This window comes from Leiobunum rupestre, chromosome 3 (genome assembly GCF_980474605.1).
Source record: "Leiobunum rupestre chromosome 3, qqLeiRupe1.1.hap1, whole genome shotgun sequence".
In the NCBI taxonomy this organism is placed as follows: Eukaryota; Metazoa; Arthropoda; class Arachnida; order Opiliones; family Sclerosomatidae; genus Leiobunum; species Leiobunum rupestre.
This window is the reverse complement of record NC_143386.1, coordinates 69,767,374-69,839,462: the sequence shown is the minus strand read 5'-3', so window position 1 is coordinate 69,839,462 and position 72,089 is coordinate 69,767,374. Positions and strand designations below refer to the sequence as shown.

Here is a 72,089-nt window from a genome sequence, read left to right as displayed (position 1 = left end):
TCGTCTCGAATGCGTTTAAAACCGCTACAATAAAAATGTACTCATCTCGAATGCGTTTAAAACCGCGACAATAAAAATGTACTCATCTCGAATGCGTTTAAAACCGCGACAATAAAAATGTACTCGTCTCGAATGCGTTTAAAACCACTACAATAAAAATGTACTCGTCTCGAATGCGTTTAAAACCGCTACAATAAAAATGTACTCGTCTCGAATGCGTTTAAAACCGTGACAATAAAAATGTACTCGTCTCGAATGCGTTTAAAACCGTGACAATAAAAATGTACTCGTCTCGAATGCGTTTAAAACCACTACAATAAAAATGTACTCGTCTCGAATGCGTTTAAAACCGCTACAATAAAAATGTACTCATCTCGAATGCGTTTAAAACCGCTACAATAAAAATGTACTCGTCTCGAATGCGTTTAAAATCGCGACAATAAAAATGTACTCGTCTCGAATGCGTTTAAAACCGCTACAATAAAAATGTACTCGTCTCGAATGCGTTTAAAACCGCGACAATAAAAATGTACTCATCTCGAATGCGTTTAAAAGCGCGACAATAAAAATGTACTCGTCTCGAATGCGTTTAAAACCACTACAATAAAAATGTACTCATCTCGAATGCGTTTAAAACCGCGACAATAACAATGTACTCGTCTCGAATGCGTTTAAAACCGTGACAATAAAAATGTACTCGTCTCGAATGCGTTTAAAACCGTGACAATAAAAATGTACTCATCTCGAATGCGTTTAAAACCGTGACAATAAAAATGTACTCATCTCGAATGCGTTTAAAACCGCGACAGTAAAAATGTACTCATCTCGAATGCGTTTAAAACCGCGACAATAAAAATGTACTCATCTCGAATGCGTTTAAAACCGCGACAATAAAAATGTACTCATCTCGAATGCGTTTAAAACCGCGACAATAAAAATGTACTCGTCTCGAATGCGTTTAAAACCGCGACAATAAAAATGTACTCGTCTCGAATGCGTTTAAAACCGCTACAATAAAAATGTACTCGTCTCGAATGCGTTTAAAACCGCGACAATAAAAATGTACTCGTCTCGAATGCGTTTAAAACCGTGACAATAAAAATGTACTCGTCTCGAATACGTTTAAAACCGTGACAATAAAAATGTACTCGTCTCGAATGCGTTTAAAACCGTGACAATAAAAATGTACTCATCTCGAATGCGTTTAAAACCGCGACAATAAAAATGTACTCGTCTCGAATGCGTTTAAAACCGCTACAATAAAAATGTACTCATCTCGAATGCGTTTAAAACCGCTACAATAAAAATGTACTCGTCTCGAATGCGTTTAAAACCGTGACAATAAAAATGTACTCGTCTCGAATGCGTTTAAAACCGCTACAATAAAAATGTACTCGTCTCGAATGCGTTTAAAACCGCTACAATAAAAATGTACTCATCTCGAATGCGTTTAAAACCGCGACAATAAAAATGTACTCGTCTCGAATGCGTTTAAAACCAAGACAATAAAAATGTACTCGTCTCGAATGCGTTTAAAACCGCTACAATAAAAATGTACTCATCTCGAATGCGTTTAAAACCGCGACAATAAAAATGTACTCGTCTCGAATGCGTTTAAAACCACTACAATAAAAATGTACTCGTCTCGAATGCGTCTAAAACCGCTACAATAAAAATGTACTCATCTCGAATGCGTTTAAAACCACTACAATAAAAATGTACTCGTCTCGAATGCGTTTAAAACCGTGACAATAAAAATGTACTTGTCTCGAATGCGTATAAAACCGCTACAATAAAAATGTACTCGTCTCGAATGCGTTTAAAATCGCTACAATAAAAATGTACTCATCTCGAATGCGTTTAAAACCGCGACAATAAAAATGTACTCGTCTCGAATGCGTTTAAAACCACTACAATAAAAATGTACTCATCTCGAATGCGTTTAAAACCGCGACAATAAAAATGTACTCGTCTCGAATGCGTTTAAAACCGTGACAATAAAAATGTACTCGTCTCGAATGCGTTTAAAACCGCGACAATCAAAATGTACTCGTCTCGAATGCGTTTAAAACCGCGACAATCAAAATGTACTCGTCTCGAATGCGTTTAAAACCGCTACAATAAAAATGTACTCATCTCGAATGCGTTTAAAACCGCGACAATAAAAATGTACTCATCTCGAATGCGTTTAAAACCGCGACAATAAAAATGTACTCGTCTCGAATGCGTTTAAAACCACTACAATAAAAATGTACTCGTCTCGAATGCGTTTAAAACCGCTACAATAAAAATGTACTCGTCTCGAATGCGTTTAAAACCGTGACAATAAAAATGTACTCGTCTCGAATGCGTTTAAAACCGTGACAATAAAAATGTACTCGTCTCGAATGCGTTTAAAACCACTACAATAAAAATGTACTCGTCTCGAATGCGTTTAAAACCGCTACAATAAAAATGTACTCATCTCGAATGCGTTTAAAACCGCTACAATAAAAATGTACTCGTCTCGAAAGCGTTTAAAACCACTACAATAAAAATGTACTCATCTCGAATGCGTTTAAAACCGCGACAATCAAAATGTACTCGTCTCGAATGCGTTTAAAACCACTACAATAAAAATATACTCATCTCGAATGCGTTTAAGCAATGTGACAATCAAAATGTACTCGTCTCGAAGGCGTTTAAAACCGCGACAATCAAAATGTACTCGTCTCGAATGCGTTTAAAACCACTACAATAAAAATATACTCATCTCGAATGCGTTTAAGCAATGTGACAATCAAAATGTACTCGTCTCGAAGGCGTTTAAAACCGCGACAATAAAAATGTACTCGTCTCGAATGCGTTTAAAACCACGACAATAAAAATTTACTCGTCTCGAATGCGTTTAAAACCACGACAATAAAAATTTACTCGTCTCGAATGCCTTTAAAAAATATAGAAGAGGAATAGCAATTACATCTATTAATATGTGATGTACACCGGAAGTACCAATCCCAAACCCCTAGCTTCAGAGATACACTTTCATGGCTAGCCAATCATTCTTCTTCTACATTTAACAGGACTACACGCGATCTAACAAATAAAAAATTGAAAATTAAAAGTTAAATACATTGAAATAAATGAGCACACCGCGCTTTAAAAATAACTTCAATTCTAATAGACTATAGAAAGTACTAGGGCTATGCCTCTCCAGCGGAACAACTCAATTCGAAACATAAGCAAAGTTCCGTTCACTCTTCGAATACAAAGAGACTATTATTATCGGAAGAGAAGTGTGGATACACATCGGGAACACTTTCTCCCAACAAACACGAGAAAAAGTTACATTTTAACTAATGAAAAAATCTAGCAAATATTAAAAAAGATATTCGCGTTCGGAGCCACAGGGTCCTTTTTTCGGAACAATGAAGAATTCAAATATTTATTTTTAATCCATCGGACGATTCAATGGGGCGGTTTGATTCGGTATTTAAAATATTCCACTTCATTTGTTCGCTAAATTGATCATGCTTAATCTATCGAAAATGAGATGAATACGCTAACATCGCCGTGTTTCCAAATTAGTATAAAAAGGGTAGCTACCCAACGAATTACCATCAGTTCATCTTCAGCTCTTGCCAACAATCATAACCAAGAAACTTCCCGAGTTTTCCAAAACCAGCACCCAAGATGAAATACGCCGTAAGTATTTGACTTTTATCGAGAAGCTACTTAGAATTTTCGCGAAAGAGTTGTTGCTCAAGAAGTACTATATTGGCGGTGATTTTATTTATCTATGGTGGAATATTAGAACCACGCTCTATAATTCGTTTTTAACGACATTAATTCGAATCGAGTCACTATTCGTTTATTCTATAACGACAATTAAAAGTTAAATCGAATTAGGTTTCGAAGGATTTATAATATCTTTAATATCCAGAAGCTGGTTAACATATCAGTTCTCAATCATTAAATTAAATTAAATTAAATTAAATTAAATTGAATTAAATTAAATTAAATTAATTTAAATTAAATTAAATTAAATTAATATTTTAAATTGGTACAAATTATAGCTAGTTAAATTGGTCGAGAAATTTGTAATAGTTCCTATATTTCGTCTTAAAAATCAATTTTGAAACTAGTAAAGTTTAAGAAATAAAATAAAAGTTCAAATTTAGGGATACTAGATTGCGTTAAATAATAAGGGTTAAAAGTAGTGTTATAGGTTGAGCTATGGACCAAGAATCTAAGGGGACTCACTGTTCAGGTTTTAAAAAGCACGCGTGAATACTGGATATAGGACAATCACGGGTAATTTTAGTCTAATGTGGACACAATTGGAGTCGCTGAAGTCGATTTCCGGCGTAGTTTCGTAGACAAGCAGCTGCTGGAGGCTTCACGTTTAATTTTGACAAAATTTCGCCGTTATTGTCGGTTAAATGATGAGACTTAGAAAGTTTTAGACCTTTTATTTTTTAAATTAATTCTTTAAAAGTTTAAGTAATGACAATTAACCATGGTGTTAAGTAAATATCTAGTAAGCCGCATATGGCTGAGGTGTTTTTTATCAAATTCATTGGAATCCATTTCATTTCTTAACTTAAAAAATAATGAACTAAGCCTAACTTTCTCGCGCGTACTGTTGCCTACGACCCGACTAAGCCTCTCGTAGTGATAGTTGAACAGAATTATTAAGGCACTTCAAAGCGGCTGATGTACCTCAGTTAGCCTTTCGATTTAGGCCAGACCTACCGGCTCAAAATATCGGGAACAGTGAGTCCCCTTATAGATTCTGGGTCCATAGTTGAGCGAAGGGCTTAGGTAAGAGATAATGCGAATGAACCTCGAAAGTAATTTAAGTAATTTCTAAATACATATGGAACTTGACGCTCAGGATTATAAGGTAAAACAATGTATTGAATGGTGCAGGTCGTAGCTTTGGTTTTCGCCACCTTGGTCGCCGTCAGCTTGGCCGGTTTCCCGTCCCCACCCATCATCATCAAGAAGCCAGTGGCATCCATCTCTTACAAGCCCGTCAAGCAAGTGTCGTACAAGGCCGTCCATTCCGTGTCTTACAAACCGGTTCTCACCACCGTCCACAAGCCAGTCGTCAGCTACAGCTTCAAGCCTGTCTTAGTCAGCGGAGGACATGACGATGGTGGACACGGCTGGCACTAGGAGCGGATAGCCCAAGAGCTATCACTTCCAGTACGTAGTTTCTTCTAAAATGTATCGGGGGATCCCCGTTGTTTCTACCTTTAATATTGTCCCTAGAAAAACAGCCATTGATGTGGTGTAGAAAGGGCTCTCCCCCAAAATGGCGGGATGTATTATACACTAAATAGTGAATGGTACTCCTTCAAAATAGCGAAAAATACTCTCTGAAAATAGCGAAATTAACCGTCAAAGTAGGAAGAGTACTCTCTCGAAGTAGGAAGGGTACTCTCTCGAAGTAGGAAGGGTACTCTCTCAAAGTAGGAAGAGTACTCTCTCAAAGTAGGAAGAATACTATCTCGAAGTAGGAAGGGTACTCTCTCGAAGTAGGAAGGGTATTCTCTCAAAGTAGGAAGAGTACTCTCTCAAAGTAGGAAGAATACTCTCTCGAAGTAGGAAGGGTACTCTCTCAAAGTAGGAAGAGTACTATCTCGAAGTAGGAAGGGTACTCTCTCGAAGTAGGAAGGGTACTCTCTCAAAGTAGGAAAAGTACTCTCTCGAAGTAGGAAGGGTATTCTCTCAAAGTAGAAAGAGTACCCTCTCGAAGTAGGAAGGATACTTTCTCAAAGTAGGAAGAGTACTCTCTCAAAGTAGGAAGAATACTCTCTCGAAGTAGGAAGGGTACTCTCTCGAAGTAGGAAGGGTACTCTCTCAAAGTAGGAAGAGTACTCTCTCAAAGTAGGAAGAATACTCTCTCGAAGTAGGAAGGGTACTCTCTCGAAGTAGGAAGGGTACTCTCTCAAAGTAGGAAGGGTACTCTCTCAAAGTAGGAAGGGTACTCTCTCAAAGTAGGAAAAGTACTCTCTCGAAGTAGGAAGGGTACTCTCTCAAAGTAGGAAGAGTACTCTCTCAAAGTAGGAAGAATACTATCTCGAAGTAGGAAGGGTACTCTCTCGAAGTAGGAAGGGTACTCTCTCAAAGTAGGAAGAGTACTCTCTCAAAGTAGGAAGAATACTCTCTCAAAGTAGGAAGAATACTCTCTCGAAGTAGGAAGAATACTCTCTCGAAGTAGGAAGGGTACTCTCTCAAAGTAGGAAGGGTACTCTCTCAAAGTAGGAAGAATACTCTCTCAAAGTAGGAAGAATACTCTCTCGAAGTAGGAAGAATACTCTCTCGAAGTAGGAAGGGTACTCTCTCAAAGTAGGAAGAGTACTCTCTCAAAGTAGGAAGAATACTCTCTCAAAGTAGGAAGAGTACTCTCTCGAAGTAGGAAGGGTACTCTCTCAAAGTAGGAAGAGTACTCTCTCAAAGTAGGAAGAATACTATCTCGAAGTAGGAAGGGTACTCTCTCGAAGTAGGAAGGGTATTCTCTCAAAGTAGGAAGAGTACTCTCTCAAAGTAGGAAGAATACTCTCTCGAAGTAGGAAGGGTACTCTCTCAAAGTAGGAAGAGTACTATCTCGAAGTAGGAAGGGTACTCTCTCGAAGTAGGAAGGGTACTCTCTCAAAGTAGGAAAAGTACTCTCTCGAAGTAGGAAGGGTATTCTCTCAAAGTAGAAAGAGTACCCTCTCGAAGTAGGAAGGATACTTTCTCAAAGTAGGAAGAGTACTCTCTTAAAGTAGGAAGAATACTCTCTCGAAGTAGGAAGGGTACTCTCTCAAAGTAGGAAGGGTACTCTCTCAAAGTAGGAAGGGTACTCTCTCAAAGTAGGAAAAGTACTCTCTCGAAGTAGGAAGGGTACTCTCTCAAAGTAGGAAGAGTACTCTCTCAAAGTAGGAAGAATACTATCTCGAAGTAGGAAGGGTACTCTCTCGAAGTAGGAAGGGTACTCTCTCAAAGTAGGAAGAGTACTCTCTCAAAGTAGGAAGAATACTCTCTCGAAGTAGGAAGGGTACTCTCTCGAAGTAGGAAGGGTACTCTCTCAAAGTAGGAAGAGTACTCTCTCAAAGTAGGAAGAATACTCTCTCAAAGTAGGAAGAGTACTCTCTCAAAGTAGGAAGAATACTCTCTCGAAGTAGGAAGGGTACTCTCTCGAAGTAGGAAGGGTACTCTCTCAAAGTAGGAAGGGTACTCTCTCAAAGTAGGAAGGGTACTCTCTCAAAGTAGGAAAAGTACTCTCTCGAAGTAGGAAGGGTACTCTCTCAAAGTAGGAAGAGTACTCTCTCGAAGTAGGAAGGGTACTCTCTCAAAGTAGGAAGAATACTCTCTCGAAGTAAGAAGGGTACTCTCTCAAAATAGTTGAAAATACTCCCTGAAAGTAGCGAAACTAACTCTCGAAGTAGGAAGGGTACTCTCTCAAAATAGCCAAAAATACTCCCTGAAAATAGCGAAATTAATTCTCAAAGTAGCAAGGGTACTCTCTCGAAGTAGGAATAGTACTCTCTCAAAGTAAGAAGAGTAATAACTCCCTCAAATTGACAAAGATAGCTTTTTCAAAATAGTCAAAGATACTACCACAAAAATGTCAAAGGTTCTCCCACAAGATAGCCAAAGGTTATCCCACAAAATAGTCAAAGGTTCTCCCACAAAATAGTCAAAGGTTCTCCCACAAAATAGTCAAAGGTTCTCCCACAAAATAGTCAAAGGTTATCCCACAAAATAGTCAAAGGTTCTCCCACAAAATAGTCAAAGGTTATCCCACAAAATAGTCAAAGGTTCTCCCACAAAATAGTCAAAGGTTCTCCCACAAAATAGTCAAAGGTTCTCCCACAAAATAGTCAAAGGTTATCCCACAAAATAGTCAAAGGTTATCCCACAAAATAGTCAAAGGTTCTCCCACAAAATAGTCAAAGGTTATCCCACAAAATAGTCAAAGGTTATCCCACAAAATAGTCAAAGGTTCTCCCACAAAATAGTCAAAGGTTATCCCACAAAATAGTCAAAGGTTATCCCACAAAATAGTCAAAGGTTCTCCCACAAAATAGTCAAAGGTTATCCCACAAAATAGTCAAAGGTTCTCCCACAAAATAGTCAAAGGTTCTCCCACAAAATAGTCAAAGGTTCTCCCACAAAATAGTCAAAGGTTATCCCACAAAATAGTCAAAGGTTCTCCCACAAAATAGTCAAAGGTTCTCCCACAAAATAGTCAAAGGTACTCCCTGAAATTAGTAAAATATACTATCTCAAAATAGTGAAAGTTTCTCCCTCAAAAGAGAAGAAAGTTTAACCTCAAAATGGCACAAACCAAACCTTTTAATCTCTATTTTTTCCAGATAGGATAAATGTGGAAAAATCGACTAACTTCTGAAAAGCAGCCGATGCGCATATGCCTTTATGTAATCATGTAAATTTGAAATGTACAGATAATCCCAAAAATAAAATCCAAATTATAATACGACAATGTTCGCCTTCATTTCGATGCTCTAGCAAAAATACGCTTTGCGAAGTCACAGTATTCATGGCGAACACGCAATAGACGCTTCAATAAAACATCTTCAATGAAATCGCCAAGAGATAATATTTCCGAGAGCCAGGACCGGCAAGTTATTATTTATAAAGTACTTAAGGAAATAATGGAAACTTTTCACCTGTAAACGGAACTTCGTGTTTTTCCCAAGCCTTAATATATCAAAAAAGGTATCGGGTTAAAAGGAACGCCATGGGGAACGCTTGTTGCTGCAACAAGCCCCATACAAACCGTTTAACAGTGACTTGCAGATCCTGGCTCTCGGAAATATTACTTCTTGGTGAATTCTTGGAAGGATGATTTATTGAAGCGTATATTCTTTACCAAATTCCAAGACTGGAATTAAAATCTTTTTTGTCAACAAATTTCGAGAAAAACATAATATTTAAAAAAAAAACATAATGTAGTATATGCTTCAATTTTTTTTAAATTTCTATTTAGTCGAAAACTAGGTTTTCAATTTAACAAAAGGCTTCAGAGGTTTACAAAATTTCATTTTTTAGCTTTTGGTCTAGCACCTAGCGACGAAAAAAAACATTTAAGTTTTTTTAAAAATTTTCAGTTTTTCTCAAATTGTATTCCCCTCTTAAATGGAGTATGTACTTCATTGTTTATGATGGATCAAGAAATTTCAAATCGTATTAGCAGACGATTTTTTGATTTATACACCCTTTAAATTACTTTTAAAGTTGAGTAGAATCGTTTAAATTTCCCTACACTAGGTGTCCGAACTACTGACAGGAAAATTCGAATTTGATTGGTCGTATAAATCATCACGAGGTACGAATAAAATAATTTTTTTTCCTAATCTAATCATTTCCAAAAAATTAACTTTAATAATTGTTTCGCAAATTAAGACTTTGTGAAACACACGAGCTTAATTCAATAATGAAATCGCATTCCACCAAGCGGGTAGTTCCTTTTGGGTACATCGACGTACGAGACTCGAAAGCAATGACCCGTCTGCGAAATCGCGTGTGATCACGTTGCCCGCCTCGGCACTTTTAATTTCAATAAAATACAATTTGGTACGAACAAAATGGAATGGCTTCTGAGAATGTTTTCGTTCGGAAAAAGATGAAAAAGTCATAAACACACGTAGCACGAACTTAGGTGTTTAACCTAAAAAGGTGTAATTGTGAAAAAATAAAACCCTTTGGCTTTTAAAAATGGGGAAATTGACAGAGTTTTAACATCATAATCGTTAATCGCGTCTCAGTGCCCCAGGCCGCGATCTAAAGGAAAACTGGACGTTTCATTCCTTATTAGCAAATAATTATAAATCGAATTCTATGCAACGTATCTTTGAGGCACCGATTTAAATAACTTATTTCCGGCATACAGTTTACCCGTATCATAAGTAATATAATAGTTATTAAGTATGACAGTAAACGATATCCGTTAATGATAGGGTGTCACAGTGTAGTTGCGGAACAGGTAACTCGTCACCCCATAATTAGATTTGGGTACATTTGTTCGAATTTCATTCGTCCGAATGGTGGTACAAACGTCCGAATGATCATTTGTCCGAATGCCGGAAAACAGGATCGTATGTCCGAAAACGTATTTCATTTGCCCGAAAAATTTATCACAACCTTTGTTGGTGATTTAGTCGTTCAATTAGTTAGTGTAGGGAGCTGTTGGCTCGATCTCGTGGCATGCAGGGCTTGCCACCACCCTCCTACGCATTGTAACCCGGCCACCTGAATTAAGGGCTTCAAAAGTCGCATGATGACTTAGGCCTAAGGTGGTGCCTTGGGTATTAGCCTAGCTGATTATTATTAATTTATGTTAACTTTACTGGCGAATTTCATTTGTTCGAATAATCGTTTGTTCGTTTTTTCGAACATTAGGAATTGGTTGTTTTTTTTTAAATATTGTTAATATAAGAAAATAGTAACATTAACGTGAACCTAACCCAACCTAAAATATCCACAACATTCAACGCAATTCCCACTTACTACATCGGCCAAAGGAAAAATGGACATAATAGGATAAAATGATTAGACATTATAATAAAAATACGGACAAAAAAAAACAGCAATAAGAAATACTAATTTAGCGACAGAATTCGGACAAGTGATGCTACCGATTCGGACGAATGAAACAAACAAGTTGTCCAATTCGAACAATTGAAACATTTGTTATTTCGGCGGTTCGGACGAATGAAATTCGAACATTTGTTCCACCGTTCGGACGATTGAAATTCGAACAAATGTACCTACCCCCATAAATTTATCTCTGTAGGAAAAATCACTGACAGGGGCAAACTAATCCCTAAACATTTTAAATCTTAGTTTCGTGGCGAAATATACGATGTCAAATTCGTTTTCGTTAGGGCTGTGCGATTAGTGGATTTAGGCAATCGAGTGGTTATCGAGTTTGACATTTATTTTCATCGAGTATTCGAGTCTAGTAATATTTAAGTCGAGTAACTAAAAAAACCTCTAATAATATTTTTGACGAGTCGGGTTATCGAGTACTTGATTAGGAGCTGGTTTTATTCAAGTTAATTATGAATTTAAATTTAAAAGGTGTATAATGTAACTTTCAATGCTGAAAAATATTCCTTTAATTTAAATGAACCACAGTTTCCACAACTTTGTAGGTACCGTTTATTGCCCCCAAAAAGTTGTAAAAACGCCTCTTTAAACTTTGAAGCAACGAGGATAGAAAAAACAAATACTCGACGAGTTTAGAGAGCAGCTTATTCGAGTAACCGAGTACCCGACTATGCAATTTTTTGGTACAAGGTAATTGAAGAGTATTCTCCAAGTACTTATTCAAGGTCGAGTTCAAGTACTCGCACAGCCCTATTTTTCTTATCAAATTCGAACTATTTTGGAACTATTTTTAGCGTTGCGCCAAAATTAACTAAATTGATTAAATTAATTGGTTCCATAAAACCAGGGTTGGCTCGTTTAAACCAAGTGGTTTTATAAATTCCTTGTTTTTTTTTTTAATTTGCTACGATTTTCTTACCAAAACTCTACGAAACTAAACCAAATCGTTTTCTTGGCAAAATTACGTAATCGAAACTAAAACTTCGTTTCTGGGAAGACTTTTGTAATATTGAAAACCGAAAATTAATCTACTTGTGTCTTTAAAGTCTTTAACAAAGATGTTATTTATAGAGAGTCTTAAGAAATGTAAACCCTTTAAATATAGTCAGAGAAATAAAATTTAATTTTTAAATCTGAACATATTAATAATATTTTTAACTCAACTTGAATTTTAGTTTATAAAGAACAGTATGTACAGTTAAAAAGAAATAACACAAATAAAGAAAATAGTTTGAAAGTAATATAAACCAGTGTTTTCAAAAAAACCTGGTTTAAACCAAAAACATCTGGAATAAGAGTTAAGACAATAAAAACTGGTTAATTTGGTTTTTTCCAACCTTGCCAGGGGCGTATTAACCAATAGGCAGAGTAGGCACTTGCCAAAACTCTGATTAAGTCCCACGCTCGAAGTTCTTGACCTTCCCCTACTTACAACAACGCCGAAAAGGTAAAAAAAAAGACCAACAACATATTTATTTATTAATTTATTAAAAACCGATACGCCCCTACTTAGCTGACCAGCCCTTTAGACAATGCCAAAGGACGCCAAATATTTCTGTGCGTAGAGGCACCGAAAGGGTTCATCCGCCCCTGAACCCTGCCTAAAACTGACGTCATCCCACCAAATAGAAAGCACGTAGATGACCACAATAATGATACATATTGTCATACTAACTTACGTCGTTAGTATGTTACTGATACTCATATTTAAACCAAACAACTCTTTACGGCATTCGGGTGCCCACCCCTACTGAATTTTCATGAGCTAAAACGTTCACGAATTTTTCTAATACTAACTCAGAATCGGATGATGTACAAGGAATATCTTGGGAAAATGTTTTATTCGGTCTATTATCCTGAAAATCACTAGCAATAATGCAATAACAATTTCGATTAAAAATCCAAATAATATTAAATTTGACGCGCCTTTTAAAAAAAACTTCTCCGGAGCTCAAGTTCTGCCCCTCCTGCAAAATCGTGAAATAACGTCCCTGGTTTACTGTCAAATTTAAATTGGATCACCCGCAAAACGCGCTGTTGATGTGCACGAGCAGATAATAGAATTATTATAAAGCTTTTTATACTAGTTATAAATATTACCCGAGACTAAAATGAACACGATATTTCACGAAAAACTCTACAAGGAAAAAGTACATACGTAAAATTGATCGTGAGAGATTAGGCAAATTGCTATGGACGTTATCAAACAAACACCCGAGATTTTTTCAGAACGTTTCCTGATACAGTCGAGACGGCGAAGGATAGTAAAACGCATTTCAGACTATATTCACCCGCATTTTTTTATGACTAATTCTTGTCTTTTAAATGCGCTTAAGTTAACCGATTTCTTTGATGTTTTTTTTGTTTTAACGACTCGAATAGTAAATTGACTATATAAAACCCTTCTATCATAACGGGAGAGATTCTTAAAAACCGATACTACACTAGTATAGTAATACACTACAGTTAAAAGATACCTTAAACATATAATATCATAGCAGGAGTATTTTTATCCAATTATTTATTTTTATTCATAACCGCAAATTATTTAAAAAATATACGAAAAAACCGATTATTTTTGCATGTTAAATCGTTGTTTATTCGTATAAAATGTTCATAAAAACAATTAACCCAACTTTTTATGGTTAATCGAAATTTTGTCGGTTAATTTATTCGTTCCGCCGACCTCTAATTATAACTACCCTTATCCATATGAGGAACACATTGGTGACTAAATCTACACATTAATGTTACCTTAAAGATATAATATTATAGCGGGAATATTTTCAACTGATTTACTGATTATAACTACGCTTATCCATATGAGGAACACTTCGTTGATTAAAACTATACTTTGATCTTGACGAAATATGAGATAAATTTATGATACATTTTGCTCAAAAACCAATTTTCCAAATATTTCAGGAATCAAATGAAAACACTCGATGATACCATAACTACACTTCGAACTAGGCCAAAAAATTTCAAAACCACTGAGATCGAAACTACATTTCAATAATGACCAGGTGGTTACACTTTGATCTTAGTCAAATATTTACAATTAAAGGCGTACATTATTAGTTTACTACATAATCTGTACATCCAAAACATAAACAACGTGACTTAGGCCTAAGGTGCTGCCTTGGGTATTTGCGTAGCTGATTATTATTATTTTAAAACTTATTAACAATCAAATTTGCTGTTCAGAATTATTATCTGGCTTGCACCTAAAAATACCTAATAATAACACGCGTAACAAGGAAATGTTTTATGTCGGAAAGTTAAAATCTATTAACCCTATCCCTCGAATTCAAAGTAAATTTAACAAATTGTATAATTCTGATAACTACCTCTTAGACTCGTGTAACCAGAACCTTAATTACTCCTTTAAAAATAACACAATGGCCCGCTTAAAAGAAATTTACATTAATACTTAACCGAATCTCTCATTTTGGTTTCAACTTTTAACTTTAAAAAAAAATTAAAAATACTTAACGTAAGTAAAACATGACAAACAAATATGTAAAACATTTGTGCTATTTTCGGTAACAATATAAAAAAAATATATATATAACAAACTTAACCTCTGTATAAATTTTAAAAGTGTAACCAACATGTTTTTATACAGAATAAACAAAGTTTGAATTCAATTATTATTATTATCTTTAGTGAACTAAAGAAGGCTACATTACGTGTAGAAATACGTTAACAACATAAGTTTATTTCAGGGCCTTCGCCAAGCCTAATCAACTTCAAGTCCTACGCTTAAGAAGTGCTTTGGAGAAAGCCTAACGAAATATCTAAGCGTATTCTACGCGCTTAAGGGGGAAGACTATAGTAAAACCCTCTTTTTCGTTCAAGCTGAACGTTTTAGTTTTAACAATTACACAATCGAATTATATTTTTATTAATAGGCTGAACCTTCCTCTAGTGCTTAAAATAATTTTGATAATTCTAATATTAATAGTTAACGAGATATAAGGCTATAACTAAAGGGTAGTTTGGGCGCTTGCCCAGCCTGTTTAGCTCCGGGGGTCCGAATTAAAACGTAATAATTAAATTACTTTGAAATTTAAAATTGACAAAATTATTTTAAGCACTAAACAAGAGGCTGTTCTACACATTAATATTAATTTTATAAGTTAAAACGCAAAAATATAACAGTTCAGCTTGAAATAGCGCGAAAGTAGACAATGGCCACTGTAGTCTTCCCCCTTAGGTGAATGATCTAACCGTATTTGAGGCTCCTAAGCTATCGGGACAAGGTGTAAAACATGACGAACGTGACAAAACGCTTCCTAAGTGAAATCGTCCATTCGCGGCACGTATAAATCATCAATTTGAAAACGGAAATAATCGGGTTGCGCGCGAGCTCAAACGTTTTCGAAGAAATGGCCGCGGGCTGAGAACAACAAAGAGTGAGAGTTTATTTGCGTCTCGTGTGGCCCGGCGCTCGACTTTCTAAACTGTACAGGGGGTAGCTGGTGCCCCGGTTAGGAGCAACAAACGCAAGGAGAACGCGGCTAAACTTAAAACAGGCTAACGCAGTGTTGTGTACAAATGTCATTGGACTACCCTTTACGCTGAACGTTTTACGGGAAGGGGGAAGACAATTTCCGAATTTTTCCCTCCCGACGGCAGCAGGCGCTACAGCGTCTAACAAATGTACACAAGAAAATGCACGACTTTGGACGGGCTGTGTTCTCCTTGCGTGGGGTGCTGTGTTTGTTGCTCCTAAGTGCCACGTTTAGGACATTAAAGGTGTATATAGCATATTAGATATAATGCCATCTATGTTTTTAAAACGATTTATATGTTTCGACTTCGTCCTTTTGAATCAGTATTGTTGTTTGATTGTATATATAAATTTTTATACATTGTATTTCAAACTTTTTTCTTCAAAAATTTAACTACAAAATATTTTTTTATAAAAAATAATAATTAAGTTGGCCTTTAAAAGATTCATTAACCTAAATATGTTGTAGGACTAACTTGTACATGTTATAACCAAATAAAGAACAGAGAACCACTGTTGTACAATAAAAACTTTATTAAAAAAGGCTATGCTACGGCCGTTTCGGCGCTAAAACTGGCGTCGTCGTCAGGCAAAACTAATAAAGTTTTTATTGTACAACAGTGCTTCTCTGTTCTTTATTTGGTTAAGATTCATTAAAGTAACGCTTATACATTTAAACGAATACATAAAACAATAATTTATTTTTGCTTTATTAAGTTCTTGCTAAATATATTTTTTAAAATTTCATTTAAAAATATTTTGCTTTAAAAATGTTTTACTCGGCCCCTAAAATGTTTTCGATCAAATTATTTTATATTTTTTTAAATTGAATAAAAAATTTGATTTTGATTCCATAGAAAACGGTAAAATTTAAAGTCGGCTACCGAAATTTCAAAATTTTACCTCTCACAGTTTTGAATTCTTAAAACCTTTTTTTTTCAACAAATCTTTAGATTAAAATTAAATGATAAAGTTGGATTTTGAAACCAACGCCGAATTTCGAAAACTCCACCTTTCAGTTTTTTTTTAAATTTAGATGATTCTTAAAACTTTTTTTCAACAAATCTTTAAATTTAAATTAAATGCAAAAATTTTGAAATGACCAAGTTGGATTTTAATACCAACGCCGAATTTTGCAAATTCCACCTTCCAGTTTTTTTTAATTTAGATAATTTTCTAAAATTCAATGAAAATATTTGTATATTATAAAGTTGGTTTATAATTCAACCCACGAATTAAAAAAAATTCCACCTTTCATAGTTTAAACAAAAATGTATATTATTTTTAAGACTTAGTTTAAAAATTGATTGTCTTAAGATTTAAATAAATGGTAAAATTTAAAATTGTATTAAATATTTCTTACACCGCGATTTTTGTAAACTCAAAATTTTGTTTTGACAAAAACACTCTGACCGAGAAAATATCAACACCCTGTATCAAAAGCTTAAAACTAGGCTAGCAAAAGAAAACGGAAAAAGGGGGAAACTATTTTAATACAAATACGGCAAACACGGTCAAAATATCCTCGGATCGACGCTCGATCTTGACAGCTACTCGTTCAAGAAATATTCTTCAGCCAATCCAAAAAAGAAAAGTAAGGGTTTAAGGGGTTCGAAAAAAATCCTCTCATTTCAATTAAAATAATATTTATAGTTTCTAAATAAACAACAATGGACTGCCGGGTGGCGCCACTCCCCGAGTAACTCGGTAAATGCTTTACATTTCGGTCGAAATGCTCTACTGAGTGAAACAAGGGGATTTTACGGGCAAAAAGTTGGCTCGAATATTACAATAATTTAGGCAAATTTATATAAACAAAATCATTTCCACTAGGCCAGATTCAAAATTATACTATTCAAAAAAATGGGGGAAGGTAATGAACAATTATTTATTGAGGGTCATTACGTGTCAGAAAACTGAAATATTTCGGATTTTCAACAAGCAAAAGAGGGCGAGAGATAATATTATCATGGTAGACGTGTTTGTGGGCGTGTTCGCGAGGATATTTACGAATCGTTTGAAACCGAGTGGTAAGACAATCTCGGATGACTTGTACACCGAGTTCGAGTACTTAGTACTGTTAAAGGTACGGATTTTTAAGAGTTCACGAACTCTTATTAGCACAGTCAGAGGTACGACAGTGTACACCGAGTTCGCGGAGTGACCTACCCCTCGTTTGAAACGCTTTTAAAACCTTAAAGTTTTCAGTCGAAATAGCGACAAGGAAATTATATGGAATACCAAATGAAATCGATACTACACTTTGATCTTAGCCAAAATAGTGATAAATATATTATATTTAATATGACACCAAAACGAAACTATACTTTCCATGATCTAAGTTGAAATAATAAAAAAAACATTTGGACCTTGAAAATTGTTATTCTAAAATAAAAATAATTGAGAATTGTAATTTTTGTAATTCACAGTTTGATTTTAACCAAAATACCTAGGGCTCGGCGTTCGGATAGGAAATTTTCCGTTCATATATTTTATATCTATATCCGAACATAATCCGAATAAAAACTTATTCGTTGCATATCGAATCCTATAATAGTCTACACTTCGATGTTATCCATAATACCCAGATAATGCCAATGATAATATTCTATATTACAATTTGATCTAGCAAATGAACCAAATTAAATGATATGTAAGTATACTACACTTTAATCTTACCCAATATACGAAAATAAACAAATAATATAAAATTAAGCTACACTTCTATCTAACCAAACATACAAAATAAATCTTTTGTTTTATTCTTTAAAATATATTTATTTCCCACGTTTCAAAAATTTGAAATTCTCAAAATAAATTATATCTAACTATGCAACACTTTGATATCACCCAAAATACCAAAGAAAAACATGATAAGAAACCATACTACACTTTGATCTAACCCAATATACCAAAACAAAATGATATTGAAAGAAACTAAACTTTTTTGTTTCTCAAAATGCTAAAAAAGAAATAAATAAAACGAAATAAATAACGAAATGAATAAAACGAAACGAATAAAACGAAATGAAATGAAATGAAATGAAACGAAATAAAATAAAATAAAATGAAACGAAATGAAATGAAATGAAGTGAAATGAAATGAAATAAAATGAAATAAAATGGAATAAAATGAAATAAATGAAACGAAACGAATAAAACGAAATGAATAAAACAAACTGAATAAAAAGAAATGAATATAACAAAATGAATAAAACGCAATGAATAAAACGGAATGAGTAAATTGAAATGAATAAAACGAAATGAATAAAACGCAATGAATAAAACGGAATGAGTAAATCGAAATGAATAAAACGAAATGAATAAAACGGAATGAGTAAATCGAAATGAATAAAACGAAATGAATAAAACGGAATGAGTAAATCGAAATGAATAAAACGAAATGAATAAAACGAAATAAAATAAAATAAAATGAAACGAAATGAAATAAAATGAAATAAAAATGAAGTAAAATGAAATGAAATAAAGTTAAGTAAATTAAAATGAAATGAAATAAAGTTAAGTAAATTAAAATGAAATTAAATAAAGTTAAGTAAATTAAAATGAAATTAAATAAAGTTAAGTAAATTAAAATGAAATGAAATGTAATGAAATAAAGTTAAGTAAGTTAAAATGAAATGAAATAAATGATAACAGCGAGCCCGGTATAGCGTTCGTACCCAAATTGTTTGTTTTTCTCGGATAGCCGCAGCCAGGCGTGAAATCAAGACTAATCCCGGGGGAGGCCGAAACAATCACTTTCTAAAGACGACGAATACCCCAGAAGCGGAAGAGGCACGTGAAATAATATCAAATCATGCAGCCGAGAACGTTCCAAACAAACGTGAAGATTTCGCCATTGCTCATAGACATCAGAGACCACGCCTGTGTAGGCCGAATGTCACCCTGAACACCAGACGCGCTAGAAAACCAACCGACGAAAAAAAATCCAATCTCAATACAATACTCGTATTAATCCAGGTCAGTTAATATCACGCAAAGTGGCTTAAAAACAAGCCGCTCATAGCGAACAATAACGAGACGCTTTTTAGTCCACTTTCTCTAGCGAGGAAACAGTGTTTTGAGATCCCGGCTGATCTTAGATTAACGGCGAACTTCCTCCAGCGACCGCCAGGGGGGCCGTGTTTGTAACAACAATAAAAATTTACCTACCCCCACGTATTACTTCTAGCTAGTTTTTCTTCTTCCCGCAGGGGGTGATGGGTAATCATACGTTTGAATATTAAATATAAACTAACTCGATAACTTCCCCTTGGGACGTTTGGATGCCCCCCGCGCGAGGGTGTCTCGAAGCACGCGTTCAGTGGCTAAGATTTCCCCCTTTCGGACCAGGCTGCCGGGAATTGTATATAAAGAGGCGCTCGAGATGGAAACATCATCAGTCCACTTTCGGCTCTCCTTCAGCTCCGGGGATAAACAACCAATCTCGCTTCTCAGCTTACGAAGACATTTAGTACCATCTACCCGCTTCAGTCATGAAGACCGTGGTAAGTTTGCTTATGAACAGCCAAGGATTACGCTAGCGTTGCCTGCCGAAGATTATTCCGTGATTCCAATTCGTATGGTCGGTATAATGCGGATTTATGTGGTCCTCGTGGAGTCAAACTATTTTGATATCTACGAACAAATTCTCAGAAGCTTGAAATGTCGCTAGATGACTCGGGCTTAAGATGGTATTAGCTGGCTGATTATAGCCAAATGGAAGCGGTTGCTATCCATACAAGCTGGTTTACGGTTTCTATAATGAAATATAAGATAATAAATAGGTTCTGTAGCCAAAATGTAAACGAGCTTAAGGGTTCCATGACTACGTTTAGGCTGGGCTGCCCGTTTTTCGAGGACCACATCTAAGTGAGCTTAGGAGCGTCAACGGCTTTACGATCCTAAAGATAAACAGGCTTAAGGGTTCTAAGGTTTCGAAGACCAAATTTAAACTGGTTTAGAAGTTTCATGTCCACATAGAAATGTGGCTACGGTTTTACACCCAAATGTAGGAGTGATTAAGGGTCCATTGGGTTCCATAAAGACATTTCTGTGGTTTAAGGGATTCTATCACCACATATCAGCGAACTAGGTACTCCTTGAATAAGTTCAAATGAATAAAAATGTTCACGCAGTGGTAGAACAAGCAACAACCATACAAGTGTCTCTAATAATATCCTTTCCTTAATGACAGTTGGCTCTGGTAACACTGACGGTGTTGTTGGGTAGTGCCGTCTGCGGCATCTTCGGAGGTGGCGGAGACTTTGGTGGTCACGGAGGTGGAGGATTCGGTGGTGGAGGACACGGAGGTGGAGGATATGGCGGGGGAGGACACGGAGGTTTCGGAGGTGGTGGATTCGGCGGCGGTGGACACGGAGGAGGAGCCGTCATCATCAAGAAACCCATCAAGACCATCTCCTACAAACCAGTCAAACAAATCTCCTACAAGCCAGTCCACTCTGTCAGCTACAAACCAGTAGTTTCCGTTGGATACAAACCAGTCGTTTCCGTCGGATACCAAGCTATCGCTATCGGCGGCGGTGGCGGCGGTGGTGGTGGTTTCGGAGGAGGATTCGGCGGTGGACACGGAGGTGGACTCGGAGGAGGATACGGCGGTGGACACGGAGGTGGATTCGGTGGTGGACACGGAGGTGGATTCGGTGGTGGACACGGAGGTGGATGGTGGTAAGAAAACCACACCAAACGTCCCAAAAACGGTTTATTCTCTTTGAGCCACTATTAAAACGGCTTAATTAAATATTTAATTAAGTGAGATTTATCGAAAAAAGGCCCGAAAAAATAAATATGAATTAACTTAAAAACACGGCCGACGTGGCCAAAAATTGTAAATGTTATGTACAGACCATTATGTATTTTAAAATGTTTCTAGTGTAATAAATGATAGTTTTTTTTGTAAATGTTCTCCTTTTCTTTAGTGTTTAGTGACTGGTGTGTTTTAGTTGGTCCAGCTAGCGAGGACGAGAAATAGTCAGTGAAGTAATTTTTTTCGTGAAGTTATAAATGCGGTCTTTGACACGTCATCCGCTTCGTATTTTCCAAAACAAACGAAATATCATAGCAGATAAATTAGCAGACGACACTCACTTGTGAGTTCACACAGCTGCCCTGATTTGTTAATAAAATCTTGCATATTGAAGTTAAATATTGTGCAATTTTTGCAATAACCCCTTTTACAAGAGGGGGTTTTTATTCAAAATCGTCCTCACGAACAACAATTGTTAATTTTACCAGCCAAGTTCATTCTTATTCACCCTGTTTTTAACGTAACTAGTGCACAGTACACTTAGAGTAATTTTACCACAAAAAATCCAATTCTTTTCGAACCATTGTGTTTATTACGAACAACTTTAGAATCACTATGCCCTTTAAGATAATTAGGTACAAAAGCATAAACATCTTTTCCAGAATGAAATTCACGGAATGGCCTCTCTCCATAATCCACTTGGGCCTCCATCTGGCGGTTGCAAAACAAGGTTGTTACTTATATGGAATGCCTCCTCGCAAACACTTTTGCAAAACTGACTATATTTCGTATAAAATGGGTGTTATAAGAAGGATTTTTATAACGGAGCGCGACGCACCCTTGGTGGCAAGATCCAATGAACACGTGCCAGTTAGGTCAACGGGGGGTGAGCCCGAGCTCAATTTGAGACCGAGCTCAGGTATTTTAAATAAATATTGTGAGCCTGAGATGAGACCGATAAGTTTTCACGTTAAAACCGAGCCCGAGCTGAGGTATGTGGATCGCATGTTGTAAATAGTGAGCCTGAGCTTGAGCCCATGTTAAAATACAAATTACTTTGCGCTCGAGCTTGAACCCATTTCATAATTCACTTTACTTGGAGCTCGAGCCCGAGCCCGTATTAAAAATTAACGTACTAAGAGCCCGAGCTCGAGACTGAGTTTGGTAGATTTCATATCTGAGGTGAGCCCGAGCCCGAGACCGATTTGAATACTGACTTCGTATCTGAGGATGAGCTTGACATCTTTCGAATTCGCGATATTGTTTAGCCCTAAGCCCACGTTCGAAATTTATTTTGGCAAAAACAAACGTTAGAAGCTAGCGCCGTCTGGATTTCCAAGCTCAGGGCTGCCTGACCACCTCCGACTGTCTTCCAGGGGTGCCAGTGATGCGGGAGTGGAGCTCGAAAACACTAATTGGGCTATTTGATCAATAAATTGCGCGATCAAACATAGAGCTCGAGCTTGAGCCTTTAGTAGTTTTAAAAAATAGTGAGACCGAGCTCGAGGCCACCATTTCATTTGTAAGTAACTATATTGAGCCTGAGCCCGAGATCACATATCGAATTGTAGTTGTTGCGAGCCCGAGCCTGAGCCCGAGACCACCCGTCGATTTGTAAATATAGTGAGCGCGAGCACGAGACTGCCCGTATATTTAGAACTACAGTGAGTCCGAGCCCGAGACGGTTTGTAGGTTTTAAATCTACTAAGCTTGAGACCTCACATCGGCGGGAAAATTTAGATTGCGAGCTCGAGCCCCAGACCCGGCCAATAATTGGTGAGACCGAGGTGAGCCCGAGACCAACCGTAAGCTCTTATACGAACTCAGTGAGACGAGCTCAAGCCCAGCTCTTGGCGTTGACCTATGCGTGCCACGGAGCAGGCGTCACGTGCCGTTATGAAATAAGAATGCCAAAGCACCCAAGTGATATGTAGCGCCATTAAAAATTTCCTCATTTCATTTTAATGCGAAGAATATTTTTAAAAGCAATAAGTAGAAATTTTCATTGTAAATAAAAATCACTTTTGGTTTTTATCAATTGAATAGTTTAATTCTTTACATTTTAAGAAACATTATTGAAATACGTTTACCTGACAGAGCCGAGATATGAACGATAGTCATTCCTAAACCAAAATTACCTTGGATTTAGTTAAACCTACAATGTAATTATTGGGCAGATCAATTCAATTTTAAATTTGGATGTGGAAAAATGCGTTTAAAAGCTTACCCGTAAAGATTTTATACTTTGAAGGAGAAGCTTAAATTTTAAAAAGTTAAATTTGAAACGAAATCTTTATTGTACAGAACAAAATATTAATTAATAACTCTCTACGTATGAATGTTTCAATGAATAAAGTATCGATAAAAACATTGCTGGTATGACGTCTGTGTTCGATCGCTCGACTAATTAGCACTATTGAAGGCTCGATACTTTATTTGACAAGCTAAGCTTAGAGATGAAAAAATGCAAAAATTTTATTTGCCAGCCTTAAGGGGGAAGAATACAGTAAAATCCTCTTTTTCGTTCAAGCTGATTAGCTGAACGTTTCTGTTTTAACAATTACATAATTGGATTATATTTTACTTATTAGGCTGAACCTTCCTCTAGTGCTTAAAATAATTTTGATAATTATAATATTAATAATTAACGAGATATAAGGTCCTAACTAAAGGGTTTATTGGGCGCTTGCTCAACTTGTTTAGCTCCGGGGGTCCAAATTAAAAAGTAATAACTTAATTAATAAATTGTCAAAATTATTTTAGTCACTAAACAAGAGGCTGTTCTACACTTAAATATTAATTTTATAAGTTAAAATAAAAAAATAAAGGAATTCAGTTTGAAATAGCGCGAAAGTAGACAATGGCCACTGTAGTCTTCCCCCTTAATATGGCGTAGGCATTAAAATTAGAAACAAATTTCACATTAGGTAATCAAACCAATATTTGAAAACACTTTGAGAATGTAAATTATTTTAGAATTTTACCCCGTTCCTTAGTTTTTAGATAAGCAATTGGAATAAATTTACAATATGGAAATTTATTTACCATTCTTCGCGGGTAATTGGGGAACAAATTGGACATAATACACGGCTAATTTGAATGTTTGGTTTTATTCATCCAGCCGGGAGTAGCCAAGCAAGGAAACAATTACCATCGCAAGCAAACACCGTGAAATCTAATAAAGATCAAATGCTTTCTGAGTTGAAATAGGAAACAATATTTACCGTTCATCGCATTCAAAATTGTGATAAACAAATGACTTAAAACGAGCGAAAATGTCAGGGTTGGCCAAAATCCGGATAGATTGGATTTTATCAGAGACCGTTTATCTAGTAAGATTCATTTCTGCGCACATTTTTCGCGCATTCCGGTATAATTTCCCAAAGCAGGGTTGCCAACGTTTTTTCACAATCAAATTCCCCGACTTTTCCAGGTTTTCCCTGTTTTCTTTTGTGCCAAGATTTTGTATTTTTAAACCTATATTTTAGTAATAGTTTCCTATTTGCAACCGAAATTAAATTCCCTGACTTTTCCGTGATTTTTATACCCATATTCAAATTCCCCGACTTTTTCAGGAATTCCACGTTTTCCAGGTACCGTGGCAACCCTGCAAAGGCTTAGTAGTAGAATTAAAAATTCGGAATGTTCTATTTTCAATGTAAAGGATGATAAAATTGGCGAATAAGTAGATAAGTCCATTATGAAAAGGGATAATAAAGATAACCCTAAACAAATTTGAAGAAATTTAAAAACTTACTAATAGTTCGTACCGATAGGTCTTCGAGCAAACAAAATGACGTGAAACTCGGACCAAATAGATCTTCGAGTGAAAAATTAAATTAAATTAAATAAAATAGCCAGAAATTCCAACGGTAGACCGGTTTCGTCCCATTTGGGACTCGTCAGTACCGTGCGGGAAATCTGGCTCGCGACTATAACGCCGAATATTAAAAATTTCAAAACGAGTGCAGTCCATAGGTGGTTCTTTAAACTTAACATTGCGTTTTTTAACCTATTTTCAATGTCACGCTCATCGTAGTAATCGTAAAAATGTTGACTGTCCTTCTTGTTTTAATACCCCCATTTTTACCCCCACTAGTCAGTGACTACTAAAATAAATTAAAATAGGAGGCTCACTAGTCAGGCTGACTACTAAAATAAATATCCTTATGTCCAATTCTTATTAGGGCTTCTCTTTTTACTCTTTCTGAAAAGGAGGTGCAAAGGAGTAAATCGGATTTTGTCGTCTGTTAGTCAGAAATTATCTATTGAAAAGAGCATAGGCAGCTATTTTGGAAAAACGATTTTACTCCGACTCAAACTATTCTCCACCACAGAATCGAAGTAAAATGCGAGGGGCAGGTCACTTCCTTGATTAACGATGCACCACTCGAAAGATTAAATCAGATTTAATCCTGATTATTTTGATTAAATTAAATGTAATCACGATTATGTTGATTAAATCACGTTTAATCAATAATAGGAATGTTTAAATCTGATTTAATAATGATTAGATCGTGCAGATTAGAATGATTTAATATGTGATTAGAACTATTATTTCGTATTTACCGCGCTCGATAAAATCTCGATTCGATCGATTATATTGATAAAATCGTGAATAAAATGATTAAACCGTGATTAAAATGATTAAATCGTGATTAAAATGATTAGATCATGATTAGAATAATTAAATCTCGTTTAAATCGTGATTACAGTTATTAAATCGAGATTAGATTTAATAATCTTGATTCGATTCTTTAATCTTGATTAGATTTTTTAATCTTGATTAGAATTTTCAATCTTGATTAGATTTTTTAATCTTGATTAGATTTTTTAATCTTGATTAGATTTTTTAATCTTGATTAGATTTCTTAATCTTGATTAGATTTCTTAATCTTGATTAGATTTCTTTATCTTGATCACCTTGATTTACTCATTTTACTATGATTAAGACGCACCCACCCAAAATGGAAGTGACCTGCCCCTCGGTAAAATGACCCTACTCCGAAATCCCGGAACAAGCGAAAAGAAACCACATGCTATTAACCGTGATATCATCAAGTCTTCCACATTTCGCCACCCCAATCCCTGAATTTTGCTAAGTTTGTTTTCGGTTTTTGGAAGGGTATCTTTATTTTTATACTTCCAGAATCATTTTTGCAAATTTCCAAATGCGCAGATCTTAATTTTCCCCATTTAAAATTTTAAAAACTAGCACGAACTATAATAAATGTTTAGTTACAGCAGAATACCGTCAATGTTACATTTTTATGAGAAAGCGGCCATTTTATTTGTTTACATTTTATATCGGATGATTTTCTTTCTGGCGCAGTGCTTCCACTTTGACAATCTCATTTTCCCCTCTGTCGGTTCTAATAAATCCCTTTTTATCCCTTTCACAAAGTGAAATAACATTTTGTCTAACACTTAAATATTTTTTGAAACTAAAACAATAATATTTATAATTTTTATAAAGAAAAACTTTTTTCTTAAAAATATTTTAAAATCTGTGACACACTGACACTGGCAGAATGGTGCGCTCGGCGAGCAAGTGCTAGTGCGCCTCCGCCTGGGATTCCGAATCCCAGTTCATTTCATTCGTGGGTTCCAATAAAGGTCGAGGCCCGGTATTTGAAGTACTAGACCAAAATATTTCGGGCGAAATTTTGGAAAATTCCCAAAATCCTTATTTTTCTAAAAATCCATGGATTTTCCCTTTTTCTCTCTCTTCCAAAATGAAATCGCTTTTAGGTCGGAAAATCCCTCAAAGTGAAAGCACTGCTTCTGTCGTCTGCATTTTTTTTTTATAAAACCTTTGGACATTAAGATTCTCGTCCTTCTCAATAGACGGTCTCTGATTTTATTAGTTTAAACCAGATTTTATTGTATTTACACGGATTTTTTTTAAAGTCAAGTTGTTTAGCCGTTTGACTACGCGAAGTAGTGTACTTCTAATGTCAATATGACTAGTCCTTATCTGCTGGGGGCAGGGCTAGACATAAGGGTAATTTATTTAGTAGTCAGCCTGACTAGTGAGCCTAATATCTTAATTTATTTAGTAGTCAGCCTGACTAGTGAGCCTAATATCTTAATTTATTTTAGTAGCCCCTGACTAGTGGGGGTAAAAAGGGGGGTATAAAAAAAGACGGAAAACCAACATTTTGCTTTACCCGTCAGAATTAAAATAGGAGTTTATTATCACTTGAGTTACATGAAGTTATTTTTATTAAATAAAATGGGATTGATGAATGATGAATTTATGAATATTTAGGTAAATTTTCCCAGATTGCGATTAATTATAATAGTCAGAGCATTTATTTTAGTAGTCAAATGCCGTGACTAGTGCCTTATGTCCAACCTTGACTGAGCACTCTATCTTAATGTCGTCTGCTTGAAGGACTGCTAAACACGCTTAACAGTAATAATTTTTTCCAGATTCCTAATATTAGGGCGAAGAAATCCCTAATAAATGGTTTTTAATCATTAATTCTTATATTTGTTTTGTTTTTACTAGTATTATTTTAATTTTATAATTTTCATTAATTTTTCACCTCATGTAGTGGTGTTTTTTTAAGTTGGATTTTTTTGTGGATTTTTTAGTGGATTAAACCAAACTGGATAGGTTCTACTGGTTCTCGGCATCCCTGGAAAATGTTGACATTTTGTTCAAACCACGACTATTGTGGTTATTAATAGAGTAGTATCAGTGCTACATCACGCAATGTCACCCATGCTCTTTCCTATAGAGAAAAGAACGCGCCTAAAATGGCGGCCATGGCCAAAGCTATGAGGTGATACTACACTATAGGTGACAGTATATTTTCTTTGCATCTGGTCACAGCAGGAAAATTACCATTTAATTCGTATTAAGTTACAGCAGGAAAAGTACCTTTTAATTCGTATGTAGTTACAAACTTACAGCAGGAAAGTACCATTTAATTCGTTACAAACTTACAGCAGGAAAGTACCATTTAATTCGTTACAAACTTACAGCAGGAAAGTACCATTTAATTCGTTACAAACTTACAGCAGGAAAGTACCATTTAATTCGTTACAAACTTACAGCAGGAAAGTACCATTTAATTCGTTACAAACTTACAGCAGGAAAGTACCATTTAATTCGTATCTAGTTACAGCAGGAAAGTACCATTTAATTCGTATCTAGTTACAGCAGGAAAGTACCATTTAATTCGTATCTAGTTACAGCAGGAAAGTACCATTTAATTCGTATCTAGTTACAGCAGGAAAGTACCATTTAATTCGTATCTAGTTACAGCAGGAAAGTACCATTTAATTCGTATCTAGTTACAGCAGGAAAGTACCATTTAATTCGTATCTAGTTACAGCAGGAAAGTACCATTTAATTCGTATCTAGTTACAGCAGGAAAGTACCATTTAATTCCTATCTAGTTACAGCAGGAAAGTACCATTTAATTCGTATCTAGTTACAGCAGAAAAGTACCATTTAATTCGTATCTAGTTACAGCAGGAAAGTACCATTTAATTCGTATCTAGTTACAGCAGGAAAGTACCATTTAATTCGTATCTAGTTACAGCAGGAAAGTACCATTTAATTCGTTTCTAGTCAGATCAGGGAAAGAACCTTTTAATTTATATTCAGTCACCGCAGGGAAAGTACCAATTAATTAGTATTTGTTAATGTTCAACAAGAAGGTCGATTTTCTACTTTGAATACTGTATTTTTCAAAATATAACATTATAGGCTTCGTTCGTAGTTTCCATTTTGGTCACAAGGATCGCCGTCATCGTCTGCTAATTCTTCACACATTTAGTTGACCATTGGCGTTATATTTCCTAAGCTTGAAGCCTTTTATAAATGGAACATTAACACAGCATTGATGTATCGGTATTTCTTTGTACATAAACGTTCCACTTAAAAATTTAATCGATAAATGAATAGATTTTAGCCCTGATATTTAGACACAAAAGCACTCGAACCTGTATGAATGATTATAAGACAATGGGAGGAATTTTACAAAATCACTTCCTACAATCACCGCTAAGAGAATGAGAATGTCGGACATAGTGAGGGGTAATGGCAGCAATCAAACAAAGACTACAATACACTTAAACCTTATGTAAAATCCAAAAAGATAATACTTTTTGATAGCTATAAATAAATAATTTTTAACGCGAAACTAAAACCATACTCTGCATAGCCTGTCTAACTATTTATGGTTTAAAACGCTTAAAGGAAAAGTCCATGTTTGGGTAAAACTTGGGTCTATTTGAAAGATCATGTTTAAATATACTCAAAAATATCAGTCGTAAAATTGTATCTTTTTTTAATGACGAGAAATTAATTTTTAAACGAGCCAAATTTACCCGCCAAGCGAGCTGCCATTTTCTTTCGCCTTCCCTTCGCAGACCGCACGCGGAGCAAGCGCGCGCAGGGAACAGAACGCTGTTATAGCTCGAACAGCGCGTGATTTAAGTCCTAAAACGTCACCTCGAAACAAAATGGCAGATCGCATGGCGGGTAAATTTGGCTCGTTTAAAAATTAATTTATCGTCATTAAAAAAAGATACAATTTTATGACTGATATTTTTGAGTATATTTAAACATTATCTTTCAAATAAATCCAAGTTTTACCCAACCTGGACTTTTCCTTTAACAGTCCAAATGGCGATAAATAAATTAAATGGAATACAAAATGAAAACGACACTACGCTATGAGATCTTAATTAAAATGCTGATAGATATTTTTTTATATGAAACGAAAAAGAAACTACACTTTGATCCGAGTGAAAATAACAAGAAACGAAATTCTACATTTTGATTTTGGATCTTTGGATTTCTAATAAAATTTTATTGAGAATTCTAACCTTTTTAAGTCACTACCATTTAATCGTAAACTAAATATTAAGACACATTTGGCGCTACACCAATGTATAAATATATGATACTACACAACAAAAAGCAATTACTGATTTGATATATGATCATATATCTTAGAAAATGCTTTCAACAAATGATATAAAAAGAACACATTTTACTCTTAAAAATTTATGAAATGGTACTACATTTTACTATTATTCAAATTATAAATGATATGAAATGTAACTATCATTTGAAATTACCCAAAATATCAAGAAAAACAAACGATTTGAAATGATACTATACTTTTATATAACCCAAAATAACAAGAAAAACAAACGATTTGAAATGATACTATACTTTTATATTACCCAAAATATCAAGAAAAACAAACGATTTGAAATGATACTATACTTTTATATAACCCAAAATATCAAGAAAAACAAACGATTTGAAATGATACTATACTTTTATATTACCCAAAATATCAAGAAAAACAAACGATTTGAAATGATACTATACTTTTATATAACCCAAAATAACAAGAAAAACAAACGATTTGAAATGATACTATACTTTTATATTACCCAAAATATCAAGAAAAACAAACGATTTGAAATGATACTATACTTTTATATAACCCAAAATATCAAGAAAAACAAACGATTTGAAATGATACTATACTTTTATATTACCCAAAATATCAAGAAAAACAAACGATTTGAAATGATACTATACTTTTATATTACCCAAAATATCAAGAAAAACAAACGATTTGAAATGATACTATACTTTTATATAACCCAAATAACAAGAAAAACAAACGATTTGAAATGATACTATACTTTTATATTACCCAAAATATCAAGAAAAACAAACGATTTGAAATGATACTATACTTTTATATAACCCAAAATAACAAGAAAAACAAACGATTTGAAATGATACTATACTTTTATATTACCCAAAATATCAAGAAAAACAAACGATTTGAAATGATACTATACTTTTATATTACCCAAAATACCAAGAAAAACAAACGATTTGAAATGATACTCCAAAATACGAAATGTGTTGAATAAAATAAAATGAAAAACAAATTAAAATAAGGATTGAGATCAGCCAGTCAGGTGTACCGTCCGTACCCAAATGGTTTGAATTTCTCGGATAGCCGCAGCCAGGCGTGAAATCAAGACTAATCCCGGGGGAGGCCACAACAATAACTTTCTAAAGACGACGAATACCCCAGAAGCGGAAGAAGCACGTGAAATAATATCATGCAAAAAAAAACACATACATACAATTATGAGGCGCTTTTAGTCCACTTTCTCTAGCGAGGGAACAGGGTTTTGAAATCCCGGCCAAACTTAGAATACCGTCGAACTTCCTCCACCGACCACCAAGGAGGGGGGGGGGGGGGACGTATTTGTAACAATAATCAGATTTGCCTTCCCCGACGAGTTACTTTTAGCGGTATTTTCTTTCCCCAAAGGGGTGATGGGTAATCATACCTTTGAATATTAAATATAAACTAACTTCCCCCCGCGCGAGGGTGTCTCCAAGCAAGCGTTCGGTGGCTAAGATTTCCCCCTTTCGGCCCAGGCTGCCGGCAATTGTATATAAAGTGGCGATCGAGATGGAAACATCATCAGTCCACTTTCGGCTCTCCTTCAGCTCCGGGGATAAACAACCAATCTCGCTTCTCAGCTTACGAGGCCACTAAGTACCATCTACCCGCTTCAGTCATGAAGACCGTGGTAAGTTTGCCCAAGACGGCTCGATTTCATTCCGCGAACCGCCAAGGATTACACTGGCACTTCCAGCCCAAGTGAATTGTTTCTATGATCTCGCTTAGCAGGGTCGGTAAAATGCGGAATAATGTGCTCCTCGTGGAGATCGATGATGAGAGATAGAATTTTCTTGGTTAACGTCTACTAACAAATTTCCACGGTCAGATGTAAGAAAGTAAACGGGTTCTATAGCCAAAATGTAAGCGCATTTAAGGGTACCATGACAACAATTTTGCGGGGCTTAAGTGTTTGAAGAACACATTTAAGGGGGCTTAGTGTTCCACAACAAATCTTAAGCGTTATTAAGAGCTCTTTGGGTTCACTGAAGACAGTTAAGTAGATTTAGAGGTTTTACGACCACGTAGCAACCGACCACGTCTACGAGTTCTTTGACTTAAGCCACTATCATAATAGACCTTAGAACCTAGTTTAAGTAGCCAGCAGTGTTTTTGAGTTGCCATCTTGATCTAGACTATTTGATCTAAAAATATATGGTCATTTCTACATGTGACTTGATCCAATCTCGATCAAGATTTAAAATTTTAAGTGATTTTCGTAAGGGATGAGCACATATCAAATAACTATGGGTTCTATTACTTGGTTCAATGACTACAAATGACTATGTTTATGAGTTATCACCGGGGATAGAACCAGCAACAACCATACACTTGTCTCTAACAATATATTTTCCCCAATGAAAGCTGGCTCTGGTAACACTGACGCTGTTATTGGGTAGTGCCGTCTGCGGCATCTTTGGAGGTGGAGGAGACTTGGGTGGTCACGGAGGCGGAGGATTCGGTGGTGGTGGACACGGAGGTGGAGGATATGGTGGTGGAGGACACGGAGGTTTCGGCGGCGGTGGACACGGAGGAGGAGCCATCATCATCAAGAAACCCATCAAGACCATCTCCTACAAACCCGTCAAACAAATCTCCTACAAGCCAGTCCACTCCGTCAGCTACAAACCAGTAGTTTCCGTTGGATACAAACCGGTCGTTTCCGTCGGATACCATGCTATTGCCATCGGCGGCGGAGGTGGTCTCGGAGGAGGATTGGGTGGCGGACACGGAGGCGGATTCGGTGGTGGACACGGAGGAGGATTCGGTGGTGGACACGGAGGAGGATTCGGTGGCGGACATGGAGGCGGATTCGGCGGTGGACATGGTGGAGGATGGTGGTAAGAAAAGAATACACCAATTGTCCAAATCACGGGTTTATTTCTTTTGAGCTACTTTGAAAGCGGTTTAATTAAATGTTTAATTGAACAATATTTATCGAATCAAATGAAAAATCACGGCAGAAGTGGTCAAAAATTGTAATTGATATGTACATAGAATTATGTATTTTAAATTGTTCATAGTGTAATAAATAATTTTTTTTAAATATGAACTCCTTTTTTATAGAAATCTAGTTGACGATGTGTTTCAATCTATGACTACTAATTTTACGTATTAATGTTTTTCCATGAAAATATTAACATGACTTTTGACATGTATTTAGTTATTCGAAAAAAAACCAATTATCATGGCAGACAAAGTAACGGACAACCAAACACAAGATTTCACTTAAGAGATTGGATAAAGATTGGATCAAATCATGTCCAGACGTAATGAAATATTTTAGGATCCAATCAATCAGTGCCGTATTTCCAACCTAGGCCGTGGCCTAGGGGCCCATCCTTGGAAGGGGCCCTCCAGTGACCGTAATTACTGTATTCGAAGGCATAAATCTATAATATCAATCGTAATTTATATTGGAGAAATTCCTAGGTAGAAGATTTTGTTTTAAAATTACCAAAATTTCTGCCTGGCAGTTTACGGACGCAGCCTTAAATCGCAATGTTGCATAATTATCGCATATTTAGTCGACGATTGTTAAGAGCTTTTACTTAGTAATATAACCGTAGAGCTCAGACTTCTACTCTGAATCAGGGAAATTCAGGCATAGCGTAGTTCCAGGGATAAGAGTAAATACCCTGCAATCAAGTCCGGCCCTGCAATCAATACTGAGCAAGATTGTTTATTCACGGAAACTTAAATTTAATAAACCGTTTTTGGCGATTTTTAACTCCAATTCCAATATGTCGTCCTTGTTGGATCATACCTTATAAAAAATTTGCCATTTTTTAAAAGAAACCACGAAATCCACCTACTATTTCTTTCGTTGTTCATTTTTGCAATATCTTTAGACCTTTATTTAGTTGTTTGATAATGAAATGAATTCAAGTATTTATGCAATTAATAATTTATCTTTATTTTGGCTTATTTGATATAATTTTGAAAGTTATATAAATATTGGATCAATATTGATTCCTAAATTGATCAAACTAGCGAAAGTTGAGTTGTAAATCTAACTCTATATCCGTGACAAATATTCAATTGCGAATCAATAAAAAATTGTTTGAAACTGAAAAATTCGAAAACCAAGCCATCGCTTGCTTTCTTTAATATTCCCAGCCTTCTACTTTATAAACCCCTCAGAGGCTCAGCTTATGCTACGCTTAACAATTACCGCTATTCTAATAGCTCTATCATAGTTCATATTTATTATTTCACGCAGGTGAAACAGTTCTGACAAGGTATTAACAACCCTTGATTTTTACTTTAGCCCTACCTACTTGAGATGATAGTACGTCATATAAATTTCAATGCGTACTTCAATTGTCTTTACTTACGAGGGGTTGACCACTATCCGTGATCGGTGTACGAGCCCGTAGCTTTGATTGTAAAAAAATGATTACGCAATCGATTACAGATTTTGCACTATTAATGGCAGTACTCGATGCACATAATTTAGGGAAGAGGTTAAACCCTCATTTACTCAGTGCTTAATTACTATTTCATCCCTTGTTTGATCTGTTCAATTTGTGATCAAATCTGGATACAAAATGTTATATCAACCGTGGATCAAAATTGAATCAGGTAATTATGTGATCAAAAGTTGATAAAATTTTTATGATCTATTTTCGTAACGGTGTTGCGTATTAAAGTAAAATTTTAACAATGTTTGTAATTACCCTGCATATAAATTTATATCTTTATTAAGTTAATTACCGCATGGTAACAGCCTAACAGTTTATTAACCAAAAACTATTTTAGTTTTAACTTTTAAGCAATTTAGTTATTTACATTTGATATTACCCTACAAAACGTTGCAAAACGCTGATTCAGATCAGTTTGACTGGTAGACCCGAGTTTCGAACAGTGCATTCCATAACAAACATATTTCAAAATTTACCACAGTAAATTACCCTGGTAATTACCAGGGTAATTACCATTTTCGTAATTTACCTGAGGAAATTGTAAATTACTGTTACCAGGGTAATTTACCGCGTAAATTACCAGGGTAAATTACCGATTCGTATCTCTAGTTGGGACTAATTTTACCAAAATTACAACTTTTTTAGAATATTGTTCATACCACTGCTAAATAATGGTAAATAGTGGTAAATAATGGTAAGTAATGGTAAATAATGGTAAATAGTGGTAAATAGTGGTAAATAATGGTAATAATTGGTAAATAATGGTAAATAGTGGTAAAAAGGGGAAAATAGCGGTAAATAATGGTAAATAGTGGTAATAAGTGGTAAATAATGGTAAATAGTGGTGAATAATGGAAAATAGTGGTAAATAATGGTAAATAGTTATAAATAATGGTAAATATTGTTTTATATTGTATAATAATATGGGAAATCAAGAAAATCATTCAAAAAAGGAATATATCAACTGTAGAAGATCCATATCTTTATTTTCATATAGTCTTCAAGTCTGTTCTAAATATTAAACGTTCTTTATCCATAAACGTAGGTTTAAAATTTAAAATCTGTATATAATTCATGGAAATATATTATCACTTTCCCATTTTATACCATGACGTTATTTACCATTATTTGCCACCTGTTAAATACCACTTCGTTAACCTGAATTTAACCGGCATGAGGTGGACGGAAAAACGTCATCGATGTGCGCTTCAAATCGAATCGAAAGAGTCAATGAGTTAGCGGCCTGTTCTGATTCGTTTTCGGGGAAAAGAGTTTACTGTTAAAACGTGAGGGGGACTGGGAGCGCCAAATATCGTCTCAACAAGTAGAAAGAAGTTTATTCTTCGTAGGGATATAACCTTACTCAGTCGAATTACCTACAAGAAATCATCTGAGATTATGTGACCTAATTGAACCAAATATTTTTGAATCAATGTAAGAATAAAAATTATTTTACAATTTCACCCTATAATTTTCAAATGAGCAATTGAAATCAATCTACAATATGGAAATTTGAAAAGCATTCTTCGCGGGTAATTGAGGGGAAATTGGACACGACAGAAGGATAATTTTGGTGTCTGGTTTCATTCATCCAGACGGACGAGAGTAGTCGAGCGCGTACACTAGAAAAACGATACTTCACTTTGATGTTATTCAAAATACCAATTGAAACAAATTTGATTTCACCCAAAATAAAAAAGCTGTTCAATAAATAAATAAATTATAAAATCAAATAACAAACATAATATAAAATGAAAATTAAATTATAATTTATGAGGAGTAATGAGAAGAGGGAGCCAGTATAGCCCTTACAAAATTTTTCTAGAGAAATTCTATATAAATGAAAATTGAATTATCTACATAAATTATATAGAAATTTGGGTCAATTTTCTATGAACATAAAATATATTCTCAAGAATGTTCTATATATTTTCTATAGATAAAACATTATGATTTTATATAAAACTAAGATTATCAATAGCTTTTCTATAGAAAATATATTGCTTTTCTACAGAAATTCTTGGTATTTTTAATAGAAAATATTTTTTTTCTATAGAAGGAATATGGATTGTCTCAAAAATAACAGAATTATTTCTATAGAAAAATTAACTGTCAATAAAATAATACCAAATGTTTCTTCTATAGAACTATTAGTGCTTTCTACATAATTTATATAGAAAATGTATGTATTTATAACTTCTTCAGTTATTTTTATTCTATAGAAAGTTAATATATAAGATATATAATTTATGTAGAAAATCTGTAGAAATTCCATAGAAACAATTCTATATAATTTGTATAGAAATTATGATTTAAAAATATTTTATTTTCAATATAATTTTTATAGAAAAGTCTATAGTTTTATAGAAAAACCTAGACCTTACATAAGGCTCTATAAGATTTTATAGAATATTTATAGAATTTTTTAGTAAGGGAGTGCCCGTGCCCAAATTTGGTGTCATACTCGGAAAGCAGAAACCAGGCGTGAAATCCAAAATAATCCCACCACAGCAACTCCCACTGAAGACGCATAGCCCAGACGGGGAAGGAATAATCTTGTGCAGAGTGGCTTAAAAAACACGCGGGTCATTACGAGACGGTTTTTAGTCCACTTTCTCTAGCGAGGAAACAGCGTTTTGAGATCCCGGCTGATCTTAGATTAACGGCGAGCTTCCTCCAGCGACCGCCAGGCGGGGCGTGTTTCTAACAACAATAAAAATTTACATTTCCTCACGTATTACTTCTAGATATTTTTTCTTATCCCCGCAGGGGTTGATGGGTATACGTTTGAATATTAAATAAAAACTAAGTCGATAACTTCCCCCTTGGGATGTTTGGATGCCCCCCGCGCGAGGGTGTCTCGAAGACACGCGTTCGGTGGCTAAGATTTCCCCCTTTCGGACCTGGCTGCCGGGAATTGTATATAAAGAGGCGCTCGAGATGGAAACATCATCATATCACTTTCGGCTCTCCTTCAGCTCCGGGGATAAACAACCAATCTCGCTTCTCAGCTTACGAGGATACTAAGTACCTTCTACCCGCTTCAGTCATGAAGACCGTGGTAAGTTTGCCCAAGACGGCTCGATTTCATTCCGCGAACCGCCAAGGATTACGCTAACATTGGCGGCCGAAGATAATTGTTTATGTGATCTCGGTTAGAATTGTCGGTATGATATGGTCCTTGGGGAGTTCGATGTCCGTGAGACAAAGTCGGAACTTCTTGGATATCTACGGTTAAATATCCGGAGCCAAATTTTAAGTGGGCTTAGAGGTTCCATAACCACATTTAAGCGGGTTAAGGGTTCTATGAAAACATTGCATCGGACTACGAGTGAAAACGGGTTTTAAGTGACATTGTAACCGCGGCTTAACGTTTCAAGAAGGGGTAGGACCAGCAATAATCTCCGTGTCTCTAACAATATCTTTTTCTCAATGACAGTTGGCTCTGGTAACACTGACGGTGTTGTTGGGTAGTGCCGTCTGCGGCATCTTTGGAGGCGGAGGATATGGTGGTGGAGGACATGGCGGTGGAGGATATGGCGGTGGAGGATACGGTGGTGGAGGACACGGAGGTTTCGGAGGTGGTGGATTCGGTGGTGGTGGACATGGAGGAGGAGTCGTCATCATCAAGAAACCAATCAAGACCATCTCCTACAAACCAGTCAAACAAATCTCCTACAAGCCAGTCCACTCCGTCAGCTACAAACCAGAAGTTTCCGTTGGATACAAACCTGTTGTTTCTGTCGGATACCAAGCTATCGCCATCGGCGGTGGAGGTGGTCTTGGAGGAGGATTGGGTGGTGGACACGGAGGTGGTCTCGGAGGTGGATACGGAGGTGGACACGGAGGTGGTCTCGGAGGAGGATACGGAGGTGGACACGGAGGTGGTCTCGGAGGAGGATACGGAGGTGGACACGGAGGTGACCTCGGAGGAGGATACGGCGGTGGACACGGAGGTGGCCTCGGAGGTGGACATGGAGGTGGATGGTGGTAGGGAAAGAATACCAAACGTTCAAAAAATGGTTTAATTCCTCTGAGCACCTATTTAAACTGTTAAAGTTATATTTAATTAAATTTATCGATTGAAAGTCCCGAAAAACTTTATACGAATTAATTTAATGTAAAAACAGGGACGAAGTGAACAAAAATTGTAAATGATATGTACAGATAATTATGTAATTTAAATTGTTCATAGTGTAATAAATACTTTATTTTTACATATGAACTCCTTTTTTATCGGATTCTAGTTAATGGTGTGTTTAGTCTAGGACATCTAATGCCCTATGATTTTACTCAATAATTATTTTTTGAATTCATAAACGCGATCTTTGACACGTTATCGGCTTCGTATTTCAAAAAATAAACAAATTATCAAAACAGACAAAGTAGCGGATGACAAAACACAAGCTGTCACATACATGTGAATATCCCTTACAAACAATTTTTTTCTCTAATTTACCTGCATACGTGTTTTGCTATTTGACGGCCAGTCTGCAATAGTTCTACAATTTGGATGCAATGAAAATATACATTTGCTGTAAATGGTTGTAAATGTAATATAGAAGAAATACCTGTATGTCTTAAAAGGAAATATCTGAAATTCTACTTCAAAGTCTTCAATTCTACTACAATAGCTGGAATTTTATCTACAAATATAGGTAATGAAAAAGTCAAATTTCCCATCCGCGATTTCTGCATTTGCTGTTTCATCATAGTAAATTAGATTTGTAAGTCGGAAAATTACCGACGTCTATTTTCCGTATTTTTCTGAAAAAAATTCTTTCATTTTATGATTAGGCTAATATTTTTCTCCAATTGAAATTTCTCGGCAATTTCACTTCATTTTGTCGAATCCAAAAGTAAAGCTAAACCTCTAGACTCGTTGAAAATAAAAAGTTAAAAACCCTTCCAATTTTTGGACACTTTTCTGGAAATTTTTCCGCGTTTAATTTTTCCGCATTTAATTTTTCCCCATTTAATTTTTCCGCATTTAATTTTTCCGCATTTAATTTTTCCGCATTTAATTTTTCCGCATTTAATTTTTCCGCATTTAATTTTTCTGAATTTAATTTTTCCTCATTTAATTTTTCCGCATTTAATTTTTCCGCATTTAATTTTTCCGCATTTAATTTTTCTGCATTTAATTTTTCCACATTTAATTTTTCCACATTTAATTTTTCTGCATTTAATTTTTCTGCATTTAATTTTTCCGCATTTAATTTTTCCGCATTTAATTTTTCTGCATTTAATTTTTCCCCATTTAATTTTTCCGCATTTAATTTTTCCGCATTTAATTTTTCCGCATTTAATTTTTCCGCATTTAATTTTTCTGCATTTAATTTTTCTGCATTTAATTTTTCTGCATCTAATTTTTCCGCATTTAATTTTTCCGCATTTAATTTTACCGCATTTAATTTTTCCGCATTTAATTTTTCGCATTAACAACTCTTTATGTAAATTGCCTGACTACAATAAAATGAACTGCAAAAATGGATATCGAGCTGCAGCTACTGTATTTATGTTCATTTTCCAGATTCATTTAAATTAGAATTGCACTATGCAGCAATTCATATTCCTGTAATATACCTAAGATTGAGAATAATATAAAAAGGGTTGTGTATACAGGAAGTTTCTTTTGCTCGAAATTTTTTTTATTTTTAAAAACTATGTTTTCTAGAATTTTGAAATTTGTACGGTACGTTGTCCAAAATGTCATCGATTTCAGAAATTGTTTTTACGTCTCTATCACCGCTAGGTGCTGGAATAAATTGGTCAATGAGAAACTTGTAGAACGTCATCGAAAAGGTAAGAATATCGTTGGTTCGAAAACCATTTACGGATTTGTCACTGAAAAAACTTGACATGGAAATGTGACAAGTTGGGCAAGCTAAAATATTTCGTCGTATAATTTACAAAAATTAATTTTCCGTTTGTTGGAAAAAAGTAGGTATCTTTCTGTTGGAAAAGTATTAGAATTTTCAAAAAGAAACATTTTATTTCACCAAATACGAACCAAAGTTGTAAGATTGGTTCGAAAACTCCACCATCGGTTGCGATGCAAGCTTGTGCGCGAACAATCATGTTGTCAAACGCACGTTGAACAACTTCTGAGCGGGAAAAATACATTTTTGGTTTTGATGAACTCGAAAACTATTTTAAACTTTTGGATATATTAGTAATTTGAATTTTCTTGTTTTGGAAAATACAACAGTTTGAAATAAGTTTCGAATACTACTAAATGCAAATAGACATAGAAAAATAAAACTGCATAAAGAAGGCGATAGCTAAATAGACCTTATGTCTAAAGGTCAGTAAAAAACGCACATATTTTCGTTTTTCACATTGAAAATCATTTACTGTAGTTAAATCCAAAGGAAGTTTAGGCTTTAAATACACTAAATTGATTTAAATATTTATAATGGTATAAAATCCTTACAAAATTTAAAAGAAATCATTCGGGAAAAATAAAAAAAAAATTTGGAGATTAAATAAAGATTGGATCAGATATTTTTGAATCAAATAAATCCTGATCAAGGTTGAATCAAGTCATATCCAGAAATGGATCAGATATTTTTCATTCAAATAAATCCTGATCAAGATTGAATCAAGTCATATCCAGAAATGGATCAGATATTTTGCAGTCGAATAAAACCTGATCAAGGCATATCCAGAAAGGATTAAATGTTTTTGGAGGGTGATTGAGAGCAACGCTAAACATCGTTTCAGCGTCAGTTTTAGGTAGCCAATGATTTAGCGGTTTGATATGATTTGTTTTAGGGTATCGGAGCTTACTGGTTAGAGTATGAGGAGAATGCAAGCAGCTCTGAAAAAGAGTCCTCACGTACTCATTCTCCCGAAGTATAAATATGACATAGGAAGTTGAATTACCTATACAGGAAATCATAATTGAATCAAACATTTTTGTCTCAATGTAAGAATATAAATTATTTTACAATTTCACCCTATAATTTTCAAATGAGCAATTGAAATCAATCTACAATATGGAAATTTGAAAAGCATTCTTCGCGGGTAATTGAGGGGAAATCGGACACGACAGACGGATAATTTTGGTGTTGGGTTTCATTCATCCAGACGAGAGTAGTCGAGTGCATACATCAGAAAAACGGTACTTCACAACAAATAATAAGAAACGGTACTACACCTTGTTTACCCAAAAAAAAAGAAAACTGTTCAATAAATAAATAAAATAAATTAAATTAAATTAAGGTAATATCCAAGTTTATTTTATTATTATTAAACAACATCCATTGTCATTATGTGAATGAATTCATAGATACATAAATATATTATTATTTGTTTTTAAATGAAAATTAAATTAAAATAGTAATTAGACCAACGAGACCAGTAAAACACCCGTACCCAAATGGTTTGTTTTTCTCGGATAGCCGCAGCCAGGCGTGAAATCAAGACTAATCCCAGGGGAGGCCGCCTCAATCACTTTCCAAAGAAGAGCGCAAAATAATATCTTGCAAAAAACACACACAGACAATAACGATACGCTTTTTAGTTCACTTTCTCTAGCGAGGAAACAGTTTTCAAATCAAGATCTTAGATTAACGATGAACTTCCTCCACCGACCGCCAGAGGGGCGTGTTTGTAACAACAATACAAATTTGTTTTTCCCGACGTTTTCCTACTGGCGGATTTTTCATGGGGTGATGGGTAATCATACTTTCATATAATTAATAAAAACTAAGTCGATAACTTCCCCCTTGGGATGTTTGGATGCCCCCCGCGCGAGGGTGTCTCGAAGCACGCGTTCGGTGGCTAAGATTTCCCCCTTTCGGACCTGGCTGCCGGGAATTGTATATAAAGAGGCGATCGAGATGGAAACATCATCAGTCCACTTTCGGCTCTCCTTCAGCTCCGGGGATAAACAACCAATCTCGCTTCTCAGCTTACGAGGATACTAAATAAGGTCTACCCGCTTCAGTCATGAAGACCGTGGTAAGTTTGCCCAAGACGGCTCGATTTCATTCCGCGAACAGCCAAGGATTATGCTAGCATTGCCTGCCGAAGAAAATAGTTTCTGTGATCTGGGTTAGCATGGTCGGTAAAATGTGGATTAACGTGGTCCTCGTGGAGTTCGATGTCCGTGAATCGTAAATAGGAACTTCATTGATATCTACAGACAAATCTCCATAGTCAAATGTAAGCGAGTGTATGATCTCTATAGAGTAATTTCACTTCGTAGCTTTGACTATGGCCGCCATTTTGTGCGTTTTTTTTATCTATGCGAAAAAGCATGGATGACCTGGATATCAAATGTAAGAGGGCTTAGAGCTTCCGTGACCACATTTAAGTAGGTTTAAGAATCATATGAAAACATTGCGAGGGACTATGAGTTCTATGACTTAAGAAACAGTCATAAGAGACCATAAAACACAGGTTTAGTCGGTTTGAATGCCAGTTGCTGTCAATAATTCGATAAAAACTCACTATGAAAATTAGTTTAAGCAACAGTTTGACCACGGCTTAATTGTAGTAGTAGTACATACGTTTTTATTTGTATACCCCCGTACAGTAAATGGAATACATATCAAGGACAAGCAACTACCATACACGTGTCTCTAACAATATCTTTTTCACAATGACAGTTGGCTCTGGTAACACTGACGGTGTTGTTGGGTAGTGCCGTCTGCGGAATCTTTGGAGGTGGTGGAGACATCGGTGGTCACGGAGGCGGAGACTTCGGTGGTCACGGAGGCGGAGGATTCGGTGGTGGAGGATATGGTGGCGGTGGACATGGAGGAGCGGTCATCATCAAGAAACCCATCAAGACCATCTCCTACAAACCAGTCAAACAAATCTCCTACAAGCCAGTTCACTCCGTCAGCTACAAACCTGTAGTTTCCGTTGGATACAAACCGGTCGTTTCCGTCGGATACCAAGCTATCGCTATCGGCGGCGGAGGATTGGGTGGTGGACACGGAGGCGGATTCGGTGGCGGACACGGAGGTGGATTCGGTGGCGGACACGGAGGTGACCTCGGAGGTGGACACGGAGGTGGATGGTGGTAAGAAAACCACACGAAACGTCCAAAAAACGGATTATTCTTTGAGTCACTATTAAAACTGTTTAATTAAAAGTTTCATTAAACTGGATTTATCGGCAGAAGTGGCCAAAAATTGTAAATGTTATGTATAGAGAATTATGTATTTTAAAACGTACATAGTGTAATAAATGTTTTTATTTGTAAATATTAACGCCTGTACTTTCCTAGAATTATAGAAAATGATGATTTGGAATCGAAAATAAATTATCTTCATTTTATATAATGATTTTTTTCCCTGAAGACATAAATGGGACCTTTGACCAGTCATCTTCTTCGTATTTCGAAAACAAACGAACTATCATAACAGAAAAAGTAGCGGATGACAAAAACACAAGATGTCACGGACACGTGAATGCACTCTACTCTCCTGATGTGTTAATAGCTTGATCAAATTTTAGTTATTGGATAAAGATTGGATAAAATATATCCCGAAGGAATCCAATATTTTAGAATCAAATAAATCGTGATCAAGATTGGAGCAAGTCATATCAAGATATGTTTTTGCAACAAATAATCTAGATAAAGATTGGTTACAAATCAGTATGTTTCTTCACAGAATCCTTTGATTCAAAATATTTGTAATTAATTCAATTTAAATTAATATGCAATTTTTGATCTTTAATTAGATATTTAAATGGATTACAGCTTAATAAAATTTTATTAAAACACTGGTGATACATGTATACTCAAGGTATATACATTTTATAATTTGAATAAAACACTTGAAAATGCTTAATCACAATTGGTCAAAATTTAAATAAAATTCAAAATTTTAAATTATTAATAATATTTTCAATTGTTAAAATAAATCACAAAATGCTCCCACTCTTTATTTCTTTTTACACTTTTGTAATTTAAAAATTCAGTATTTACGCAGCAATTAATTATTGACTTTACTCTAGCTATATGAAATTATTTTAAAAATTAGATCCATATTGGATAAAAGTTTGATCGGAATTCGATCAAACTAGCGGAAGATGGTTGTAAATCTAACACTAAATCTAAATACTACGGTATCTAATTAACACCACAAAATAATTTTTAAATTGCGTTTTCTGTATTACATACCAAGCCCTTAACAGGTCACGGAGTGCAATAAGGGGTGGCTTTACCGGGGAGACGGGGTCCGGCTCTTGTAACCCAAAAGAGTGGTGGCGCACTGGGAGATTTTAGCCAAGATCAAATGGTCCTATCTTAACTTCCGACTTTGAGTGCAGTAAGGTAGAGGCCGGAAACTGGGCTTAGGCTCTACCTAACGGAGAGGAACCTGGCATACGTTCGGAGGGGCTGGTAGCCCGCTGTGAGGCACTGTAACCCTGTTTCCCGGCCTTTTGGTGCCACACCGGGATATCCGGTGCCAGCTGTGCCAGGTTACGTGTGCTGCAGTGTTCCCGTCCCCTTTAGGAGCCTTTTCTGTAGGGCTTGGCTCTCTACCTGCGTAGGAAGGGTGTCAGCTAGAGGTGCTAGAGCATCCACTCTCTATCCCACAGCTGTGTGCCAAGTGGAAGCTGGTTGCCCCATGGATACGCCTTTTGAGTGGCTTGCGTTGAAGGTGAGACCGTCAGTAGTAGAGTACTACTGCCAATGGCTGTTTTGTTACCTGTCCGGGATGTGGACGCTGACGTAGGGAATTTTGATAAGACCACTGTTGTAGCAGGCTTAATGAGCTTTATGCTTTGCTTGGAGCACCGGCGTATACATTTTCAGACCACATATGAGACATACCAGGCCCTTAATGGGTCATGGTGTGCAATCACTGGTGGTTTTACCGGTGAGTCGGGGTCCGGCTCTTGTAACCCATTAGGGTGCTTAACCGTGATAAAATGGTCCTATATCCACCACCAACTTGGCGCAGTTAGGCACTGGAAACTGGGTTTCGGCTCAGGCTAGCATCCGTTTGAGGCATTGTGGCCTTTGCTTCCCGGCCTTTTGTACCAACCCCGGGGCTCCGGTACCAGTTGTGCTGGGCTGCGCTGGGTTGCAGTGTGCCCATTGTCCACCTTTTGGTACCTTTTCTGAAGTACCAGTGGCTCCCTACCTATTAAGGTAGGGTGTCGGCTGGTGATACTGGAGCATTCAAACTTATTCCCACAGCTGTGCGTAAAGTGGCAGCTGGTCGTCCTAGTGCTGCGCTTTTTGGAGGGTTGAGTGGCTTGCGTCGAGGGTGTGACTGTCAGAAGTAGGGTTCTCTCACTGCCCCTGGCTGTCTTGTCACCGGTCCGAAGTGTGGATGCTGGCGTAGGGCATTATGATGAGACTACCGGTGATATAGGTCGTTTAATCTCCCAGGTGCACCGGTATATAAATTCTGACCCAATGTAAGATATACCACTAAAAAAAGGTCAAATTGCAAATAATTAGAAAATTCAAAGACATAATCATCGCTTTGCTTTCTTTGATATAAATACCCTTATACTGTTTAAATACCTTAAGGCTGATATATGTTATACTTAACAGTTGTAGCTATATTAACAGCTCAAATATAGTTCAATATTAGTTCATTTTATTTATATTATGAAAGACAATTCTGGAAAAACGTTTATAAACAATACCAAGCAGTGAACACCACGAAATTTATCCTTGATCCTGGTTCAGATTATTTTACGTAAATTAAACACTTAATTGAAATTTTTTAGACATTGCGTCAGAATTGGAACGACACTGTTTAATCAAATATGGATCAAATAAATTACATCCAATGTTGATCAAATTTTGATCTCCTATTTCCGTAAACATTTTAAAGTTAAATTTTAAACAATGTTAGCAATCACCCTACATGATATCAGCCCAACACATTACTAGGCTGCCTCAATTTAATAATGGTGCGCGACGCACGAGTAGCGTCATCTTCAGCGTAATCATTTCATTTCAAAAAATCTGTTTAAAAGCCATATTTTAAAGTTTTTGATTGTAAAATAAACTTTTGAACACTTTAATTTAATTATATAGATTTCATAGCACCTACAAGACGTTAATTTAGATATCTTTACTTGGCAGATGCAAGATTTGGGCCTCGGTCTTTCCATAAAGAAAATATTGGAGGATTTAGTCCATTACAACTATTGGACAGATTGAGTACGTTTAAAGCTTTTCCAAACGATGAAAATGCTTATTTTAATAATAAATATCAAATTGAAATATTTTAGACGAAGTCCTCTTTATTGCATCGAAAAAACTATCTTAAAGGTGCCTATCTATATAAATGTTTCAGCTACGTTTCTCGAAAAGTATGTTACAGAATTACTCCAAACTCTATACAGTATCGAAGGGCTTGCCACCACCCTCCTACGCATTGAAACCCGGCCACCTGAGTTAAGGGCTTTATAAGTCACTTGATGCCTTAGGCCTAAGGTGGTGCCTTGGCTTGGGTATTAGCCTAGCTGATTATTACTATTATTATTATTATTATTCAGAAGAAATCAGAAGCCATCGAACATTTAAAGATTTTCTTTTCAGAAACCATGAGCACACAATTCAACTTTAATTATTCAAGAACTGTTTACTGATCATGGTCCAATTATCCCTCGACACGAGTTCGGGGGAAAGACATCCATGAGTTAGCGGCCTGTTCTGATTTCTTTTCGGGGAAAGGAGTTTACTGTTATAGAGTGAGGGGGATTGGCAGCGTGCTAAATATCGTCTCAACAAGAAGAAAGAAGTATATTCTTCGCAGGGATATAACTTTACTCAGTTGAATTACCCACAAGAAATCATATGACATGATGTGACCTAATTGAACCAAACATTTTTGAATCAATGTAAGAATATTTGTATGTGTAAGTTATTTTACAATTTACCCCCATCATATTTAAATGACTCATTGCAATAAATCTACAATATGGAAGTTACAAAAACAATCCTCGAGGGTAATTAGGGGGAAATCAGACATGACAGACGGATAATTTTAATGTCTGGTTTTATTCATCCAGACGAGAGTAGTCGAGCGCGTACATCAGAATATAAAACGATAGTACACTTTGCTTTTACCCAAAATGCCAAAAATTGTTAAATAAATAAATAAAGAAAATGAAATAACAAAATATAAAATGAAAATGAAAGATAAAAATGTAATGGGAACAGCGAGCTGGGTATAGCACTCGTACCCAAATTTTGTATCTATCTCGGATAGCAGCGACCAGGCGTGAAATCAAGAATAATCCCACCACAACAAGTCCCACTGAAGACGTATAGCCCAGAAGGGTAAGGAATAATCTTGTGCAGAGTGATGGCTTAAAAACACACAAACAATTTCGTTACGCTTTTTAATCCACTTTCGCTACCGAGTTTTGAGATCCCGGCCGATGTTAGATTAACGGTGAACTTCCTCCACCGACCGCCAGGGGGGGGGGGGCGTGTTTGTAACAACAATAAAAATATACCGTCCCCCACGTATTCCTATGGTGGGGTTGATGGGTAATCATACGTTTGAATACTAAATATAAACTAACTTCCCCCCGCGCGAGTTGCTAAGATTTCCCCCTTTCGGACCAGGCTGCCGGGAATTGTATATAAAGAGGCGCTCGAGATGGAAACATCATCAGTCCACTTTCGGCTCTCCTTCAGCTCCGGGGATAAACAACCAATCTCGCTTCTCAGCTTACGAGGACACTAAGTACCGTTTACCCGCTTCAATCATGAAGACCGTGGTAAGTTTGCTCGATTTAATTCCGCGAAAAGCAAATGATTACGCTGGCACTTCCAGCACAAGTGAATTTTTTCTGTGATCTCGGTTAGCATGGTCGGTATAATGCTGTGTTCGATGTCCAAAATCGCAACTTCTTTGATAGCTACTGATAAATTTACTGTTTTTGTGCTCAAATATAGAAAGGGTGTATTTGATCAAAAGTTAATAGAAATTAGTTCATACGAATTTTATAAAAATTGCGATCAAATAATCATTTGAGAAACTTTTGATTCAATGGTGAGGCAATGTCTATAGACATTTGATCTAAGTATTAAGATAATTTGAAGAAGTTAAGACCCATTTATAAATTTAGAGGTGTTAACTGCAGCAACTGGTAGGTATATCGGTTAATATTTTTCCAGGATAGTGTGACTTTCGTGAAGTATAAAAAATTAATCATAGATTAAGTTATTAACATAGCTGAAAAGAAGAATGGTAAGTATAAAAAAGAATGTAATGCGAAGACTTTGTTTCCGAATTTTCAAAGAACCTTTATTGCAATTGATCCCTTCTGGATATGACTGCAATTTTCATAAGGAATGAACACATATCAGCGAACTATGAGTTCTACTACTTGGTTCTATGACTATAAATGGGAATGAGTTTATGCGTTTGAACAGTCATACACGTGTCTTTAACAATATCTTTCCCCAATGACAGCTTGCTCTGGTAACACTGACGGTGTTGTTGGGTAGCGCCGTGTGCGGCATCTTTGGAGGTGGAGGAGACTTGGATGGTCACGGAGGTGGAGGATATGGCGGTGGTGGACACGGAGGTGGAGGAGGTGGTGGTTTCGGTGGCGGTCATGGAGGAGGAGCCATCATCATCAAGAAACCCATCAAGACCATCTCCTACAAACCAGTCAAACAAATCTCCTACAAGCCAGTCCACTCCGTCAGCTACAAACCAGTAGTTTCCGTTGGATACAAACCGGTCGTTTCTGTCGGATACCATGCTATCGCCATCGGTGGCGGTGGTGGCCTCGGAGGGGGACACGGAGGGGGACACGGAGGGGGACACGGAGGGGGACACGGAGGTGGTCTTGGAGGTGGACACGGAGGTGGATGGTGGTAAGAAAAGAAGACCAAAGTCCAAACAACGGTTTAATTCCTTTGAACAACTACTAAAACGGTTTAATTAAAAGTTTAGTTAAACGAGATTTATTGAATGAAAGCCAGAACAGATTAATATTAACTAACTAAATGTAAAAACACCGCCGAAGTGGCCATAAATTGTAAATGTTATGTACAGAGACTTATGTATTTTAAAATGTACATAGTGTAATAAATTTGTCTTTATTTTGTAAATATTAACGCCTGTTCATTACTAGAATTATAGTGTTTTGATTGGTTTAGCGATCGAGGACTAAAAATTGTCAATATTTGTTTTAACCCCATTTATATGTGTTAAATGAGAAGCACATTGTGAAAAGAAAGAAAATTAATATTGAGACGTAAAATCTGTGAAAAATTTGGAATATAACTTTATATCGGTGGACCTTTTTCCTTCTTATTCATGGATTTGGTAATTTTAAACCTATTTTTCGTCTCATTATTAATTTGTTTAACTAATGAAACTTATTTATTTATTGAAGTCATAAATACGCCCTTTGGCAAGTCATCCGTTTCGTATTTTCAAAAATCAACGAAATATCATATAGTAGACAAAGTAGCAGACGACAAAAAACCAAATGTGACAGACACGTGAGTACAATAACATCCCTTTCGTCGTGAGGATCAACTTTGAGCCATCACCATCCCTAAGATAACAGTCTCGGTTATTTTTATCATAAAGGACCTTTATTTTTCAAATTTATCGTAACGAAGAACCATTTTACATTTTACTGCCCTCATTCTTAATTAGAAATATTTCTAATTTAGCCTGTTACTTAACATAACTAGTGCACTAATAGCAAGTTCAAAACAAAAACAAAAAATAATATAGCAGTTTCTGAATCACTGGGGCTATTACGGACAATTTTTATCAGAAAAATTTACCTAAATATTCATAAATACTGGCGAATATGGCATATCATAAATTCATGATTCATCAATCCCATTTTATTTAAAAAAATAACAATATGCTTGTAGAGCTTGTAGAAAATCAAGAGTCCACTGCACCTTATTCAAATTCTGATTCAGAATCGATATCCAATTAACGCGTCATTTGATGAATTCGTGAAAAAATTGTGATGTCATGTAACTCAAATGATAATAAATTCCTGACGGGGTAAAGCAAAATGTTGACTGTCCCTCTTGTTTTTATACCCCTCTTTTTACCCCCACTAGTCAGTGACTACTAAAATAAATTAAAATAGGAGGCTCACTAGTCAGGCTGACTACTAAAAAATATATCTTTATGTCCAACCCTGGTTGTAGCCTATGATGATGAGCCTTAGAACAAGCTTAGACGGGGTGTTTAAGTCCCCAAATCGCAGTAATAATAATTACGATTAATTGAAATCTTTTCGTTCGTGAATATTTACCTCCTTTAGCTTTCTTTTTTTTACTGGATAGTTTTGGATCATTCTCAATATCTAAAAACACATCGTTTCTTAAATTAAATGACGCGTAGTCGTTGACAGCTTCTCCGAAGGATCCCGTATTGGAATCGGGGTTATTTACACCTCGTGCCATCTGTGTTGGAAAAAAGTAACTATACACGATTTCGACATTTAAAAAAAAAATAAACACAGATGGGGTGAGGTGTAAATAACCCCGATTACAAGGGCAGGGCGTCGGCGGCTCTTAACCCGATCGTTATTCCCCCACTTTATTCTACCATGATTTAATCTCTAGTTCACGTAGTCCTATACACTGACAATTGTGAGTTGGGAATATCTAACCTTGGATGAATAATATAATTACTGGACCCGAAACCAATTGGCTCGCTTGCTGCATTTACGGCAGCGCCGCTTGTAATAAATCAAGATAACTTGGGGAAAGTTTTCAGGGCTCAAGGGGGGGGGGAGTGTAAATCAAAGGGGCCCGCGAGTAAGTTTGACCCCGGGTTCCAGGATACCTCTGCACGGCCCTGTGTAACGCTGTAGTGTCAAGTATTGGAAAGATTTCTATCCAATTACTAAACACGTGCCCAATATTAGCGGACGACGTTAGGCCTAGCGTTCTTAGCTCGTCACTGTCGTCAAAGCTTACATTTTGACTAGGCATTTTTAAATTTATAATCTATTTAAACCCTCACACAAACTATATATGCAAAAATATTAAGGCGAACTTCCTATAAATTAATGAACTCATTACCCTTTCATTTTTATTCCAATATACTTATTTCTGAATAATCTGAAGCCTATTAAAATTCCAAAAACTTCACTTCTATTAAAAACAGCAGAGCAAACGACGGAATGCGGGTCATCTAACATTTTTACGCACGTGTTTTATATTTGGATATAAATATATCGCGATTCTCTCGGTAGGAGCGCTGACGGTCGATGCTAATTGTGGAACCGGGGATTTTGCTTAGGTTTCGAGTCCAATAATTATTCGTCCAGGATATCACTAAAGATACATGACCAGAAATCAGGGGTTCGCGGTATAAATTCTTCACTGACTAATCTTTATCATTCGGTGGTGGCGCCTTCTATCTTTTTCGAAAACTATACTTTTGCAAATTTCGTCTGCTTATATACTTTTTTTTCACGGGCTCGTGTGTATCTTTGTGGTAATGAGTTGTCTTTCGATATTTAAATTACTGGGAAGAAACTCAAAATAATGTTTAATATTTTGATTATAATAAAAAGTAAATATGGTATTATTCTAACCTTGATAACTCAAAACTGTCAGAATGAAAATGACTTTCCTTTGAACAATATCAACTAACAAAGAGAGTACCGAGGTGTTTATTGCTGATTTTGTTCAAAGTCGCGTCTAATGTAGATCTATATGAGATATGAAATTTACCAAAAGGAGACGTTGCATTCGATTTGCCATGGCAACCGAAAATGTTTTTGATCACTTAAAACAATAAAATCTCCATTTAAAAAAAACATGAGATTGTCTCGGTTTCACAGAAAAATTTAAAGATATTTGAAATGGGTAATTTGGACCACATTTAGGGAAATTTCATCAAGTTTGGGTGAATTAGAAATTTTTTGGGGTAAAATTGTAACAATTTTTGGGCAAAATAAGGAAAAAATCTTATTTTTGTTATAAATGGTCAAAAACCTTTTGGGTTTCCATGGCAAATCGAATGGGTAGTGCAACGTCTCCTTTTGGGAAATTTCATATCGCATTACGCCCGACTTTGAACAATATCGTCAATAAACACCTCGGGTACTCCCCTTGGTAAGTAAGATGTTTTCTAATGCATTCTATTTTCGCCTTCTCATTAATATGATCCGCTATTTTACTGAGGCGGTGTAAAGGTTAATTACTTAAGAGACTGGGAAATTTAAATGATAGTTCAAAACAACCTCTTCGTCAAACATGTGATTGTTCAAATCTGGGAGAAGTGTTTCAGCGCGGGCGAGGCACCTTCGAACCGGCGACTCAATTTGTAAGGTAAGGCGTTTAATTGAGGTCCCGTCGTTTTCCAGATTCATCCTTAATTCTTATGCATTTTTCCATTATTTGAAGAATTTTAACAACACTCTCAGATGGATAAATTAACCCGTCATAACCCCGTTGGATTATTAAGGCGAGGGGCTAACCACTGTAAGATACAATGTACACCCATTACTCGTACTCAATACTGTTCTAGGTACAGACTTCAAAGAGTACGCGTACTCTCGTTCGTACAATCAAAAATACGGGCGTGTACACCGATTTCGTACAGTGATTAGCCCCTCGTATTAAGCCGTTTAATGTTAAGCAATAATCTTGTTGGCGATATTTAACCACTCTTCCTGCACCAGCTCAAGCGACATTACCAATGACCAAAATAAATCCTTAAATATAAAGTTAATTTAGAAATTTTCCATTTAATTTAATTTTAATGTTTAATAGTGAAAAATACTACAGATTTCAACGTATGGCAAACATTCATAATGCAAGCAACATTTACACATACAATTTTGGGTCTAAATCCATAATACCGTAATCTGTATTTCCGATCTCCCAAAATTATTAAGGCACTATTTCTAAAAGGGCCAGAATGTTTAAGGTACTAAATAATAATTACAGAATTTATCCCAGAACTCTACTAAAATTACCTTAATAAAATTTGAATATCAAATTTTAGTTCCTTTTCTTATTACAAATTCTTAAAATTCTTCTTTTATTTGACTACTGTTCCCACATCTGGATCTTGAGTTTAGACTCTAATAAACTTCAACTCCAAAATGCCCTAAATCAGTTTACAAAACTTAACAGCCGCAGCACGCTTAAAATTTATAAATATTCAGTATACTAAGACCCGTTCTAAAATTAACAATATTTGTCTCTTAAGCAGCGTTCAGACTATGTGAAAATATTACGTTTGCGTCGATCATGTCGGTTCTTTCGATTTCTTACACCGTTCAGACTTCTCAACAGAGACTTTAAATTTTCACGCGTGTCGTTTACATTTTTGCATTTCGTTGCCCTCAAAAAGTTCATAGCAGACAATTAGCCTTATGCCTCATCAGCGCTGACTCTAGGTAGTGGCGACCTTTAGAACCATCGAAATACTATAACCAATCAGAGGTGGATAAAAAATTATTTCAATTTTTATGCCGTTATTTCTGATTTCTGATTGGATGAACAATCACTTTTTATGTTAATCTATGTGCAAGGTTGGTTCCTTTCTGAACAGTGAAATGAACAAACCGACGCGACCAACATAACCGAAACGACACCACCAATGCTAACGTAATATTTTCACATAGTCTGAACGCAGCTTAAAACAAACTTTTTCCCGTAGTGCCTAATTATTTAAAAAGTTTACTTGTTGCGCATTTTGGCACTTCCTAAGTCCCAGGTTTAGTAATTTCGTCTATATTCTAATTGTATTTGAGGATTCCTTGGCCCCGTGCTTAACTTTCTTTTAAATCTATTTTGCATTTTTTGGTGAAATTTTCATGTAGCAACATCATTTTTGTTCCAGTTTGATCTCATTTATGAATGTATTATTATGTTGTATCGTATTGGTATGTCTGTACACAAGCCGGGAACGTCTTAACACACGAATTCATTTATTAATTTAATTAATAAATGAAATTACAAAGTTGGCACTGCATTTTACGTGAGAGTCCTCTTATGTTCGCATTTTCACGATAAGCAGACTGATCAAAATTATCCCCACAAATAGCGTCTTTCTGTTGTGGTGTCAAATCAAGTTGTCTTATAGCCTTAAGCCATTTCTTTACTTAAGTCGGTATTTTAACTGGGAATCTAAATATTAAATCATTGGTTCAGATAAACCCTATAACTTCTTATATTCCTTATTTCTATTTCTTATTAAAGTTTTTATTTTTCCGGAAAAATAAATTGAGGAAAAAATTCCAGAAAATTTTCCGCAAATCAGAAAAATAAAGAATTTAAACATAAATTACTTTTTAAGGGTTTTTAATGTTTTTATCAATATAAAATGTCTAATAACAGTAAATATACTACAAAACATTAATAGTGTACATTGTTTATCAGTTTAAAGCTAGTCTAAAGGTTTAGTTTTACTCTTAGATTCGAAATAATGAGGCGAAAATTCCACTTTATTTAAATTTGCAAACAATATTAGACTAATTATGGAAATAATTTTTTCTATTTTTTTCGGAAAAAAACGGAAAATTTACCGACTTACAACTCTTATTATACACTTACTTATGCATGCAACATTTTTGTATCTAACGGTTTTAACACAACCTACATGTATATCCATTATGGTATTTATTAAACAATTACAATAGCTTATTAAAAATAATCTTTATACATTAATTTACTTTGTCTAAGTAATCACTGTAACTTCGAGACGCGTTTAGTTTGTTAAGCCTAATTCTCCATTTCAAATTGACGGATTTTGAAATGACGTTTTAGCGCGTGACACTACAGGTACATGTCTTGGGCACACAGCCTTCTTTGCGTGCTTTTTTTACCATAACACGTAGAGGTATTTTCACGCGCAAAATGAATTTTAAAAGCCGTCAATTCTATGTCCATTTCGAGTGAAGCAACGTCTACTGAAAGTAAAATCCAGGTAATAAAATACACAAATCTGAAAGATATACATGAATTTTGCTTTCAGACTAAAGATTCCCACCGCTTGAGATAGATGGCAACATTGTCGAGTAATGGCACGGTGACCTGCACGCGCTCACTGTGACGACGAGTGCATAGTTAATTTTATAAAATAAAAAGTGGTCTTGCCCAACTTGTTAAAATGTTGCTCTTACGTCACAAGACCCAGCTTTATTAGTATATTCTTCGCACGAGCGATTTGCACGCGCGCTAGAAAAAGCAATATTCCTCTGGTGACTGTAGCGCGCGCTCGTAGTCCTAAAGTAAGAGACTGTGACTAAGAGCCACGTTTAAACAAGAAGGCCACGTTACGCCTAACGAAATGTTTATCAGTAAACACGGGCAAGGGACACATTTAAGAGTAATATAATTTGTTAACGTTTGCTCCTACACATTGTAAGGAACAAGTAGTTCGATGTCTTAGGCCTATATTGGTTTTACTTTAAATACGAAAAGTAGCCGTTCATAAATTACCTAACGCAAAAAGCCTCACCCTCCCACCTAAATTACGTCATAAATACCATTAATACTCTCAGTACAAACCTTAAAATGATTTATTCATATTTAAAATTAAATTTATTCTTTGTTTTACTTAAAGAACACTCACCATAATTGATAGAAACAAGAATAAAACTATTATCTTTATTATTAAGTATTATTAAGTAATACTAAGTAATAGTAAGTAATATTAAGTAATATTATATTAAGTAAAAATTAAGTAATATTAAGTAATATTATATTAAGTAAAAATTAAGTAATATTAAGTAATACTAAGTAAAATTAAGTAATATTAAGTAATAATAAAAGTAAAATTAAGTAATATTAAGTAATAATAAGTATTAAAGGGAATATAATATCAGGTATTTGGTGTGGAACACCAACGTTTGCAGATCTGGCCGCTCTTGCCTTTGGGTTTAAAAATGTTTGGCGCCACTGTACAGGGAAATTTGAAAATTGAACGGGTCTTCCGTAGAGATTGCTCTGCAGGTTACATTCGCTTTAAGTGATTTTAAGTATTAATAAGTAAAATTAAGTATTAATAAGTAAAATTAAGTATTATTAAGTAAAATTAAGTATTATTATGTAAAATTAAGTATTATTATGTAAAATTAAGTATTATTAAGTAAAATTAAGTATTATTAAGTAAAATTAAGTATTATTAAGTAAAATACAGTATTATTAAGTATAATTAAGTATTATTTAGTAAAATTAAGTATTATTAAGTAAAATTAAGTATTATTAAGTAAAATTAAGTATTATTAAGTAAAATTAAGTATTATTAAGTATAATTAAGTATTATTTAGTAAAATTAAGTATTATTAAGTAAAATTAAGTATTTTTAGTGAAAAATAATTTTTTAAAGTAATTGGTAATGTATGAAAATATGTTACCAGACGTTAATAATTATCTTTCCAAAAGTGTGTCAGCTCCGTATCTTCCATGTGGTAAATTTTTACTGAAAACATTTTTAGAATGACCACACATTTTGGTGGACTTCAGACTAAATAGTTAGATCAAATACGTCCAAGTAGATGAAGGGAGCTGTTGGTTCGCGTGTCTTGAAGGTCTTGCCATCACCCTTCAACGCAATTTAACCCGGCCACCGGTAAATGGTTTCATAAGTCACTAGTTGACTTAACCCTGTGTGGTTCCTTGGATATTAGATTAGCTGATTATTATTAATATTATTATTATTATTATTATTATTAGTCTTTGCTTAGTCGTCATAGTTTCCGGGTGAAAGTTTGGTTTTAAATCGCTCATTTTTCTCGCTAGAGGCGCGTAGCACTTCGGCAATGACGTAAATTTCACATCATATCTCAAATATCTACGGTAAAATATTTCTTACTGATACACTTATGAAAAATATTTATAGACTTACGTAAACGTATTTGATTATAAGTCGCTGGGTGACTTGGGCCGAAGGTGGTGCCTTTGGTATTAGCCTAGCTGATTATTATTTATATATTATTCAACGAATCCTTTACTGACGACAAGTTTATTACAGGAAAAGCTACGATATGAAATCGTTTCTTTTTCTGTGATCGAGATAATTCAATCAGTCCGTATTATTTTTAATAATAAATTAGTGAAATAATGGTAAAATTATTTCGCATTTAAAATTTCCTCTTAATTTATTTCGAAATATTTCGTACAATTATTGCAATATCTGTATTCCCGATCAAAATACATTTCTAGACTTATGATTTTAAGTAACTTTCCCCTTCTGTACCTCTCCTTCGAAAGATTAAATAAAGCGAATAAACCCCCTCCCTCCCCTTTTGCTCGTAATATTTCGAAAGGGATTCCACCCTATTAAATCAATCGTTGTATGAAAAACACATTCAATAAAAAACGGAAAACGGACGAATGGAAATGAGCCCCTGAGGCCACTAGTCCGACAACTCACGTACGCGGGCTCTCGTTACGAAATAGAATGGTATTCGCCATCGCTTCCTACAGTTCGATTTACTTGGCGCGAGGGAAACTGGAGTTTGATTAAAAAAGGTATTGTATTTCCTCATTTTTTTACGATCTCGCGCTAAAACATTTTGCTCCGATTTTTGACTATCGAGTCCAGCGCGGGCAGGATGGCCTCTGGCTAAAGGATGTCGCCCGGACCCAGGCCGGGGTGGGGGAAAATAATTACGGTCGCAGGGGTGTCTTTAATCTTCCGCCGGATTAAAGGAATTTGTAGCGACACACCCCCCGAGAGCCATTCCGGTATAAAAGGGAGCCAGAAAGCGACAGTGAGTATCAAATCCATTCCACTCTCCTCCGAACAAAGACTTACCTAAGTTCGCTCCACTTCAAAGTTTATTCTTCCATTTCTTTGGATACCCAACTTCGAATTTCATAAAAATGAAGGCTGCTGTGAGTATTCAATCCTGATATTTTCAATTAGAAAAACAAAACGAGCAATAGAGAAGGATTTAATTCGGACAATTACATGTTTGGCTAAAGGTTAGTGTAGATTATCTTGAAAATTGAAAGTTAAAGCATTATATATCTTTTACAATTAATAGTTGGTTGTTAATTGCTTAGGTTGAGAAGTTGTCTACAAAGACCATTTTTTGTATTTTATATATAGACAATATATAGAAAATAAATATAAAATAATATAATATAATATATATAAGAATAAATGTATAGAAGAATATATAGAAAAATATATATAAAATAAGCGTTGTAGAATAAGACCCCAGACAGTAGCCTATCACATAAGAGAGTTTACCGAAATTTATTTTATAACATTTTGAGATTTAGTTCAATTAACTTAAACATTAGGTCAAAATGAGTGTTAAGCCACGAAATAAGAGTGCGTAGACTAGAAACCTGATATTGAACTACGAAAAATGATTTGATTAAAAGCGGTAACTTGTTCGTTTTCAGCTCGCACTCGTTTCTTTGGCTCTCGTCATGGGCTGCGCCATGGGTGGTCTCATCGGCTTGGGTGGACATGGCCTCGCCTTGGGCGGCTTGGGCGGCCATGGTCTCGGCTTGGGCGGACACGGTCTCGGCTTGGGAGGCCTCGGAGGCGGTCTCGACGGAGGTCACGGCACCGTCATCATCAAGAAGCCAATCACCAAAATCTCTTTGGCCCCAGTGAAGCAAGTCCACTACAAGCCAGTTCACTCCGTCAGCTACAAACCAGTCGTCTCCGTCGGCTACAAGCCAATCGTCACCACCGGATACCACGCCGTCGCCGTCGGTAGCTTGGGAGGTGGTCTCGGAGGCGGTCTTGGTGGTCTCGGAGGCTTGGGTGGCGGACACGGTGGTCTCGGTGGTCTCGGTGGCGGCATCGCCTTGGGCGGTCTCGGCGGCCACGGAGGTTGGTGGTAAGAACACTTTGCCAGTCAAAGTTTCAAACAACGCGTTTCACGAACTATCTCTCTCTTCAACCAAAAAACATTCATTACCCAATACGGTAAACCTCACACCAAGTATGTAAAATAATCAGCTATCGCTCTATCATGTGGAAAGGTATCGTAATATTTGCGTATAAAATGGTGCATTCGCGATTATCCGAAAATCCAAAGTCGCGACTTCTTTTATACAGTGATATGTAAACGAGAGTATTTCATGCCTTTTTGTTTGTAATAAAAATCTTGTAAATAACCTAAAAACCTGGTGAATTTTGAATTATCCTACATCATCATTTTATAAATTCGAAGCTTAACTCGACAAACCCTACACAAACTCCAAGGAGCAACAAACTCAACACCCCACACAAGGAGAACGCAACCCGTCGAAAGTAGTATATTTTCTCGCGTACATTTTTCATTGGTTAGACGCTTTAGCGCCTGCTGCCGTCGGAAGGGGAAAATTCCAAAATTGTCTTACCCCTTTCCGTAAAATTCAGTTTATGCTCGGTCCTTTTGGTGGTTATTTTCTCAAACGAAGAAAAATAGGTCCAGTTTTGTAGCTTCGTAAAGACAGTACCTATAAAAAGTACCAATATTAAATGCAATATTTACATAATCAATAGACAATTTCAGAAACTCATGGTAATTTATAAACGCATTTGGTTCCAAATTTTGCTATTTTTTTAGTCTTGCGAAAAGAAATTCAGGGTCATCTTTGTTACCAATTGAAACAAAACGTTTCCTTCTACAACTACTTCAAATAATTCGCCTTTTCGTGTTACTTAGCGCCACTTGTTAGTGCACAGCGCGCGAAGTTCTTTATAGAAAATCCTCTGCTTAGCAGCCGAAAATCTAACACTTTATGAGCTTATCTCGTTGACCGCTACGTGGCTTTACGTATACTGGAAAGGCTAATTCTCTAAGCCTATATTTTTTAGGGACTCATTTGTCGTCTGCTTTTTCAAATACCGAAACAAGATATTGCAACACCTGGCAGCACGATATTGCAACACCTGGAAGATCTGTTGATCTTATTGTAACTCCAATCTAGTAGAATACGGAGACGAAATCTAAGGTATGACAACATATAACCTTTTACTTCAGAAAATATATATTTCTAGAAGATACGCTAACAAATTTTTGTTTCGCTATTTATTAATAGACAGGTGAAGCTACCCGTCGAAATCCTCGATTGAACAGAAGAAAGCAACGTCTACACTCCAACAACGTTCCCTGTCTATCATACATTGGCGTTATTATCTGATCGTAGCCCTCTCTAATCGACGGTCCATTATGTAAACATCCACGTGTATGTATATATATAAATCACCTGTAATAAATCTTATACTATTATTATTTTACTTGTCCACCCATTGCTGCACCTTCTGCTGGGTTGAGTGGCTTGCGTCAAAGGTGTGACCATCAGTAGTTGGGTACTACTACCCATGCTGGATTTGTCAACTGTCCGGGCTAGGTGGACGCTGGCGTAGGGCACTATGATGATAGACCTCCAGTGGTATGATCTCTGTTATACTAGGTACACCAGGCTATAAATTCTGACACACTTGTCGTATTATCATTGTGTTGATATACAACAAATTGGCGACGGAGATGGGATCGTACTGCTGATCGTTTATTGCTACAAGTTTTTCCATCGTCTTCATTTTCCCGCGTCATTGCTTAACCAGAGATTGCCACCGAAGCTGTTTCAAGAGACATTAGGTATTGAGAAAGCCATGTCTGCGACCACCCAATTCAGTCCGTTTGATGATCAGACCGAATCTTGGACATTGTATGCTGCAAGATAGGGACAATACTTCATAGCAAATGACATCGAAAATGAGGCAAGGAAGAAAGCTACATTTCTCGCAGTAATTGGAACTTCAACATACGCCATACTAAGAAACATCGTTGGACCAATGAAACCAACCGACAAAACATACGACGCACTGATCAAGGCACTCACGGATTATTTCAACCCTGTTCCTTCCGAGATAGTAGAACGATTCAAGTTCAATTCCAGACATCGCCAGTCTGAAGAGTCCATAGCCAAGTACATATCTGAACTGAGCTAGTTCTGTAACTTCGGCGCGGCGCTGGACGACATGTTGAGGGATAGGCTTGTCTGTGGTTGTAAGGATGACTCACTTCAGAAACGCCTGCTTGCATAGACTAAATAGTCCTTAGGGAAAGCTATTGAGCAAGCTACCAAGAACGTGACCAGTATGCGGAGTCAGGTGAGCTATAAAGGCGTGGATAAGGTACAAGCCATATCCGTATTATCTAAAAAAAAATCGTTCGAGATCGAAGAGACAATCATCAAGGCCACAAACAGGATCAACGACTGTGAGCAATGGATCAAACCCTAAATTTCCTGTCACTTCGGAAGGAGGTTGTACTCGCTGCAAAGGACATGGGCATATGACAGCAAAGTGTCCATACAAAGAATCAGTAAATCATTCATGTCAGAAGGGTGGCCACATATCGAGAGCGTGCGGAAGTAAAGCAATGAAGAAGTAAGGTGGACAAGCGAATCACATTTCCGAGCAAGAGGGTTACTTTCCTGAATATGACGTATTCAATGTAAGCGCTACCAAGAAAAATCATTTCCGATATGTACCGATATAAAGAAACGACCAGTCATCATTTGAACCATACAGGATCAAATGTACAATTAATGGTGTGTACACTGAGATGGAGATCGATACGGGATCGGCCTTCACGCTTATATCACTACATAAGGCTGAAGGTATGATCAAAACGGACACCGTTAAGATGTCTGACATTCAACTCGAAGTCTTTTTCGGGTCATCAGATCGAAGTCTTCGGAGTCAGTACAGTCAAGGTAACACTAAAACGGTGTGAAGACATAATCTCCATTATTGTGTACGAAAGAAACGGGCCAACACTCTGCGGCAGATCTTGGAATTCGTCATCTCTCTACCAATTCTTCAAGAAACTAACTGTGAAGCAAATAACGTACAATTCTGAATATTCGTTGCAGACTGTCCAAGCCAAGCACCAAAACGTCTTTGAATCGGAACCCAGAGAGTGTTTAAAAGGTGTAAAAGTGCATCTACATCGAAAAGCAGGAGTCGAACCCGGATTCTTTAAAGTGAGAACAGTTCCCTAAGCCTACAAGGAAAAAGTGGATGAAGAACTGACAAGGTTAACAGAAGCCAACATTATATCTCCGATTCTATATGCTCAATCAGCAGCTCCTATTGTTCCGATCCTCAAACCCAACGGCAAGATACAAATTGGCGGTGATATCAAGGTCACAGCGAACCGTCAGATATGCGAGATGCATATAGTCAGTTGCAGTGGGACGAGTCGTCAAAGGATCTTCTGGTCATCAATACTCAACAGGGGCTATTCCAGTGCAACTTTCTGCCGCACGGTATATCATCTGCTTCAGCAGTGTTTCAAAAACACATGAAGATTCTTCTCAGAAACCAACCAAGCGTTATTTCGTTCCAGGATGATATATTGCTAGGTGGAACATGTCCCGTTGATCATATGAAGAAGCTGGATTCGTTACAACAAATTTTCCGCGATTCTGGTCTGAAACTTAATCTGGAGAAATTTGACTTTGACAAGGAGTCCATTGATTTTCTGGGGTATCATCTCGATGGGGAAAGTCTCCATAAGCAAACTACCAAGATGACAGCAATCACTGATGCTTCAGAGCCCAAGAACCTACACTCTTAAAAATAAAGGCGTTATAATGGTTTGAAAGGGGTGTGAAAATGGTGTATAGCCTCTTGTTAAGGAATGAAAAAATTTTCCAAAGGGTGTTATAAAGGAGTGAGATAGGTTTAAACACCATTATTACACCTTTTGTGGGAGTTACACTACACCCTTTAGGGCAAAAGTAAGGTGTTAAAAGAGCATATAATAAAGATGTTTTATCTTATAAAAAGGTGTTTTGGGACACCTTTAAAAGCGCCCTTGTAAAGGATTACCTCTACACCCTTTTAACACTTCTAGCTTAAACGAATAAGCCAATTAAACAATAAGATAAATTGAAATTCCAATAACATTTAAAAACAGATAATTATTCACAAATATTTACAAAATATATATATTTAAATAAAATACATATATTTTAAACATACAATTAAACATTTGGCACGGTATGCGTTAATGAATATGCAGATTATAAAACTAGATAGTTATATGTGCAGTTATTCGATTTTTGGTTGTCATTTAATCCATTTTTGACAGAAACGTTATCTTTCTAGGAAACCCTTATTGGGATTAACTACCCCTAACCGTGTAAAATGGTAACAATTACACCATGTTTTAGTTAATAAAGAAATATGAAAAATCCCTAGTTAACGCTGTGCTTAAACGTGTAGTATTATAGTGTGATTTAACTCTACAAATGGGCGTATTAACACGTTTAAAGGTGTGATTTAACTCTTAAAAAGGGTGTATTCACACTTTTAAAAGTGTTATTTCACTCTTAAAAAGGGTGTATTCACACTTTTAAAAGCGTTATTTCACTCTTAAAAAGGGCTTATTAACACTTTTAAAGATGTGTTTTAACTCTTAAAAAGGCGTATTAACACTTTCAAAGGTGTTATTTAACTCTAACAAAAGGGCCTATTAACACCTTTAAAGATGCTATTTAACTCTTAAAGAGGGCTTATTAACACTTTCAAAGGTGTTATTTAACTCTAACAAAGGGCCTATTAACACCTTTAAAGATGCTATTTAACTCTTAAAAAGGGCGTATTAACACTTTCAAAGGTGTTATTTAACTCTAACAAAAGGGCCTATTAACACCTTTAAAGATGCTATTTAACTCTTAAAAAGGGCGTATTAACACTTTCAAAGGTGTTATTTAACTCTAACAAAAGGGCCTATTAACACCTTTAAAGATGCTATTTAACTCTTAAAAAGGCGTATTAAAACTTTGACAAATCGGTGTTAAGTTGGATATCGAGAGGTGTTAATTCAGATCTTAAAAGGTGTTAATTAGAACATAAACGGTGTAATTTAATCATTTATGGGCGTCACTTCGATCTTCAAAAGGGTGTTTTTAACAGTATAAAAAGAGTGACTACACCTTCCTAAAAGGTGCTTTTAATACCATTTATGTTTCAATATTCGTAGTATAGGGTGTAGAGGTAATCCTTTACAAGGGCGCTTTTAAAGGTGTTCCAAAACACCTTTTTATAAGATAAAACATCTTTATTATATGCTCTTTTAACACCTTACTTTTGCCCTAAAGGGTGTATTGTAACTCCCACAAAAGGTGTAATAATGGTGTTTAAACCTATCTCACTCTTTTATAACACCCTTTGGAGATTTTTTTCATTCCTTAACAAGAGGCTATACACCATTTTCACACCCCTTTTAAACCATTATAACACCCTTAAACACCTTTATAACGCCTTTATTTTTAAGAGTGTAGCAAAGAGATCCGGCTGGCGTGCGATGCCTCTCCAATTGGCATTGGCGTGGTCATTTCTCAGCTGGTAAATGGCGAAGAGAGACCCATTTCATTCACTTCTAGGACGTTATCCACAGGTGAAAAGAACTACGCACAGTTGGAGAAAGAGGCCTTGTCACTGATCTACGGCGTGATGAAGATGAGAGTATCTTCTTGGGAGGCGTTTCAAGCTTGTTACTGACAATTGGTCAGCCTACTGTCGGAAAAGAAACCCATTCCTCAGATGTTGGCGTCAAGACTACAAAGATGGGCCCTACACTCTTAAAAAAAAGGGTGTTTTAATGGTATATTAAGGGTGTAATATCTCTAAAAACACTCTTTAATGTTAATTTAAACGCCCTAAAGGGATTTTTACTGTCCCAAATTAAAAACCTGAAAAGGTGTATAAAGGGTGTTATATTACCCCGTAAATTGAGTGATTTAACACCTGGTAAGGGTGTAGCTCCCTTAAGGCCGTAGTTTAGTACCCTAAAAGGAGTATTTTAACACTTTAAAGGGAGTATTGTAGCACCCTTAAGGCAGTAGTTTAGAACCTTAAAGGGAGTAGTTATAAAACTTTATAGGGAGTATTATAGAACCCTTAAGGGAGTATTGTAGAACCCTGAAGGGGGTAGTGTAACACCCTTAAGGGAGTCGTTTGGTACCCTAAAAGAAGTAGCCTTGTACCCTAGAGGGAGTAGATAATAACCCTGAAGGGAATAGTTTTATACCACAAACTGTTAACAAAGGAACCAAAACGGAGGACATAAGCACCCCAAACAGTGTAAATAAACACCCTAGCAGGAAACTGCTTCTTAAGGTGTAAAATAACATCCTTAATAAACCTGTTAAGGTGTTAAATATGGGGCAACAAAACACCCTTAAAGGTTTGAAAAGAAACCCTTTTTTTTAAGAGTGTAGGTTTATCCACATATGATTATGTAATCAAATACAAGAAGGGAACTTTTCATTCAAATGCGGAGGCCCTAAGCCGCTTGCCTCTCCAAGTGCAACATTAAGATCCTCCACTGCCCACTGAATACGTCTTGCTCATTGACAGAATCAATAACAGTCCGCTTTCCGTGGAAGACATTCGACGAGCAACGGTCGAGGACAGTCTACTTGGGCGGGTCTTGTCTTGCACAGTCAAGGGATGGAAGCGTACTGAGCAGGACGATCCGAAAGCAAAGACGTACTTCGCGCGATGTGATGAACTATCCACCGTGCAAGGACTACTCATGCTCGGACAAAGAATAGTCATTCCGAAGAGCCTAAAACCGGCCATAATGGAGAAACTCCTCGAAACTCACCAGGGTATCATAAGGATGAAATCTCTAGCAAGGTCCATGTGGTCCGGTATCGAAAAGGATATAGCTGATTATAGCAAGCAGTGCCTAACATGCCCAAACAATGCTCCTGAACGTAAAAAAGGGTACTCACTTCGCCGGCCCGATCGAGAATAAGTATCGCTTCATATGCGTTGACTCTTTTTCAAAATGGATAGAGGTCGACGTCGTAGCCTCCACGTCCACGGCCATTGTTGTTCGTTCGTTCCAAGATCGCCCGTTTTGGACTAATTCGCTCCTTGGTCACTGATAATGAATGATTCATGCTTCACTAGTATGGAATTCAACGAGTTCACGTCTAAGAATGGAATCAATCATATGACGATCACGCCGTACCACCTACAGAGTAATGATCAAGCTGAAAGAACGGTCCGCACCATAAACGTATCACACAAGAAGATGTCCGGGGGTAACAGCACTGAAATTAATATACTCAATGACAGTTTTCAATCATTCAAGACAGGATCACTCGAACAAAGGCTGAACCGTATTCTGATGAGACAAGGACGTACACCCTTAGCGTATGGGAAATCTCCGGCCGTCTTATGTTTGTAAGAAACATTGTAACAAGACTAGATCTATGTCATCCTAACCAGCAACCCGTGGTGACGGAGATACCCAAGAGTTCCATCGGATTCAACGAAGACGATGCTATGTACATACGCAACTACTCTCGGGGGCCAAAATGGATACCATGCCATGTTATCAAGTTTGTTTGGGTCAAGAGTCTTTTAAGTAAAAAAAAGATTTGGTGTTCCGCCAGAATGAGGTAGACTATTTTGGGTTCCATAGCAAAAAAACAATTGGGAACCGCTGCAGTATGACACCTAACACATTTAACATATCGTTAGATATTTCCAGGACATCTTGACAACGTACAATTGACCGATTTCAAAATTACGTTTTTGCAATTGACGGTACCTTAAAATTGTGAGGTATAGCAGCCTTATTTAGCTACTTTTATACCGTAACATGGCGGCGTATTTTCACGCGCAAAATGAATTTTAAGATCCACCAATTAGTGGATCGTAATCTTTACATTCCTCGCGTTATTGAAAAGCTTACCATGCAAACGGCGCTAGGAAGTCTGCACGTTTTCAAAATCCGTTTCCCTATTTGCGATTTCCAACGATAAAGTTGATGACGTTATTATATTATTATAGATATAACACTAAAATCGTATGTTTCTCAAAATTGGGATTTTGTATTTGCTCAGGTAGCGAATTTAAAACAATATTATATTACATTATTATACATTTTATACTTACTTAATTTTACTATACTTAGTTTTACTGACCATAAACAATATCAAAGATAATTAATTTACTTTTAAAATAAACGAGGGTTGTGTACATTTCATCATGCCTCAACATTTACTGCAAGATATAAAATTAAAAAATTGTACCGCCTAGAGATATTTACTCATTTATAGACCATACCTTCTTTCAGTATTAGTTTGTGAAACTTACTATAGGATGAATTTCCCGACGCACCATGTTTCCGTCCGAAACGTCTTTAGAAGATACCAGCAAATAACGTTATCCGTTTGGATACGAATACTTCTTTGAAAAGGGATATAGAAAATACTTCCCTTTCGCGTATAGAACGTCCAATTGATTCCGGAAATTCAAAAATCTTAGCATTCCATGTAAAAGCTCCAACAAGTACAGAAAAATAAAGAAATTTGAATAAACTTGAGTTAAGTATTTGGGTAGAACTGCAGGATACGTTTTATGAATAAACTAAACGGCAACGAGCTTTTCATTTATTTTTCTAAAGAATTATTTCGTCGAAGTTGCTTTAAGTTGAAAAACTACAAACGTGTAGTTATAAATAAAGTCTTTTTTATTTAAATAAAAAAACAGAAAAAACAGAAAAAACAAAAAAAATATTACGTACTAACTGGAATAAAAATTAAGTAACAAAAATTTCCCCAAAACAAAAAAAAACGCTGCAAATTTAATAATCTCACAAAAGGGTACAGCGAGTAAAACAAGTCACTAATTAACATATTAAAAGATGAAGTTAGTCGAGTTAATCGAAGTGCGTAAAAATATAACACCTCTGAACAAAAAATACCATTAAGACTGATAAAAATTAAAAAGCGTGTCCAGAACATCATTACTATTAAACTAATTTCAATACGGTAAAAGTTAACGGTATTCAATAGGACACGAGCGAAAGTAAAATAAACTATTTCCGCCCTGAAAATCATTATATTAAAAGCCGCGGTCAAAAATGACATTTTTCCAAAGCTTTCGTACACCGCACCCGCGGGGGAAACTACTTCTTTTTGTCAGCATTCCTAATATTTCGAAAGTTTTTACACGGTCAGTTAATTTTAACAAGTTAAAATCCATTGGCCACTTCAGCCATGCGGAAAAAAGGCGACTAAATGCTCAAGTGCGAGTTAATCTTTGGTCCAGATAACCTTTTCAAAAGACGCAACCGCCCATACCACCAGCGCATCTTAGCTTTCGTATATAAAGGGTACACCGCAGTTAACAGTATTAAAACATCGTCTACACGTCTATCCGAATACTCCTAGTAAAGTAACTGTAATATTTACATCTTTCGTGATTACGAGTCGAAGGAATTTAATTATCGATTGCCAAACTGACATTTGAAATGAAGATAACAGTAAGTTAGACTCAAAATTTCGATTACTTTTGCGGTTTTTTTTTAAAACATGGAAAGAAATATCTTTACTTTCTAACAAGTTATCACTGGTATTCTCACTAAAGTATATAGAAAATTTTAGGTAATAATTGTAGGGGCAATGACGTATTTCAAATCCTCATTTCACACTTACAAGGAGAGTACCCGAGTTGTAACACACCGATTTTGTTCAAACTCGGGGGTTAGGTAGACCTTCATGTTACTTGAAAAATCCTAAAGGGAAAGGTCTCCATAGGCAACCAAAAATGTTTTTGACAACACAAAATTGATTTTTCCCTTTGAAAATAACATGGGAACCGACCAATTTTAAAAAATATAAATTTTTGAAATTGCTAAAAGTAGAAAATATAAATAAAAAATAATGATAAAGTTCGAAATTGATTAAAATATTTACAGGGGGGTACCCTTAAAATTGGTCAGATTCCCATGTTATATTAAATGGGAAAATTTCCGTTTTGTGTTGTCAAAACATTTTTGGTTGCCATGGCAAAACGGTTGAATGTGGAGATATTTAAATTTAGGGTTTTTCAAGTTACATGAAGGTCTACCAAAAACTGTACATCGTTATTCTACTGTAGGAGGTTTCACCCTAGTGTAATCTAGAATGACTAAGTAATTAAGATTAACAGTAGCTCTTTGTCTCGTCGTCATAGTGAGACATAGGACCGGATTGTGATATGTTTTAAGTTGTGTATTTTTGGGGAATAACGTCTCAGAATTCAAGGAAATAATTATAAATTTATGGTTCAAGTCTTCAAGTAAATTCTTTAAATATAACAAAATATTCTTTCTCGCAGCTATTCGTGCTTCTAGCAACAACTCTGTTGATTTCTCAAGTACTCTGCGGTTATCATGGCCCCAGTTACCACGTATTCAAGAAGCCGGTCAAGCATATCTCTTACAAGCCCGTGCACCACGTGTCCTACAAGAAGGTTGTCTCGTACAAGCCCGTTCACAAGGTCTCCTACAAGCCAGTAGTCTCAAAAAGCTATAAGACTATCCTCGTGAAAGGACACGGTGGCGGTGGTCATGGCGGCTACGGAGGCGGCTACGGAGGCGGACACGGATGGTGGTAAAGAGATTGGACGTGTCTTGGCTATTTATAAAAAATATATTTATCTTTGTGTACAGAGTGGCTAGTTGTTAATAAATTGTGCTATCAAATTTGTTTGATTATTTAGTTCAAATATTGGCATTTTAGATTTGCACATAATGCCCAAAGTGAGCTGTACAGTTGCAGTTAAATATAACCACAGATAAAACGGCATGATTAACGTTCACAGTGTTTCTTTCAGAAAACTTTCTCCGGGGGGGGCGGGCGGTTCCCAGTGGTGAGCATAGCCAGCCCGGCACGTCTGGTAGTGGCTTCGGTAAAAGGGGAGGGGCAGGGGTCGATTGCCCCCTCAACTATGAAATCCATCGGGCTTCGTCACCTAGTTTGTCCGGCCAAAACAACAAGTCGACTCAGGCCGTAATATTAGTTCCACATCAGTGTATTCGAGTGGGCAAACCCATACACCCTTAATAGACACAGGTAGGCAAACTAATACAAAAACTGTTGAGGCTACGTGATCTATTATCGTTTGATATATAAATTGCCATCTAAGTTAAAGAGTGGGTGCCGCTCACCCTCAGAATACCCGGGTGGGCAAACCAATACAAAAGCTGTTGAGGCCATATGATTTCCTAGCATTTGATATATAATTTACCATCCTATGTTAAAGAGTGGCCCCCGCCACCCTCAGGATACCCGGGTGGGAAAACCAATACAAAAGCTGTTCAGGCCATATGATTTCCTAGCGTTTGATATATAATTTACCATCCTATGTTAAAGAGTGGCCCCCGCCACCCTCAGGATACCCGGGTGGGCAAACCAATACAAAAGCTGTTGAGGCCATATGATTTCCTAGCGTTTGATATATAATTTACCATCCTATGTTAAAGAGTGGCCCCCGCCACCCTCAGAATACCCGGGTGGGCAAACCAATACAAAAGCTGTTGAGGCCATATGATTTCCTAGCGTTTGATATATAATTTACCATCCTATGTTAAAGAGTGGCCCCCGCCACCCTCAGGATACCCGGGTGGGCAAACCAATACAAAAGCTGTTCAGGCCATATGATTTCCTAGCGTTTGATATATAATTTACCATCCTATGTTAAAGAGTGGCCCCCGCCACCCTCAGGATACCCGGGTGGGCAAACCAATACAAAAGCTGTTGAGGCCATATGATTTCCTAGCGTTTGATATATAATTTACCATCCTATGTTAAAGAGTGGCCCCCGCCACCCTCAGGATACCCGGGTGGGCAAACCAATACAAAAGCTGTTCGAGCCATATGATTTCCTATCGTTTGATATATAATTTACCATCCTATGTTAAAGAGTGGCCCCCGCCACCCTCAGGATACCCGGGTGGGCAAACCAATACAAAAGCTGCTCAGGCCATATGATTTCCAAGCGTTTGATATATAATTTACCATCCTATGTTAAAGAGTGGCCCCCGCCACCCTCAGGATACCCGGGTGGGCAAACCAATACAAAAGCTGTTCAGGCCATATGATTTCCTAGCGTTTGATATATAATTTACCATCCTATGTTAAAGAGTGGCCCCCGCCACCCTCAGGATACCCGGGTGGGCAAACCAATACAAAAACTGTTGAGGCCATATGATTTCCTAGCGTTTGATATATAATTTACCATCCTATGTTAAAGAGTGGCCCCCGCCACCCTCAGGATACCCGGGTGGGAAAACCAATACAAAAGCTGTTCGGGCCATATGATTTCCTAGCGTGTGATATATAATTTACCATCCTATGTTAAAGAGTGGCCCCCGCCACCCTCAAGACACCCGGGTGGGCAAACCAATACAAAAGCTGTTGAGGCCATATGATTTCCTAGCGTTTGATATATAATTTACCATCCTATGTTAAAGAGTGGCCCCCGCCACCCTCAGAATACCCGGGTGGGCAAACCAATACAAAAGCTGTTGAGGCCATATGATTTCCTAGCGTTTGATATATAATTAAACATCCTATGTTAAAGAGTGGCCCCCGCCACCCTCAGGATACCCGGGTGGGCAAACCAATACAAAAGCTGTTCAGGCCATATGATTTCCTAGCGTTTGATATATAATTTACCATCCTATGTTAAAGAGTGGCCCCCGCCACCCCCAGGATACCCGGGTGGGCAAACCAATACAAAAGCTGTTGAGGCCATATGATTTCCTAGCGTTTGATATATAATTTACCATCCTATGTTAAAGAGTGGCCCCCGCCACCCTCAGGATACCCGGGTGGGCAAACCAATACAAAAGCTGTTCGAGCCATATGATTTCCTATCGTTTGATATATAGTTTACCATCCTATGTTAAAGAGTGGCCCCCGCCACCCTCAGGATACCCGGGTGGGCAAACCAATACAAAAGCTGTTCAGGCCATATGATTTCCTAGCGTTTGATATATAATTTACCATCGTATGTTAAAGAGTGGCCCCCGCCACCCTCAGGGTACCCGGGTGGGCAAACCAATACAAAAGCTGTTCAGGCCATATGATT

The 72,089-nt window shown here is 36.4% G+C and overlaps 6 protein-coding genes and 1 long non-coding RNA gene across 7 annotated transcripts; all 7 read left to right on the top strand.

Annotated features, from left to right (window-relative positions):
- The first annotated feature begins 19,617 nt into the window (after positions 1–19,617).
- LOC149954484 (uncharacterized) lies at positions 19,618–20,813 on the top strand. The gene is made up of 2 exons (XM_090169922.1): positions 19,618–19,629; positions 20,319–20,813. Exons 1-2 carry the CDS (start codon positions 19,618–19,620, stop codon positions 20,811–20,813), a joined length of 507 nt encoding a protein of 168 aa, XP_090026048.1.
- Positions 20,814–31,396: 10,583 nt separating this feature from the next.
- On the top strand, positions 31,397–32,698 carry LOC149954483 (uncharacterized). Its single transcript, XM_090170349.1, has 2 exons — positions 31,397–31,484; positions 32,219–32,698. Exons 1-2 carry the CDS (start codon positions 31,473–31,475, stop codon positions 32,696–32,698), a joined length of 492 nt encoding a protein of 163 aa, XP_090026475.1. The 5' UTR covers positions 31,397–31,472.
- Positions 32,699–37,327: 4,629 nt separating this feature from the next.
- On the top strand, positions 37,328–38,272 carry LOC149954482 (uncharacterized). The gene is made up of 2 exons (XM_090169920.1): positions 37,328–37,339; positions 37,718–38,272. Exons 1-2 carry the CDS (start codon positions 37,328–37,330, stop codon positions 38,270–38,272), a joined length of 567 nt encoding a protein of 188 aa, XP_090026046.1.
- Positions 38,273–42,172: 3,900 nt separating this feature from the next.
- LOC149954481 (uncharacterized) lies at positions 42,173–43,319 on the top strand. The gene is made up of 2 exons (XM_090170351.1): positions 42,173–42,246; positions 42,897–43,319. Exons 1-2 carry the CDS (start codon positions 42,235–42,237, stop codon positions 43,317–43,319), a joined length of 435 nt encoding a protein of 144 aa, XP_090026477.1. The 5' UTR covers positions 42,173–42,234.
- A 4,593-nt stretch (positions 43,320–47,912) lies between these two features.
- LOC149954480 (uncharacterized) lies at positions 47,913–49,303 on the top strand. Its single transcript, XM_090170352.1, has 2 exons — positions 47,913–48,000; positions 48,699–49,303. The coding sequence occupies exons 1-2, from the start codon at positions 47,989–47,991 to the stop codon at positions 49,110–49,112; spliced, it is 426 nt and encodes a 141-aa protein (XP_090026478.1). The 5' UTR covers positions 47,913–47,988; the 3' UTR covers positions 49,113–49,303.
- Positions 49,304–57,799: 8,496 nt separating this feature from the next.
- LOC149954479 (uncharacterized) lies at positions 57,800–59,298 on the top strand. Its single transcript, XM_090170350.1, has 2 exons — positions 57,800–58,078; positions 58,598–59,298. The coding sequence occupies exons 1-2, from the start codon at positions 58,067–58,069 to the stop codon at positions 59,045–59,047; spliced, it is 462 nt and encodes a 153-aa protein (XP_090026476.1). The 5' UTR covers positions 57,800–58,066; the 3' UTR covers positions 59,048–59,298.
- A 9,014-nt stretch (positions 59,299–68,312) lies between these two features.
- Positions 68,313–69,658, top strand: LOC149954478 (uncharacterized). Its single transcript, XR_016480111.1, has 2 exons — positions 68,313–68,496; positions 69,333–69,658. It is a non-coding gene; the product is annotated as an uncharacterized LOC149954478 (long non-coding RNA).
- The last annotated feature ends 2,431 nt before the right edge of the window (positions 69,659–72,089 follow it).